Here is a 72089-nt window from a genome sequence, read left to right as displayed (position 1 = left end):
TTTTAAGAACCTCTCCATGCAGGACAGTGGGCCAATGATAATGTCTTGTGTACTTGCCTACCCCTTGATATTCCAGATACACATAGACCAAATTTAAATCTGATGTCCATGATCTACCAAAAAAAATTGGATTACAAATCCATAATTGGTCTGAATCTGGGTGACCTAACCAATGTCTCAGGCTTTATTTAGTTTTTATGTGGACTAACTTTATAAAAGAATTTTTTTTAATAAGAACAATTTTATAGTGAGATATAATATAGAAAGCTATTTATTGCACTGGACAATAAAATATATCTGGGTAGGTCATATAGTCTTGAAAGGCTAATAAGCATCAGCAGAAATGAATCTGCCTGATAAACATTTGTCTTTTACTTTATAATCTTTATTCTTTTTAAGCACAAATCCTGCCCCATTAAAATCAGTGAGGCTTTCAGCATTGGTTCAGCAGGACAGGACAGATTGTTATATTTTCTGCCAGTGGGCTTCGTTAGCCTTTAAGATAATGTGTTCTGCAGAAGTCATTCATTTCAGTGCAAATACATTTTATGCCATTTTTCATAAGGCAGTAGTGATAGTATCATTCCTGGTGGTCTGTGTTTATGTGGGTGAAATTGGCTTGCAGTGCCCTTTCTTGAAGAAAGGTTATCTTTAAGGAAATTTTCTGGAGGAAGAGCTAATATCTTTGTATCTTTCTGCAAGTCCCAGGGAAAACACCCACGGCAGCAGCAGTGCCCCAGCCCGCGCACGGCATCCTGCTGGGAGACAGTGAGGGAGCCGCAGCAGCGCTCCCAGGGCTGCGGAGGCATCCCATAGTAAATAATTCTGAAATAACCCTAAAATAACCACTATGCATTCTGGATTAGAAAGGAATAATTATATTTAATAAGGAAAAATAAGTTTCTAACGCAGCGATGCCTTCTGAGGTGTGATGTTTGCCTCCATGCTTGGCTGAGTGCAGTCCCTATGCAAAATGCACGCCACCCTGTGCGGTGTTAGAGAGGAGGGGCTAATCCCATACCAATCTCTAGTCTCCCCCTACTAATTCTGCCTCAGCTCGTTAATGAATGACACAATCTGGCCTTGCATTAGAATGTAGTCTAACTGAACAGGAAGACAATTTTGTAAAGTTACTTGAACTGCCAGCCTTGGAAAATAAAATTGAAAAGCTGTTGTTATTTTAAACCAATAAATAATCTCTCAGGAAGAAGAAGCTTCAGCAAGCAAACAGAAGAAACCCAGCAAAACAAAATAAGAGAAATATGCACGCAAGGATCTGTTGCACAGAATATGTACAAACCCACAGTACCTCTTCATGCCATGTAAACCATTTTAGCCTTTACTTCAGTTACAAACAGTCTTCCTGATGTGCAATTGCATTGTAAAAAAAAAAAAACTGAACGGTTTTGAATTGTCTCAAATAAGCTTCCTAACAGGCAACTGGTTCTGATAGAACAATTTTAAACCCTCTGTCTCCTTATCTTCTGTCGACATCATTTTTCAGAAGGGGCAACAGGACCAAATTAAATCGTTTTGCTGCAGACAGTCTGTCTGTCTGATTGCATTGTGTTGCCCATTTTGAAGATTTTCTCTAGTGGTTTCAAGCTAAGACGAGAGGAAAGTTCAGCGCGTACCCACCCACCCGCGCGTGCGCAGGGACGCACGCAAACCTTGCCTCCGTTCCCTTGTGCTTACTCAATTATGAGGTACATTTGCAATGAAAGAGATTCAGAGTCTAATTGTTATGCTCAGAGTATAGCAACATCTGGTTGGATGTGCCTGGAAAATCCCTCTTTTTTAAAGCCAGTCTGAAGCTGTAAAGAAAGGAGGTAATGAGAAGGTGTATCTGAGTTAGTTTAACCCAAATACTATCTGCAGAAAGAAGCATAGGGAAGCAATAGAGATGGCATGCTGATCTCCTTGCTGTGTTTACGCTAAAGTAGGGTTAAAAGGCCTGATTATCTGTTGTCTTTAGTATTTCTTACACCTTCCTCTCTTCTCCAAAGCATAACTTGTCTGCATAAAGTTTGACTTTTTGACTGTGATGCAGCTATTAGGATTGAGTAGAAACAGTGAACGCTGTGGAAGAGAAAGAAACTGGGAAATGAGATGCAATGCAGTCAGCAAATGGATTTGAAGAACCTGATTGCTGTATAACAAGAGAAGCTTCTGGGATATATTTTGCTTACTGGCAGAAAGGAGAGCGCTGTGGTCTTGGGACATGTTTTGAAGGCCTGCACTGCACAATCATCGCCTTTGGATTGTGTCCAAGCGCTGCTCAGAATCCTGATGGCTCTTGAGCGGCATTAAATCAAGATAGATGTCGCTTTACATCTCATTGTGAATGCACTATCTGGAGCATGGGCTGGCATGTAGCATTCCCTTTCAGGCAGGGACTTCTGCCTCGAGGAAGATTTGATCTAGCAAGGAAAAAGGGAGGAAACCCTTTTATAGTGCCCCGGTCTGCTAGTCACTCCACGTGTAGCCGGTATGCTTCACCAGAACCCCTTCCTCCACAACTTAGTGGTGCCCAGGGGATCTACGTGAGCTGTCCTTAGCCTGCTCCTGTGCTGAGGATGCAGACAAAGCAAGCAGATGAGCCGTGTCTTCAGAGCGGAGTGACTCTCGTTACAGGAGTTTCAGCAAACAGTCTTGCACATTGGCTCTCATTTCTGAGCACCAACTTGTTTTAGCTCCATCGACAAGAATGTAATGCTGCCTATTTATGCCTGCTGCAGACTTGCTAGTTTTTCTTTTTCTTAATATCTTATAATATGTTTAATTACAGGCTGGAATCCTTTCAACTAACTTTTTAGGGATAACGCAAATACCTGTGGAAAGAATAGTCTTCATTTCTGTATAGGGAGCTAACTTCATAGTTGATCTTTTAGTATTCTCTAATTTATATAAACAACCAATATCAGTAATGAAGCAAAAAAAAAGTCTAGTAATTATTTCTTCAACAGTAAATTGATATTAGTATAAATATATGCTATTAAAATATTGTTACATTCTATAATAAAGTGTAATAAGCAACTTATTTTTGAAAAAGAGCTAATGGTTTGCGAAAGGGATGACAAAGCATTAATAAGGGAGGGTCTTCACCACCTAGTTGCCTCTGCAGAAAGGTATCAATCTTAACCTTTCATCCTTGATAACTTTAAACAGAAGTGAGAAACCTGAGCATGTCTGTACTGTGGACATAAGTGGGTGGCAAGAGCTAGTTGGAAGAATATTTCAGTTGTTACCAGGTACCTAGGCAGGGTGTAATTTCCTGGGACATGCTGTATGTGGGTGGTGCCCGCACTGTAAGCCAGGGTGAAGAAGAGGCTGACGGTTGGGGCCTGATTCCTGGCGCAGGGGTTCTATAAAATCACAGAATGGTGTAGTTTGGAAGGGACGTGAAGAGATCACCTGGCCGAATCCTTGCTGAAAGCAGAGTAACTTCCTTAGGTTGGCTCTGCTCTCACTTAAGTGCTCGGTGTGCCACTATTTTGGCATGGAGCAGCTCTAACGTAGCCAGGAATCTGGTTGAGACAGTACTAGCAAATTACCTCTTCTCCACTGGAAAAGGAAAATGATGTTGTTATAACTGAGGGCTTAAAGAAGAATGTGGGGAATGTGCACACCTTTGGGTCTGAATTCTGGCTAATTTTACTTTTGGAATCATGTGAAAAAAAGTAAAAAAATCCGAAGCTGTTGTGTTCTGGCATTATAGCTTGTCTCTGATCATGCCAGCGTTTGCAGCATTTGCGAGCAGTTTCCCGTTTGAATGAGAGGGCTCTTCAGCAGGGTGAAGGGGCTTCAGTCTTCAAGGCTTAGTGGACGTTGCCCATTGAAATGTAGGTCTAAGAATAGCAGCTGGAGCCCCAATATGGGCCCACTCTGACCGGCAAGGTACGTGAGTGGGTTCTGAAGCGCTGGCTGAGCGGGTGCAAAGCAGCAGGCTTCCTCTCCCCCGCTGCCCTGCCGCCAGGCTCTGCCTCTGCCTGCCTCCAACGTCTGCCGCAGAGGGCTTGGGTCTGGGCACCTCACCGAGGGACAGCCCTGGCTTTTGCATCCCGTGAGTTTGCACAAGCTAAGAAAACTCATGGTGAAATTAAAAAGCGGCGGTTAAGGAAGCAGACAGTGAGAGCATCAGGAAAAGGTACTGAAAAGTACTTTTCTCTATGAATGCTTGGTAGAAACTCTATAAGGTGTTAAACTGGTTTAATACTTGCCTCATTTTATTTGGCCACTGCTTAGAAAATGATGCTGTTGATTAGAAATGTGTCGTTCCATTTTACCGGCATTTTTAAATGTAATAATCTTGAGCAAAAGTATTTCTGGAGATGCCTAAGAAGAGCTGACTTAAAAAGACAAAAGCCTCACGTACAGCAGAATGGAAGCTTTTCTAAAGCCTTCCACCCCCCCTTTTCTTGCAAACACATTTGTAACCATTATTTTGGTGTCATGTTTCGTGATGGGGGTATTTTCACCCTTTGCGTCGGTTGCTGCACATCGTAGCGCGGTCAGGGCTGAGGGGACGCCAGGCTGGTGTCTTTTCAGCCCGGCTGCTCATGAATCATGTCAGAGCAGAGGGTGACCTGAGCTTGTCCCCCGCCCTCAGCAAACGCTCCAGACTTCGCAACTTCATTTCTGCTGAAAGGATATTTTTGGGGAAAAATTTTTAGGCTAAGGGGACATTCTTTCATTAATGGTGCAGTTACATTAGAAACTAATTAGCAGTCTTCAGAACTGTAGATCCTCTGCCATTTTTTACACAAAAAGCAATTCCTCTTGTCAGTGCTGAAATGTATTACATAATAAGGAATAGTCTTAGATTTGTTTTAAAAAGTAGAGGCTGAAACAAGCTAAGCAGCCATAGCAAAACAGAGGCTTTCTATTAATGTCTTATCAACACAAAGTTAACAGAAGTCATGAAACTGGAAACTTTTTCTCTTTTGATTCTTGTTTTCTTTAGATAAGTCTGATTCTGTGAACAGTTGTGTACATAATGAGCATGTCCAAGAGCAAGTCCAAGTGATCTCACCTGTGCCGTAGGCTATTTGTACGAATAAGACTTTATGTAGCGACATCTACATTTGTTGTTGTTTTGGTTCAAAAATGTTTAAAGTAAAAATAAGATTTCCTATAAAAATACCGTTGACTATACAGAGATGTTATCTGGTACATTTCAAAAGCACCGGGCTTCTATCTGTTTCTAACCAGGAGCGTAAATGTTTGTATTTTCCTTAGTACTTGCTTACATATTTAATTGCCATTTTTGTCACTGTTAGAAACAACGAAATGGTAAAAAAAACATTATTTAACAACTCGCTTGTAGATGTTAAAGTTTTTGGTGCTAAAATATTTGTTGCTAAAAGAGGTATTTTGGGGCTTTTTGTGAAACATGCCCTTCATTTTGAGCAGTTGAGACGTACAGTTACTACGCTGGTTCCGTACTTCCCCCGAACTGGCTGCGCAGGTTTTGATGGTCACTGCCTGCACACGCCGAGAATCCCGTTCCTTGTGCGCGTTAAGAACGAATTAAGCCTTTGCTCTTCCCCTTCCATCCTAGGCACGTGGGACAATAAAGAAGAGCTACACACCTAGCGGAGACTGAAAATTACAAAATGTTTTTAGCCCTGCCTAAAGGGAAAGTCTTGAAGTACACAGAGCCAGCAGGTTCAGTGTTAGTGAATTACTGAGCGTACTTGGGTATGCTCAGTATCTGCTAAATCTACCTTGAGATACAGAGATTAGGAACCTATAGCACATTTGAGGCATCGGTGGTGCATCAGTTTATAGCATGTCTTTATTCTATTTTCAGTGTTTTCTGTACCATTCATTCCTTCACAGCCTATCTGTAGTATATTGGTACTATGCATGCTAGTGATTTTCAGATGCAAAGCTGAAATTGCACAGAAAGGTTTTCTATGCAAATGGTTTTTAGCATCAGTATTAATTGTGCCTTGTGTAGATTTTTTTTAACACAGGTAATTTAGTACAAGGTACGTGATTACAGAAAATTATGTATATGAATTCAAATGACAATTTCTGTGTACGCAGATCTGCATTTGTCCATACTGGTGCTCACTGCCATCATGTAGTCAATTTATCTACTTTGCTTGGTTTCTATAGTTCTCTGATCTCCACCAATGTAAAGAACTTTCTAATCCATGGCAATATTTTGCCTTTCACCCCTTACTGCCTTTTATAACACTTCTTCCAAGTGGTTTTGATAAAAGTTTGTCAAAAGCCTTAAGGTAAGTTGCTTGCTTGCTTGCTTCTTACAACATCTTAATATTGCGTAGAAATAGCAGTAATTAGCAGCTTGCGTGAAGCAATGTTTTGGGGTAGTGCTTCGTGAAACTTGTTTCATTTTTGGTGCAAGAAGGAAATCTGTCACAGAGGGCAGTGTGAAAGCACCTTCACTAGATGCCTGAAATTGAGGCTCAAGCAGTAGGGAGCTTGTCAGCTATTCAGGGCAAGGTTTGTTTTACTTTCTTTTGATTCAAAAAAGAAGCAACCGATCCTTTGGGAAGAAGTAAGATTACACTTGCGATGGGGAAATAAGGTGACATTTTAATTAGCTTTTCTAGTTCTACACCTAACAGCAGAGAATAGCATGCATCTCTAAAACATGTTTTTGATGGGCTCTACAGTACTGTAGCATTGTAAAATGTCTGCATGAATTACCAAATTATGCCAGTTCACTTTCAGATGCAAAAATCGACTGTTCGTGTAAAACTGCAAGTATTTGCAAAATTTTATTTCTAAAGCAAAGAAAATTTCAACAAGCTCCCAGATACAAAACTTTCATTTTTATCCAGATCTTTCCATATGAATTATTAAGATGGAGAGGAAGAAGGACATAACAGTGCTTTTAATGAAAGCAAACTCCAGAATTCCTAATGGTGCCTCCATACTAAAGATTTTTAGGTAAATTGCTATGGCTCTTTGTACAGTATGTTATTTCCATGTTGTTTGACTTGTTTTCACTTGACATCAGATTAGCCAGCAGGTTAAATATTGTGGTTATTGTAGTGTTAATTTAGCACATTTGCAAATTAGATTTTTAACATATTTGGAATTTTGATGAGATTAAAAGCCAAATTGTAATGTTTAAAGCAGCTGATTTTAGGTGCAGTTCAGCAATTAAGTTAATTTCTAGCTTTCTGATACTGAGAAGGACACTCAGTGATGATAATAGCTTTATTTTCTCCGCAGCAGATTGGGGAGCTGACAACAAACTTTCAAATGAACATGTGTGCTTGATTTGTATTCAGGTTTACCTTTTTTGGTTGTCAGTAACACTACCCCACCTGCCCTATGCAGCTTGCAGTGCTCGAACCTATTTGGAAAACCGTGTGAATAGGGATTTGCATCATTACAATTTCCTTTCCATTTAGGAAGCATCTGCTATATCTTTAAAAGTAACAGGTTTGAAGAGGCTGCAGGCTGTGAAACAGACGAAACCATTATTAAAATGAAACAAAAACTTTTTTTTTTTTTTAAAGGCAAGCTAGTTGGACTGATTTCAACAGCAGTTTCAGCACTTTTTTTCTTTCTACCTTGAAAAGGTTAAAAGCATTTTGGTCCTTGTGGAAGATGTAATTGCATTTCAGCCTTGTTTATGTGTGAATCTAAAGAATACTGATTATCTGCCACATGCAAAAGTTCTGTTCTTCTGCTAACAGGCAATCCTTCTTGTTACTAACAGGTCTTTCTATTAAGTAAACAGTTAAGGCCTAATTGGAGCTTTTATCTGTACCATGTTGCACTAACTGATCAACCATTGCTAGCAGTCATATAAATGTCATTTTAAGTACTTCAGTTCAGATGCAAGTACTACAAGGAAAGAGGAGAAACCTCAGCTGCAGTTTTTTTTCAATAACAAATAAAAAGCAAAGTTCTATGAAAACGTGCTCAATCAGGTTAAGTTAACAATATTATTCCACTAACCTCCATGCATATCATTTCCATAGGCAGCTCTATGTTTTGTCAGTGGAATCTACTTATTGCAGGACATTTCTTGCTCTAATTAGGTTTCCCATTCTTTTGAAGATGGCAGGGCTATTGCTGCATGATTCTTAATTTCCTGTTTATCTCGTAGGAAAGCTCTAAGACAAAATATTTCTTCCAAACTTGCTCCGTTGCTCTATGTGATCACTGAGACCTACACAAAAAAACTTCTGTTCACCTTCATGAATTTCCTGGAGTGGGATCTGCACGTCCCCTCCCCAAATGTTGCTATCCTGTCTGTTTACCAAAGTAACGGCTTTGCAGGAAAACAAAACAAAACCTCAATTAGATTTTTTTTAGGCAAGTTGGATATTTGGTTTGATTATTTGCTTCACTTCTCAATCATTGCATGAGCATCTGGCTTTGACTTCTCAGAGTCTCACTGCATGCATCTCAAATAGAGAGAGAAAAGATAACTTCACTTTCTGAAAGCACTCAGCTCTTGCTGTTAGTGGGAACGGGGCAGAGAGAGATGCATCCCAATCTACATTAGGAAGCAAGAACCACAGAACTTCACAAAATTACGGGCTAACATTCTAGACACAGCTCTTCTGGTTCTTTTTACTTCTCTCTGTACACCGTCTGATCCACAAATAGCAGCTTCCTTTCTTATTATTAGTATCCTTAGTATTGTAACTCGTACTTTCTTGTACTATTGCTCTGCTGTTTTCATTGACAGGAATTGCAGGTTTGATATTGGCAGGATTGTTATCAAACTTATTAGTTATTAGAAAATATAAATGTTTTGCATGTTTCAGCTGTGATTTTGAATTCTACTGTTTTGAATACTGGACTTGAGAGAAGGTTCTGATTTTGAAACAATGCTAATAAATCTCTCTTTGATCATCAGGCCTTTTAAAATTGTCTCCCATCTGGCACTGTCAAATTAATGGAGCTATAGAAAATAGGTCATTGAGCTCATTCCTTGTCTCAAGGCAGAACTGAATATGTGCGAGTCATTTGCAAGAAAGAAAGATGAATGCTGTATTCCTAAGGTCCATCTAGCCCAGTATCCTTGTCTTCAACAGCAGCTAATAGCGTATAGAGTATAGTACAAGCACACAGTGGTCCCTCCCCAGAATATTTTTCCATCCCCTCAGTTTACTGCTCGTAGACTTCCTGATCCAGAGGTGGCCCCCTCATGTTTGAAAGCTGGCTAATCTTCCATTCCTCAGTCATGCCTCAAAGCCTCGACTTCCTGTGTTATCTTACAGTATGGATTTTACGTCTGTCCTGCACGGACTGTGTGAAGCATGTAGAGCTCTTTAAGAGCGGGCAGGATTTGATGCAGTGACATCTATTGACTTTAAGGCGCATAATGCAGCTCCAAGCAGATCAGCTTCTGAGTTTTCAGGGAAAGTGTTTTTACTTGGGTTACCAAGCAAAGAACATCAGTTTCTGCCCTCAGCATAGAAAGCCTATGAAAGGGGCCCCTGGGCAGTAGATTCTAAACATGGGTGTCTAACATGCCACGAGGGGAAAGGCATAAACCTTAAATAAAGGCACTCAGCACGTGTTGGTCTTGAGGCCAAGCCTGGGGTAAACTGAGCAAATAGGGCCCAGTGGCTGTTGGTGTGGATCATGGTATGCAGTTTTATTTTGGTCCTCTTACCTTTGGTGCTACAAGCAGTGCAAACGACTTTAGTTTGGCTGCTCTTGATTTTTCTAGATTTGCTTTTCCCCTGACCTTTTATTGGAAATCCTCCTCAGAATTTAATTTTCCCCATCTCTATCCTGTAGAGTATCATACTGTCTCCCACTGCTGGGATTTGGATGAAGCATTTTGGTTCAGATCCTGCCTACAGGCAGCTATTCCCTGCCCCAATGAGGGCTGCTAGGATTTATCCTAGAGAAAGGGGTTCTGGAAGGTACAAAGTAAGTGATGCACCTCGTCCCTTCTCTCCAGGTGGGAACAAACAACACTGAAAAAAGCAGGTCTTAGGCTAGTCTAAATTAGCTAATCCAGGCTTTGGTTAGCTCTGAGCCAGAGGAGCAGATGGGAACTTGGAATCCTTCTTCCCCCGTGGCGTAGACCTTGTGTTAAGTAAGCGCCGTTCGCTGTGCCCACAGATCTGGTCCCATTTACAAAGCAAAAGCATTGGGCTGCGTAGGATGTGATGAGAAGAGCCCACAGCTTCATCGTTTGCTTGGCCTGGATGTGGTGGTTCAGTTACGCTTCACTGGCAATAACGTTGATCTGTGGTTCAGTTTCCTTCAGATACACTTATAAACATGGACTCTTCTTTTGCCACCAAAGCTCTGTTTTGATGCCAGCATTGCTTCCTGCCATGGGAATATCCCTATACATGAACTTTTAGACAAAAAACCAAAAAAACAAACAAAAAAAACCAAAAACCCCCACAGTGATACATTAGCTGGGTTCTCTGTAAGGGTAAATGGCTCTATGTAGCCTCATGGACTTCTCATGAGATGTTTAAAAAAGGTGGTTCCTTCTTTCAGTAAAGATACTATAATGCAAGGGGTAGCTCCACCTCACGAATGATCTCTGAGAGCCCAAGTCAGGAATCAAACTTGCTCGGTCCTTTTTGCAGCTCACTCCTAAAACTGCTTGTGCAAAGAACTTTGTCACATCTTCTCAAACGTCAAAACTTGCTCACACACACACACACACACACACACACACACACACACAAACCTGAAGGCTGTGCAGCAAGTATTGCACTGCTGTCCTCCCTGGGATCTCTGATCTTGGAATACAGCAGAATGAGGTAGGGTCACACGGGGAAACTACGTGAGACCCTTGCTGGAGCTGCCTAAACCCAGGGCTGCAAACCTTCTAACTTGGGTCCTGAGGGGATATGAATTATGCTTATGACACTCTGATGACATGGAGGGGGGTTGTATATTTATAGGCATACAAAAGATGGAGCATGCAAGTGTGTCTATATATATAGCACCAAGAACTTTTAAAAATTACGTAATTTCTCTGCTTCCATCTCCCAGTTTATAAAAAGGTCATCCTGATAGGTACCTGCTTCATGTAGGCATAAAGTTAATGACAAGCATAACCAATCGTTTAATGAATCACAGTATATGAATTTTGCTAGTGCATCTTGGTCACTGTCAAACATACAAATTAGTTCATTATTAATTTATACTTTCATCGGACCAATAACTGAACTGAACTTCTGGACAGATAAATATTTAGCAACAAAATATTTCTCCTATTGCACATTTCTGGTGATTTTATTCCTGTCCCTCGGAGGTGAAATTGTCAGTGAGATGCACGTGGATAAAGGAGGAATTTACTAGCAATAAACCTAATCCATTCAGCTACACAAACAGATCCTTTCTTTTGTGTTTCTACTAACTTCTGTGAAAAAGATTGTAAGGATACATTTGATAAGCTGTCTGTTATAATAATAGGAGATAGTCATTCAGGTTTATTAATCTTCGGTGTAAATATGTGAAAATATTCTGGCGATAGCACTTTTTGGGTAAATTTGGCTCTAGAAAGCTGCAGTCTGAAATTCATTAGTTTGTGCTTCAGGAAGTTTGTAGAGCGACACTTGCAAAGGAGAGCTCTGGCTTGCTTTGTGCTTGGAGGATATCCGCAATGGATCTAACTGGTCCAAAGCTATATCTACTAGTGGGAAATGTTACAAAGTGATGAATATCTGCATGGTCAATATTTCCACCTTGCCATCTCAGCTACTGCTGACCAAGCAGTGGCATTTGTTTTGCACTGATCACTCAAAGTAACAGCAAACAGAGTATAGCTGTAGTGTGACCTAGGGCTCCATCCTTAGACACGCAAAAATCACCGTGTGCTCCCCACCTGTCCTTCCCAGGCCCTCCTTGGCTGGCTACAGCAGTGGCCGGGACAGGAGCAGCCGGATGCCTCGAGCATCCTTGTCCCCACTGTCACCTTTCTGCAACGCTGCTGTGCACAGGGGACGGAGCGATAAGGGAGCGATTTCATCGCTCACACCAGAAAAGGAACCGGGACGTCTGGCTGCATCAGGACCAATGGTCTTCTGCTCAGAGGAACTTAATGATAAAAATGTTATCTTGAATGTGGAAATACAGTGACACAGGAAAACACACACACACACAAATCCTTGTTGCTTATCCATTCTTTTCCATTGCTATTTTGCTACTGAGATTTTTTTTCCTCTGGAGTTTTGTTAAAGATTAGGAGGTATTTGGTTTCAGTGAGGTTGTTTTACACTCATTTGAGTGGCACCATGCTCCTGCTGCCTTGTTTGGAGTGGCTTTATGAAACTTTTGTGCCTGTTGGCGAGCTCATGCCCTTAGGGCCGGGGCAGATTGTTCTTCCTGCAATTAGTATTCATGGTTAGCTAAGCAGAACTTATACAACAAATCTTTTTACTTTGAAGGTTATGTTACATGGTTTCAAAGTGGCCAGAGGAAAGATTCCTGTATGAAGAAGATATTTGGGACTATCCATTGTCTTATTGTATATTTAATGCTTATGTTTCAGGAAAGATTTTCTTGGTACTATTTCAGTGCTTTCTAATTTAGCACATAATAAAACAGCAGTTTTAAAATTTTGAATTGAATTTTCTCCTAACTGAAATATATTTCTTGGATTTGGAAGGAGAGGTGATATTTCTGTTTCTTCAGAAACTGTGCATGCTGTTCTTACAATTTTTGCAAATACAGCACAAACATTTTTCTAATACTTTGAGGACAGAATATTTTAGCATGTTTGGTCTTCACTGAAAAGATCACAATTACTGTAACTTTTCATTAGTAGAACTCAAAGTGTTTTAAAAAAAAGATGGTAGCATTTTTCCTATTTTATAAGCTGAGGTAACTGAGGCAAAAGGAGCTTAAATGTCTTTCCTACTGCAGAGGTAGAAACACACCCAGGACTCCTGAGCTCAAGATCCAGTGCAGCCTGATAACCAGTTCTGGTTACAAACCAGCCAGGTTTGCTGGCATGTCGAGCAGAACCATCTTTCTGGAACAGATCTTCCAGATGGGTGCCCACTGTTCTGAGCACTTTTTTTCTGTGTATTTACCAAGGGAAATCCTCTGGGCACCCTTTCTCTGGGCATAGACACTGCCAGGACATAGACAATGTCTTGGAAAATGGCCAGAGATGTTGAGCGCTCTCAGTTTTGTGGGTAATCTGGAATAAAACACTCTTGTATTGTATCTCGTTACAGAATTTTCATGGCCCTGATCAATATTTGCTTTGCTTTTGGAAGGCAGCCAAAGTAAAAAGATAGTGAAGCCTTGGTAATTGGGTGATGGGACCCCCGAGTTTACATCCCGTGTCGCGCAAGATACAGTAATGACTGCAAGTAGGCGAAACACCAAGTTCTGTTGTGGAATTTTTTGGCTTATCCCATGCCATTAAGAAAGAAAAGGGAAAATGTTTTAAGTATTATTTAAATAAGAAGGACACTGTTAATACATACATCAGAGGAGGTACAATAAATCTCAGAAACTTATTAACTGTGACTAATGTGCCTGTAGTAAAAGACTGTTCCATATTTGTTCCAGGCCATATTCAAATGATATCTACTGTCATACTTACTTTCATTTAAAGTCATATGCCTAAAGTCAGTTGTGAAGAGTATTTTTCACCAAAAAAAAAAAAAAAAAAAAAAAAAAAGTGGAAACTTGGGAAGAATGAAAAGTACCCTGAATAGTGAAGGCAGGGCTACCGTGCTTCTTAAATGCTTCCTTTGCTAAAAATATCTTCAGATCAAAGCCTTTGCTGGAGTGAAAGGGTGCAAAAATACAGAATTCTTTGGAGCCTCAATCCACTAGGGTATCTGGGCAAAGATTTGCTTAGATGCAAATGAAGCTCCTGGAAGCGCACAGCTCCGCGGGCCCTGGGAATCTTGCTTTCACTGGGTTCAGCTTGAGGAACAGTGACTGCTGCACTGAACTTGAATTTTAGATCCAATATTAAAAGGCATTGATTTTTCATTTTACATATATTTGTTTTCCCTTATTAGTCCAAGTTTTATTGATAGCAATTTATCTGTAAGGGTCTTTAGACCGTAGCGTTTATGCCATGCTTAGGATCAAATCCAACAAATGATCCTGCATATAGGAGAACACACACTCTCTATTTTGGGCCCTTAGCCATAAGCTTCTTGGATATTTTTTCTGTGTTTTTCTACATGCAGGTATTTTGCACGTTACCTGATGAGCATCGTGTAATGCAGTGTACATCCACGGTGCTATATACAATACCAGGCAAATGATAACAAATGCTTCATTGCTAGACACAGATGTGTGCAGACCTCTGTTCGCTTTGCAGCAAAATCTGAGGTTCCAGTATACTGTCAAATAAAATATTGCTGTGATACCCTTAGCCAAACAGCTTCTCTTCCCTTACTGGTTTGCAGTATATTGTTCACCAGTAGCTTCTATCCTCTATTCTAGAAATAACTGCTTTTCAAGAACATCATTGCTTTTATTACAGTATCTAATACTGATCTTCTTATTCAAGTAACACTTGAAATCAACACTTACGGCTTTGGCCTAAAAAATGCTGGGCGATTTGGCTGTTCTTTGGGCTGAAGAGTAATAACCATTGCAGTCAGCACAGCTTCTTGATTGCAGTCACTGGATTTGGGAAAGGATCTTTAATTGCAAAACAGTTTTTGTTGCCATTTTTGAAGCGATATGTGGAATGGATTATTTTAATGGATCAGATTATAAGGATGTTTTATTTAGGCTGTGGACTGCCAGTGTATAAGTGGCCCTGTGAAAAAATTGTTCTCTTAACAGGTAATCTTTAAAAACAAGATTATTGTACTAACCTGTATGGTAAAGACAAAAATATGGTTTATCTGGCAGGTTTTAAATGGATAGCCGTGAGTTCACTGTGACCAAAATATCAGTGGATCACAGGTGATCACTTTTTCTAACATAAATCATTTAACATCAGTAATTTTCCTCTGTTACTAATGCCATTAGTTATTTCAGAGGTAAAAAAAAAAAAAAAAAAAAAAAGGGCTGTTTTACTTACTTTTTTTTTTTTTTTTTTTTTTAAAAAAAAAAACTAGGTACCCATAGCTTAACTTAATGATTTGTATAAGTGATAGTAATTGCTGAAACTACAGTTGAGTATTATTAGCTATAAAATGAACATGGTTATATGTCCAACACAACTAGCAAGGAACAGAAATGCAGTTGTATCCAAGAGAAAATAATTACAGCAATAATCAGTGTAATTCATGATAATGGCTGAATTGAATTTCACACCATAGCTCCAAGCACTTACATTTAATGAATGTAGTTTGTGCTTGTTTACTAAAAAGGTTTTTAGCAGAAAATCGATAATGTAACTTCAGTGTTTCTAATTGCAAATGCATTTTTTTTTTAAGTAGTGGTTCAATAAGGATTTTGTAGGGAAAATTAAGGAATGTAAGTGCAGTAAATGTTGTTACTTTAATTAGGCTACCTGTACATTAGTGGTATAGTTCCTTAATATTTATTTAGTACTGCATATGGATTAAAATTGTTTTGAATTCCATTTTTAAGGCTAGCTAATGTAATGAACATTGAAACTTTTTAGTAAGCCCTGCTATGACTAAGCATATCACTTGATAATGGGGCTGTCCTCACAAAGAGGTGTTTTCACCTTAGAAGCATTATGATAAGAGCAAGATAATATAGGCTGGTCTGCAATAGTGGTTTCTACACGATGAATATGAAAGAGTTGCTGGTCTTTTACCTGGAACAACACAATAAATTAAATGATTGGCAGTTGTGGTATAATTGTTTAACTAGCCCTCGCATATTCCTGTGCTTTATCTGACCCTGAGTGCTCTCCCTTGTAAGGAAAACTGAAAAAGTAAGGAGGGTTTTTGAAAGGGTAAGGAAGCTGAGGAATGTAAAATCAAAATAAAGCAATACATCATCCGTGGTTTGTGGCTGTACCTCGAGACTCAGCCCTTTGGATTACCTGTAAGTCCACAGCAGCACTGATCGCGCTATAGAAGTCTGGGCTGCAGTAAAACAGCATGCGAGGAATAACTTAAATATTTCCAGGAATCTATCAAAACTTTTTTGTAGACTTATGGATCACCTTCTTATGGGTTAAGAGCTGCTGTGGATTGCCTCCATCACCTTATACATCACCTCTGACCTTGCTGGCCAGAATTGGGAATGCATTCCCTGTTTTTGCCTTTGTGCTGTGGCTCTTTGCTGCTCCATACAGCTATTTAGGAACCACTGATGATCACCAGACGTGGACTTGAGGTCCAGGTTTGCGTTTCTCAGCCTTGTAATCTCCACTGTGTTCTCCTAGAGCCACGGACTAAATCAGGTTTGCTCTAGTACACTGTGGTTATCAAGAGATACAGCTCTTACAAGAATAACTGTAAATACTGCCACAGCCTAATATGTGGGAATAAAAATTGCAATCGTAGTTTTACTGAAGTCAACAGTAAATGCCCAGCTGTCTTAACTGCTAGAGCATAATGGCTGATATGGTAGGAATGACTGATATGGTAGAAATAAAAGCAGAGTGTTTAGAAAACAGAAAGAAAAATGGAGCCCTCAGAAACTGGGATTTTCTGGAGCTCAGCCACATGCAAATAGAAATAAGTTTCGTTTGTGGGCTCTTTCTTGCTCTTGGAAACATAGGCCCAGCACTGCATCTATAAAGGAGAGGGAAGGACTGTGAACCCCTTGTAAACTTTCTCATGCAATTAACTGAACCATCTTTTTAGTCTGCAGGAGACAGTCTTCCACGTGTTAAAAATTACAGCTAGCAGAGATGTTTTTTCTTGACTGTTTAGAGGTAACTCACATCAGCAAGAAGAAAGTCATTAAGTCACGTATCTTATAAAACTAAGCTGATATACCAGCAGGAGGAATGTTACTACTTGACCAAGAGCAATAATATAGCAACCAAACTTAAAATGTGGTAGCAAATTAAGAGCGATTCACTGGGAAAATATTAAGACATACAAAAGGCTTTAAAAAATAAAACCAAATCACTCAAGATTTGTGCTCTGATTTTCTGTGACTATCTGCCCTCGCTGCTAGAACCAGTGCTGCATTTTCTGCTGGGTTCAGTAAGGCATTTTACTCTACAAAAACAACTAGCTCCTTTCCAACCAATGATTACTTGTAATTATGCTTTCCCCTGCTATTATTCTAATAGACTGTCATGCTGCACAGAGGAGGCGTTTGGAGGCTGCTTTTATGGATGGACTGTTGGAACACTTAATATAGCTCTATTTTTGAATTATCAGGTTCTATCCTTTTGAAGTCTGTGTTAGTGGAACTCCTATTTATGAAATGTGCTGTGCTTAAAGGTTTGCTATTGATGAAGAGGTCCAACAGAGGCCTTTATCGTAAGTAGTGTAGCATTCTCCCTGAGAAATAAATAGCCTTGCTAAAAGGTATGTTGTGTACCAAGGTTGCAAATTATCAGCCAAGCACCTTATAACTGTATACTTCAAAAATACCTTTCTGCTTTTTGTTTGTTCTCTTTTTCCACAACATGAGCGGTGTTTTTAAAAACACATAAGGAAAGAAACTAATCTGTTTTGCTCTTTAATTGGACAGCATGTTCTCAAGCAAGAATGTAGCTCTTTAATTTACATATATATCTTAGCAGAGGAAATGTTTATAGGCATGTCATTCTCCACATTAAGTACTACCAGTTTTGAGGGGGTTTTCAGCTCTCATTCAGTGAGTAATTTGAATCACTGATTTATTGCAAAATTCCATCACTGTGGCAGCCACACTAGTGCCTCCAAAGCTGGGAACTGAGGACAGACTAGCCAATTATTTAGGAAATGCTAATGAGAACAATTTAGTGCATACAGAATAGAAGAAAATATATCAGATATCTTCAAAGTCACTAGATGTTCACAGTCAAAGACTAGGCAGCAGGGATCTTTGTAGCTTTGCTTCCCTTTTGTGTTGAAATCACGGGGATCTCAGTCATGCAAGGTACCGAGTGCTCTTTCCCCCTGCTGAAATCAGTTTCCAAAACCCTCTCTTTAATTCTGTTATTTAACCACTGCTCTGTACCTTAAGGTCCTTGGACCTAAAGCCAAAGCGTGCACATGATACATCAGGCCTGATACATGTTGATTTCTCTGTTTGCCCTTAAAATGTATCCTTTTTTAGGGCGAGGAAATAAATCAGAAGAAACCTATGTCAATAGAATTTATTTTAAAAATTAAAAACAAATACCACTTTGTCATTATTTGTTTATTTGTTGGTGTTGACATATCCGTTTGGCTAGAGATAACCACGCAGTGCTACCATTTTCTTGTCTTCCAGAGATCTGTGAGCCACGTTCACGCTGGAGTCAGTCCCAGGGCTGCCGGCCGCTGTGGAAGCCACTACGCCCAGCCGTGGCTCTCCTCTGCCTAGCAGCTTACTCTTGGGTTCCTCTGGAAGCGCGGGGTGCCGTGCAGAGACTGGGGAGCAGAGTGGCCGGCACGTCCCCGCATCGTGGGCTAGCGATGCGGGCTGCACGTCGGGAAGGGGTGCAGGACTTCGCGGAGCGCGCTGCTCCGGAAACTGCCCAGCGTGGGGACACGAAGAACATCGAGAAAAGGAGTGGATACGCGAAGATGCAAATATAGCAGCTGTTGTCACGTGAAAAGGGCTTACATTTAATACCGCAAATAAGGCAAGTCGTTGCGCTAAAGTGTTTATCCGTTGGTTTTCATTTGGAACCGTAATACATCAGAACCTTGACTTTGTTCTCCCTAATTCATCTTTACTGATATATTTTACTATTACTGATAGCTTCCCCCTTAAGCCTGTCTATTTGCTAGTAGATTTGACAGATGACAGCTACTCTTTGGGATGTTAGATGGCATTTGTACGGCTATGATGCCAGGAGCGTTCTAAGCGCCGGTGTTGCATATTTATTGATCTCCATATTCCCAATAATCTGATGCACGTCACATTTGACAACATTATGTGGAGAGGTCAGCTGTATGGGGCTAATGAAACTGTTTCAAAGATGGATGTTGTTTTCCACAACATTAACCTTGCAAATAGCTGTCACTAGTGCATTTCACTATGGGGCTTGGTGTTTGAGAACCTCCCTTTTTTTATTGTTGATGTTAACATTAAACAAAACCTGAAGCCATTAAATCTCAGTATTTATATACGATGGAAAACATGGATGACGTGGCATCATTCCAAATGAAAATCTTATTAACAACATACGGTGCTTGTGGCAAAGTCCCGAACAATCCGAAAATTGGTTTGGCTGTCTGAAATGTTTGACAGATTAGCCAAGGATGATGTAAACGCACTGAATAGGGAACAGCTGAATTCTAAGGATTAAAGTGGCAAACAGAAAACCCTGATGTAATCAGAAAATGCATAGCACTTTCATACTTTACTGCAATATTACTGTTCTCACCCAGAGCTTATTAAATCTGGGGCAATATAAAATTTAGATTGCCCTTTTATTTTAAAATTATTTCACTGGCATGTAAAATGTCACAAGGATGCACTGAATCTCTAAAGAAGTCCCTTGAAGTTCTTTAAAAAATACTGTTATGGTGATTTAAATATTTAATTGTGGGATTTCTACTGTCATACTAAGGCACTTCAAAACAGCAGTTCTAAGGGTGATAAAAATAATCCTAGGAGGCCCCTTTTCCACATTACAGTGTTTTAGAACACTTGTAGTAACTCTTTTTCGATGTCATACTGCATCTTTTGTAATGTAAATTTTGTACATACTTACAGAACACAATTCCAAATATGATTTTGATAGGCAAGCAATTTAGAAAATGCGTATGTTGGCCATCTGAGCTGTGCAGTGCCACATATTTTTACAGTGTCTTTTGGGACTTCAGTGCTTTTTAAGTGAACAAGAAAAAGAAAAACCCTCACATCTTGGTCTGTAAATCTGTGATTACATTTTAATATTTTAAGATGCTCTCAGTAAACGTTAAAGGAAGGCCCCCTCGCAAGAGGCTGGATCCTGACCCACTCCTGCCGACTGCTAGGAGTAAAGGTAGGAGGAACGTGGTACTGAGAGCCCAGCAAGGTCTTTAAGGTGATGTGAGCTGGAACCGTCACGATGTCCCTGCGGAATAAAAGCTATGGAGATTGCTTCTCAGCGTACCGGGTACCACCGCGCGCGGCGCGCGGGCAGCCGACCGCGGCGTGCCCTCCTCGCCGCCCTCAGTGCCACCCTGACGTGCCAGGCGAGAGCTCTGCCATCGAACTTGCCGCAGTAAAGCCAGCAGCTTTCGCCCAGAGGGGTCCCAGCTCGGTGGGGCTCGCCCCGGCGAGAGGCGGTGGTGGGTGTTAAGGCGCTGGAAGGGAACCCTTCGGCTGAACCGCCTGAGCTTGGGACCATGCTTCAGACTCAGCGGTGGAAAGGGTCTGCTGAGATGGAAAACACTTAGGGGAACGCTTTTAAAAAACTATGAAGGATAAGCTTCACAGAGGTTGTGATTCATTTCACCTTCCCCAAGCTTTCTAAAAACTAAAAATCATCTCTAAGCCAGTTATCTGGATGGTCTCACCACCGCTTGGGGAGAGCAGGGGACCTCAGGAGGGCAGTTCACACTTTAGGATGGGAGCAGTTGCCTTCTAAAGACATTTTTTGACCATAGATCTAGACTGGCTAATGTAGATACCCAATTTTTAGGCAGTCAAAGTTGATGAGATGGCAGCCACCCTAGTAAACCACACGAGTATCTGTTACTATAGAAACACCCAGATAACACGGTCCTCAAGCTAGGTTTGAGACTTTTCTTAAGATCCAAAAAGAAAAGGAATGCTTTTTTATTTCGTATTTATTTTAGAGCACCATAGAGTTTGCTCTAATACGCAATTTGCTTCTTATGAGTTCATTAAGAATGCAAATATTCACAAGTCATAAAAAGAAGGTTTCTTCCCTCAGTTTGTGGCAGTTTCTTTGATGTCTGCATTATTTATTTAATCACTTAGTACAGGGTCATGGAGAGTTTCTCCAGAAGTAGAATCTAATATCAAGTGAGCTTGATAGGGGAGTTAAAACAGCTGATTTGTATTTATAATGTCACGTAGTTACATGTACCCCTGTTAACTGAAAAAACATTCCCACGTAATAATTCTCAACTTCTAAAATCTCATTATCATATGAGCTTGTGTAAAGATGTAATACACTCCTATAACACGATTCTGATATGACTATGCTCACATACTATAAAATTTTGAGTGCTCACCAGAAATGAACCAACAGAAAAAAAAAAAACTTTTTACTTTAAAAGCTAGTGAACTATTATTTTTTTTATTTGTCTTTGGGTTTAGAGCCTCTAGATCTGATTTTCAAACTCTTTTCTGCATCCAAAAGAGCTAGTTTATTTTCTAAGGAAAAGAGGGGCAGGTCCGCAGAGCCTCACACAGATATCAAGGCACTGGGAGCTGGATATTTAAGATTTCATTATGACACAAAGAGCTTGAGCACTGTCAGTAATGTTTTAGTTTTAATTTTCTTCCAATCCCAAGATTAATATAATCTCTTTAAAGATGTTAGCGTACAAGAGAGAGGACTCCTCACCATAGAAATATTCACTTGGTTTTTCTGTATTATTTATTCCTTTCTTTTTAACTTATTCATAACACTTTTGTGGAGCATTTTGTGCTCATAAGCTACTTATAAGGATTCCTGTCCTTCTGTTACTGACACTTCTGTATTTGGAGGTGCAATACTGTCACAGTGGTGAAACTGTCTAATGCTCCCTCTCTGTCCTGGGACTGGGGGCAAGGGCCACATTTTTTTTTCTTGGCTTTGCTCATATGACCTGCCCCCCCCCCCTTTTTTTTTTTTTTTTTTTTTCTCTCCTGTGAAGTAGAAATTCTGCAATTAGTAGCCGGGGCCTGGATGTCCTGCTTGCGCAGGCACAGTTAGGGCCGAGTGGCTCTCTAAAAAAACCAGCACATACAGGAATGACATGGCCAGAATTACTGCTCAGATGCCTGGTGTGAAGGACCAACTATCTGTTTTCAGATGGGTCATTTGGCCTTGGCTGCCGTCTAGAGCAAGGCTAAGAGTTGTATCTCTGTGGCTGTAATAAGGTGCTGCAGTCCTCCATCACTACATCCTTAGGACTGAGAAATACCTAACCTTAATATCACTAACGCCTTCAAGATAATGCTAAAGTGGGACTTCAGGGATTGTGTAAGTCTAGTTCTAGACCTCTGGATAGAATCAGATTTAATCCTTAGGGAACCTCACCTGTGCCTCAGGACTGCAAAGCGCTGTGCGCTCTACCCTGATCAGTAACTTGCAGAAATGAGCCCACAGAAAGCACTGAGGAACTTCAGAGCGCTGTGTTTGACTGCGCAGCGTTTCAGAGGGGGGAGAGGGGAGAAGAGCAGCCCCAGGACCGAGGCCTCAGACCTGAAATCGGGGGATTTCTTAGGAGAATCACCTATCGGCTGGGGGAAGTGGAAATACTGCTGCTGCGAGGATTGCAGGATGTGTACCAGAGTCCTTAGTCACTTGTTTAAAAAATAATCCGTGAAGTGCTCTCAATGGTCTTATTCATTAATTCTTAAGTGAATTTGTGTGTGTGTGAAGATGGTTTTATTTTCATCTGAAAAAGAGGTTTTAAGGAACTCATATGTGTACATGTTTGTATGGCATCAACAGAAATTCCTACAGAATTTCAGTATTTTAAATTGAAAAGCATTATTTTTGCAATATATTTTGCATTCAGAATGCCAGTTAGAATATTATTCTTGTGAGATTTTCCATTTGTTTATTTTTAGCCTAGTTATCTGAATAGATGAAGCTTATTTTGCAAGGGTGGTGTGGGGCAGGGAGTTTAGGAGAGGCCAATATGCTGGGGAACGTGTAGGAAAGCTTGCATTATTGAAAGTTTGCAGATATAAGAAAAAAAAGTAATTAATCTGAACAAACTCCAATTTCCTTTGTTCTACTGTCAAGAACCAGCATGTTATTATTTTCCTAGCATTTTGTATCTCAGTAGCAATAGTTGAATTTAATATGCTATACTGCCATATGACACTGCATTGCAACTACGATGTAGTTGTAATATTCTGTTATCTTAAATTTTAAAAAAATCTTCAGAGACTAATTAGCACTGCTTGAAACAGTGCTTCTTCTTTTGTAGATCAAAATATCTCTCCAGTTAGTTTTACAGTCAAATGTCTTACCATCTTATTCCCTTCAGAATGACACGTTTTGGGACTGCAATGCCAGGTGTGAAAGGAAAATGCCTGATTTTGGCCAGTTGACTCAGAGGAAAATGTCAGGAGCCCGTAGGTGGGAAATCATCTGCCTACCACGTTGATCTTCTGTTAGCCTTTAAGACCTGCAGATCAGCTGAAATCCTGAAAGCAAGGACTGGATATTGCTTCGAAATGCTTACCATCGACAGATGATGGAGGTGAATTTTAAGTAGTCTCTAAAAACTGGTAAGACAGAAAGCAGGAAGAGGAGACCCTTCACATCTGTGCATGCGGGGCTGTGATATGAGAGCTTCTGCCAACTCCATGCAGCTGCTGGACAGAAAGCGCAGCTGAAGAGCCCCGGTACTGCCTTCGACGGGATTTTCACCAGAGCCAGTGGCAGGGGCACAGAGGGATTGCTTTTTTTTTTTTTTTTTTTTTTTGTTCTCTCTAGAAAACAGAAGCTCTAGCTATAGAATTAATAATGAGCTGTGGATTTTTGTGACCTTGGGAGCTCTAAGTAGAGTGCCTATTGACATAACTGGCTCCCGATTGCTTCCAGAAGGGGCACAGGCATGTTGTCTTCTCCTGGTGATGCACCGGGCACGAGATCTGGAGACTGCAAACTTCAAGCCAGGTGCAGCTCCTGTTTAAATCAATGGCAATACTGCACTGAATCAATGAGGACAGGATTTAAGCCTGTAAAATCCCCTAGAATCCTCTTCTGCCCTGGTAAGTACTCCTGCCTAGTAGATACAGACAGGCTGTCAGGCATGGTAATTCGCAGGCAGAGGGAACAAAGGTATTATAATTCAAGACATTTTAACACAAGATTTTCTTCTATAGAAAAAAGAAAGGAAAAGTACCACGGTCTGCCACTTCATGGAGCGGATCGGAGATCCACCTTCTCCTTCCAGGACGAGAAGGTCTTTTCTTGCCATCGGCCCCTTTTAGTCTGACCATTTTGAGATCAGTTCTGCTCCCCGTGTGTCTACGCGAGCCCCATGTAATAGGGGCTGCCAGATTTCTGAGCCCCTCTCCTGCGAGCACGCTGGCTTAGAATAAGCGGGCGCAGACGGACGCCGGTCGAGCCGCAGCCCGCGCGGGCAGGGATGGACGGGGCCTGGGCGCACGGAGCCGCGGGTGCTCCGAGCCGGGCTTGCTCCGAAACCCGCCTGAAGCAGACCGGGGCTGCCTAACCCCCCGTCTCCTGAAACAGAAATGCAAAACACTTGTGCGTTATTGGGTTTGTTTTTTCGGTATCACAGGCTGTTTATAGTTAGCAGTTGCATCAAACTGGCTCTTAAATGCAGGTTAAAGGCCTTGATGAAATACAGAACACCTCAAAAAGACAACCTAAATTTTTGCCATTTTAAACTTTGCATGGCTGCTGTGCTGGCACAGCCACCCAGGTTAATGAGCTGCGAGTTTAAACAGCAATTGAAGAAGTCGGCTATAAATATAAAGCAGTTTGCTTTTTGCCTTCCTGTTGCTTTCCTGGGCTTCTGAAGGCCTTCCACTGATGGAGAGCTTTTAATTTCCCATTTTGGCCCCCACCACAGGTGATAAACAAAGGTTTCCCATTGCTGTGACTCGGGTCAGCGCTGTAGCCTTAGCGTCAATCCCGCTGCCTGTAATTACACACAAAAGGTTACCGGGATCCGCAGCTAATTTGCAGCCTCTGTTTAGCAGAATTTAATAGCAGGTATTACTGGTGCAGCAGTAATTAAGGACCTTTGTCAATAAGACGGAATAGATGGCCACACTTTGTTGTAATCAGTGGACTCTTGAGAACCCAGAGGAGTGAAAAGCAGTGAGAGGAGCAATCCATTTTGCGAATAACATGGCTGTCCTTTCACCCCCCCACTCCTCCCCCTCCTGAAACCAGCAATGGAATAATAATTCCCCAGGCAATGAAAGTACAGGAATAAAAGTACTTACCCTCCAGCCTGCGATTTTTTTTTTTTTTTTTTTTTTTTTTTTTTTTTACTTTTTATTTACTCTACTGTGCTTTTTATTTGCTTCGGGCAGCATTTGATGAAGTATTGTTTAAACAGCACCGAGCAAAATGGATACAGGGAGATGGAAAATAGAAAGAGGAGGAATTTTAACCAGGTTGCCTTTAAGGTGGACGGCGTTCGGTTTATCAATTATTTCCTTCGGATTTTTAAAAAGGAGAAAGAAATGACAAAAACAAGTGGCTTGGTGAAGAGGTGGAGAGAGTCATTTAACGCTGTCTCCGCACAGAGCCGTGCAGCTGTAAATGGGTCGCAAACAGCAAGTGAGAAGTGAACTTGGTGTAGCACTGTAACCCCCTCCCCCTTTTTTTTTTTTGCTCTCCCCCTTCACCACTAATGTAGCGGTGAATGGCCTGGCCCAAGCCTGAGCGAGCGGAGGGAGATGCACACGCGCCCCCACGCGCCCCCACGCACGCTGGCAGCGGGCGAAGGGACGGGGACGGAGGGGAGCGAGCGGCTGGTACGACACCATCCAGAGAGTGCTTTAAGGTGTACACTCCTTTCAGTAATTGGTGAAGAAGCTGCATTTCACTCTCTGATTTCCTGCCTTTTTACAGGTTTTAACAAGCATGATGCTTTTAATAGCGGTTTGAGTACTGGCTCTTTATGAAGGCTCTCTTTTTTAAAGCAGCTTTAACTATACCCTTTCTGTCAGTAATGTCTGAAAAACTTCTACCTTTAATCATTCCTGGATCAGGCAGCAAACAAGCAGCTCCTTTTCCTTTTTCAATTACATGCTGGATATTCAGCACACATATTAAAAGAAAAAAAAGAAAGAGAAAAGAAGCATCTTGAACCTATCTTGTATTAAATGCAGCTCTTTGCTGCTGCATTAAAATAACACCAAGGATCTGGCTTCAGCCAACAAAAGCTAGAAATGTAAAGTTAAAGCTGCAGTCCTCCTTTTTATCTGCTCCATTGTGATAGGCATTGTAGCACTCTTAAAACAGTAGAGAATTTTCTATATCTTATAGGCTGTGATACTTAGCTAAGGGATCCTGAGTTTTCTGAGACCTACAGCAAATCATTTACAGCATGTTATGGATGGGCTCTATCTGATGCTGCTTCTGTAAGGTGTTTGCATTCTTATTTTTTTTGTAGTACTAATTCAAAAAGGGAGTGTAACAGCAAGTTGGTTACCTAGCTAAGTTTATTTTATCAGATATGGAGGTCCATATTTTGACGAGGTCACTCACACATGAAGATGAGCTGAGTGGTCCTTAGTGGACAGTAACCTGCAGGACAAAAATGGTACTGTCTCAAGGGGAGTCCAAACTTGGAATGGTAAGGAGCTGAAGATCAGCACAGTATGAATCAGGAGATCAATGAGGGAAAGCCGGGAAGTATCTTCTCAGACTTTGGCCACTGTTAACACAGTTTTGTGGGTCTAGACAAATTAAATCTGCACAAGGAAGGGATAGTTAATTTAACAGAGTCTTCTGGTCTTCTTTCCTTCTTGCTTGTAGAAAAACTGCTTGGTATATGCAAATATATGTCTTCTAGCTCCAATAGAAAGCCTGGTCTAATAGGGAGTGATAAGATTGGATTGATCTAGTAGCACTAGAGAAGTTCGTTCCACTTAGTGTCTAGTGCTTGCGTATTTTACCCTGGTTATCCTGAATAGTGTGAGCTAGCAGAGTGCAGTTGTTTTGATGGTTCATAGACAGAGTTGCCTGTCTTGTTCATTACTTTGAAGATTTAGACAGAGTCTTTGAATTACTTGCAGACTGGGAACTGATTTGCATTGATTTCATCTTCTGCCCTGGACACAGTTCATTGCACTATTTTAGTCTGAAAATACAGAGGAAGAACACTGCTAGGAGAGAGAAAAACACTTTTCAGCAAGCTCTGTGCACAGTGTTTCTGACATCACTGATCATCCTGGTGCTTTTGAAAAGACTTCTTCCCACCGCCTAAGCTTTCACACATTTTGGAAGCATGTGAAGCTAGTATCCTCACATGAAGCAATAGCACCAATACTAGTGGACTGGTAAATCCTTTTGGTAAAATGCAGATTAATGGTCATGGCTGGAGGCTGGAATGGTAACACCCCCCTCAACCCTTGCTGAAGATAATCTGGGGCTAGAGGGATCATTCACTATCTGCTGGATGTTCCTGAAGAACTCAGTGGATGCTTACAGCCCACTGCTCAGGTGAAGAAAAGAGACAGCCTGCCTACTGGTCTTGTTCTGCAGGTGGCACCAAATAAGTGAGTTCTAAGGGTAACCGCAGAGAAGAAAAAAGGTAGTGGGTTACAAAATTATAATTTCATGTGCAAATACATCAGGGATGAGGACTACTTTGACCTAGTGTTGGTTTTCAATATTCTAGTGTTTTCATACAATTCTCCAAGTAGGCCAGTCCTCAGTGGTGTTAATTGGCATACCTCAACTGCATCCAGCTTAAGAAGCAGTTTAATATACTGGATTCAGATGAAGGGTCAGAGAAAGTAAGAAACAATAATCTAGCCTTTCAAAGAGGAGACCAAGGAATAGATTCTGAGTTTCTTATACTGGTGTTAATAGATTTGCTTGAATAAGCGAGCAGCCACCAGAATATCAGGAGCAGCTTGCAATCAGGCACAAAGAAGCGAAATGCTAACTTCATGGAAAGTCTCTGAGAGTACTAATAATTGTATTCAGTATTTCTGACTTAGTAGTAGACTATCTTAGCTCATACTTATTATTTTTCCCAACAGAAGACCACCAAACCATGCAAAATAAAAGAGGATTGGGGAATGTGTTAGGGAAGATTTACACATCTTAGAGAAGGGAAAGAACGATGGATCTAGCCTTTGACGGATAGGATTTAAAGCAAAATGTTACAATCTTTTATATAAAAAAAATTGCCTGCCTCATTGAGTGCAAGTGGAACTAAATAGAGATTCTTAGAAAGTGAAGTTTTAATGACAATGATACCAAAGCAAAATCACTTACAGAGTTTGCCTGTCTGATAGATGCTAGTTTAGTCTGCGGTAGATAAAAAATTAAGAGATAATGTCAATGGAGAAGAATGTTGTTGCAGGATAATGGTCTCCTGCTGCTACCTAAATGTCCATGGCTAATCTTAGACATTTATTTTCTAAGCAGGAGACGTTGATCTGAAAAGGATATTTGGCATTTCTTTGAAGTGCAGTCCTGCAGATAATATACACAGATATAAGATACTGTAATAGTAAATTAAGGTGCATCAGCTAATTCTGTGTTGTTGGGGATGTAGTCTTCAGGCATTCCAGGGTGATAACTGTTATGAGGCTGAAAAAGCAAAGCTTATTTCTGGTGTTGAGATTCTTCCACTTAGAGCTGATGGAATCTGGCTCTCATAGATGGGAGACAAAAGGCAGAATATAGCCAGATGTACCTGTATCTGATCAGATGGGTGAAGTAAATCTGATTTGTTTAGGACTGCTCTACTGAAACTTTGTCAGTAAGAGCCAGAAGGCAAAAGATAAATATGAAAGTCTGAGGTTCAAAGGTTTCCCCTTAAGGGAAAATGTATCTGCTGCAAGAGCAGTTGGAAGTTAGTGTTCAATAGGTCACACTCTTTAACCTTTTTTCAGCCCTATTTGGTCATTTGATATCCAAGCCTCTTCCCTGTATAAATGCAAAGCATGATACTTGCAGTTTCCACAGATACAAAACTGTATGGTGTAAGTAAGACAGAAAAAAGAGTAATCTATATTTAATGAACTTGCTTGAGAAATGTTGATTTCAAGGTAAATTAGTTTATGGTCTCTGAAAAAAGTCTGATTTCACTCCTCTCTATTTTTGTTCCTCTTCCTCCCTGACTTCCACTTAGTAATGGTTACTGTGAAAGTTAAGAGACTGTGGTTATACAGAGACCTCTCACTGAACATCTATTCTGCTGTTCCCGCCCACCTGTGCATGAGTCCATTGCTGAAGTCCAGCTGGTACCCGTCAAATGATATCAGCGCTGCCCCTCTCGGCTCCCCTCTGACTCCTTGCCCAAGGTCTGCAGGCTAGCTTCTCCATGGAAGAGGAACAGTGAGAGGAGTTATCCTACTTCAAATTTGTATTAAGAAAACATTGGTGCCAAGGAGATGACAAGTAGACCCTCCTAGTCTCAGCTTCTAGTTTCCACAGAGAAATGAGGGCTTGACTTTGTTACAGTCTGCTATAACAAAAAATGAACAACAAACTTTCCTGCTACCCATATCCTCTCTCCAGCAGCTTCCTCTTTGGTGTAGACAGAAACAACAATGGAGCCTCTTTTCCTGGGAAATAAAGCATAGCAGTGTGCTAAATTTAATACCTGCAAGGCTCTATGTCATAGGAACATTGCTTTTGCAAGCTCAAAATCTGTCTCTTTGCTGTGATACTTGATTTCAAAATGTGATTATTATCGCTCAGAATATTCCAGATCATCAACCTTGCTGGCTCAGGTAGCTGGGCATCTCATGGGGAACTTTCTGTGTAGGCCACACACTGCAGACACGTAGGGCTGGGCACTGTGTGCCCTTGATTTTTGCACAAAACTCTTCCATGGCAGTCTGCAAAGACAAACAGGCGGTGTGGGGTGCAGGAGTCCCCCATGCCCAGCCCTCCCACGCAGGGAAAGCTCTGCACTGGCTACTGCAGCCGAACTTCCTCCCTAGCTCTGGAGGGGCTGGTGCTTCATACAGCTGTTGAGATCTGTGCCGGAGCCAATGGCAGGTCCCACGTGACCCGGCCTCTCACAGCCACTTTCCAGTGCCGACGGAGTAACGAGCGTCCGCAGTCCAGCTCCGGTGGGAATTTCATGAGTGCTCATACAGAGTTTTGCGTGCGAGCGAGGGTTTGTGTGTGTATGTGTGTTATCTATGGATCTCTCACCCCGATTAAAAATAGCCCCCAAACTTTTAAAATAGCTAAGCATATGTTTGAGATAAAGTCCAGCCTGGGCTATCTGACCTGAAATACTTAGGTGCTCTTAGTGTCCACGGGAATGGAAACTGCTCACGTGTTTTGCAGGAGACCTGAGCTTAGAAGAGGGGTATGTTCCTCCCTGGGCCTGTGCCAGTTCACAGACCTGTCGAACTTACGATACAGGTAGAGATTGAACTAAGAGGTTCAGTTTTGAGCACAGCTGAATGTGGAGAAGGTTGAATTTTGGATGACTCGGATCTTGCTGGTTCGCCCACGTTTATTAAAGGGAAAGGAAATAATTCTGCACTACTGCTGTGCTCTAAGTGGTTTCGGCTTTCAGAATGCTTTGCTAAAACAGTTTGTTCCCTAAATGGAAATTACACTGTCAGCTAATTTACAAGCACGATTTTCAAAATTTGTATTTCTGGCATGCTCAACAAGACCATGGGAAATCTGAATTTTCGTCTGGACAGGAAACCTCAAACATTGCATGAAAGTAGAATAACCTTCAGAACTGCTGTTGTATATGGTGCCTCCAGAGGAGGATGAGGAAAACAAGACTTGAAGCCTTAGATCAGTATAGGACAAAAGGAAAAAATAGCAAACAAAACGAATGCAAAACTGCAGCGGATGACTGTCTTTTGGCCTTGCTTCTTCATGTATTCTGATGAAGGCGGGAGCAAGTTGGGCGTTTCTTTCACATGTGCAGGTGACACGGTGCCAGGCACTGGCTAAGAATCACCCGAGCACAACACATTCTCTGGGCTCCGCTCCTGTGCCCCGTGCGGTGCGTGGGAGCCAGCCGTGCCGGCGTTCTGCCTTTCAAAGGAGTATCGAGCTATGGGGAAATGACCAGTCTCCCTCCCTTCTGCAGTGCACAGGGATCAGAGCTGAGGAGCTGGAGTCAGATCTACCCCTCATACCACTGGTCTTGTCCATGCAAATTCTGTTTGTTTTTCATTTTTTTTTAATATATAAATAAAAAACTTGATCTCTGCCACTGGGAAATTGCATCCCATTTTTTTTCCTAACAGAAAAATGGGAATAGGTTTCCTTTAACTAGTGGAAGGGTCTAGACTCTAAAAAGGTTGCTATTATTGTGCGCCTGGGGTCCTTAGTTTTAGACATTTATCTTCTGGTGAACCAGTAGGGAACTAGAAAGGCAGTATTTTGCAACTCCTGGACCCCCAGCTCTAAATAATGACTCAAAGCTGAAATTGAAGCAGGTGCATTATCTTCTTCATTGTGTCACTTTCAGCACAGACATTATACTTTATGGGCTCCAACTATCAAAATAGTTTGTGCAACAGACCCTAAAAATGGCAATGGGTCAATCAGTCAAGCTTTATTGCTTCAACTTTTCTTTGCGGTGGGATTATAAGCCATATTATAATACGCAGTAAGCAACACAACAGAATACAAGTGCATTATAATGCAGTGCCATTTCGGTGTGTCTGCTTCGAACCCTGTAGCTGTGCTCTAAGGAATATCCCAGTGAATCAGTCACGCTGAGCCAGATGCATCCCTGGTGTAATGTCACTGGTTCTGGCCCGCCGGACCCGCTCCGAGGGGCTGATCCAGGCCGTCGCGGCGGCTCGCACAGGCCCCTGGGGTAAGCCACGCTCCGGCTGGGCAGGTAAACGGGATGCGACACAGCGCTTAGAGAGGGTTGAAAAATGAAGCAGGTTGGCCAGGCAGGCAACTGAGCAGAGGGCTGCTCTTTCCCCCAGGCTGTACCAAAACTGTGGGGCCTTCAGCCATTAGCAGGATATTTTTACTTCCTGGACTTGTGATCCCAAAGTGCTCTGCCTAATTTAGACGGTAACATAGTTTGATCTGGGTTGCTCCCCTGAGACCCCACTGAAGCACCAGAAGAAAGGGGGTTATAACCCACATTAGGAGGTACTGCTGGCTAGGAGCTGGTACTGGGAATTGTCACCGATCCCTTTGCTCTTTACCAGATCTGGCCAATGAGTTGTGGGTCTTTATCCTGGATATGAACCTTGTCACCAGGCATGCCTTCATCGTCTCAGCGTGCACAGCCCCATAATGAAGCAGTGTTGGAAAGGAAGCTGCTAAAGAAACTGGTATGGAGCGAACCAACCCTTCTGCCGGAGCCTTAACCCCAGGGCTCTGTCGCCTGCTGCTGAGCTGCCTCATGGCCACCGGCCACCATCCGAGAGGGCTTTCCAGGCTGGACCCTGCTGGGCACCCACTGCTTCCACTTCAGGGCAGAGGCGGAGGTAAGTCCCTGATGGGTGGACAGTTGACCACAAAAGTGGACCTCCTCTGCCTCGTCTAAATAGTGCCGCTGCGCTGGCTGTGGTGCTCATTGGAAGCCTGCCTGTTGCATTGGTTGAGGAGAAGCAGAGTCCTGGGCTGGTGGATTCTGTGCAGAAGGGAAGGTGGCAAAGCAGAGCAGCTAGGGGACGTGTTCGCTTAGTCGTTTGGCTTCCTTGGTGTGGAGACATCTCATGGGCTTTCCAAAAATGTTGTATATAGGTGTTGGTTCTGTCATAAGCAAGGCCAATTTTGTAGGGGACAGATGCATCTATATTGACACTGAAATAAGTACAAATACGGTTAATGCCTATATTTGGAAATAGGCCAGTGATCAGAAATTTAAATGGATAGCACAAGTGAGCAGGCGGCCATCTATGGATTATTATGATTATTGCACAAAAACTTTGCAATGTAGATGTCAGGGTTTAATATAAATGTTTTGATCTGAGATGACATGGTTGTGCCAGATAATTGCATCCACATTAATGCTTACACCAGATACACCCGCATGCATATGTGCACACACAAATCACATCTCTAAGTTGTGCACTCACATCTCAATAACTTTCTCTTACAGGCCAGTTCTTATTCAGTTCAGAAGAGTATATTGGAAAAGGTGAATTAGAAAAAACAAGGGTGAAGGCAAAAGAAAAAAGAATTTGGTTATTAAATGTAATCTTTTTCATTAAGGTAATGAACAGAATATAGAATTTGATGTTTTGTATTCTTTTTATGAGAACCAGAATTTTAGGTAATTTTGGAATTAAAAAAGTGTTTGTAAATAAGTAAATAGCATCTATTCTGAAAAAACAGAATGTTTTATAGTATTTGTCCCTTCCCCAAATACTCATGTTGTTTATATCAGTTCATAGAGTTTACTATAGTATTTGTAGTGGAAATCTCTAATTTGATATTTCTCTAGTGAGTTTAATGAGCCTGAAAAGTGACATTTAGAGCTAGTTTTCTTTTTGTGCTTTGAAAAATGAAATACAAGTAGTTATCTGTTAAATGAGATAATTACATCGCTACTTTGCTAAAGGCACATATTAGTGATTTTTAGCTTGTTTCACTTAATTAAAGCTTTACAAAATGTGGAGTGCCAAACCGTTAATAGGCCTGTTGGAACAGTTGCTGAGACCATGAAATAAAACCAGTTGTTCTAAACAAGTCACAAAAAGAGACAGATGAAATGGCTGGCAGCTCAGACATAAATTTCAGCCTTGGCTGCATTAGAGCAAATATAATAATAGCGGCAAGTAACCAATATTTTTAATTTTACTGATCTTTCTGCAATAATTGTAGGGAACTTTTAATGTCTGTAATTAGAATGTTAGAGATAGGGTGACTTAGACCAGTGCTTCACTGTGAGAAAGTGGATGCTTACTATAATTGAAAATTAATCACTTTTCATTACCAGGAAGGGATGCAGTTAGTATTTTGAATGGGCTGAGATACATCCTATTAATTATGGGCAAACAAATTCACGTATTTGAAGTCAGGGGCTTCGAGGCCGGTAGGCATGTCTGCGCCAGAAGCACCTCTACTGACACAGTATGTTTGATGTAGAAAATTCTCGTAGCTTTATCTGTCTAGTAATTGTAGCACTGGAGTCCCCTGTGCTAAAATTTCTGATCGCAAAATCACTGGATTTTTTCAGTAATCCCCCAGTGAACAATCTTTGGGCTTTATCACTTTCCACAACGCGCAGTTGAATGTGCAGAATAACCCACAGAGAAAGCCGGGTGTAATCCCAGCTATGTTTAGGCAGTTCTCCCCGAAGCCTCTGAGCAGGTTCGAACGGTGAGGCGATGCACAGCCCGCGACGTTCGGTGTGCGGGCAGAAAACGGTGCAAGGGCTTTGCTGGGAGCGCGAGCGGTCAGCTGCTGCGTGTGGCCGTCGCGCCGGGGACGAGCCCTTCCCGGGAGCTTCGGGAGCGCCGCCGCTCGCCCGGCGAGGGCGGATACAGCTCCGCTGACCGCTCGGCGTTGAGCAGAGTCCTGTCTCTTTGACAAGCGGTCCTCCAGCGGGGAGAGGGCCTGCAGGAGGGACCGGTCGAGCCGTGGTTCTCTTCTGATGAAATTGTTTATGTTGCCCTGAGTGCAAATGTGAGCGCTGCAGGAAACACAGTCAAGCCGGGGAAATCACTTGTGCTTTAAGATGGTACCAGAAATAACATTTCTGGACTGGCAGCATTTTCAAATGGAAATCTGTTTTGAATAGCTCAGGTTTTCAGCTGAAAATGTGGATGAAACGGTTTTCCCCTTCTGTTTCGATGAAAAAGGTCTCTCTCATTTTTTCTTTTCCTTTTCCTTTTTTTACCGGATCTACTCTTTTGTCAAATGTATTCACTGACACCAGATTTATAACTTTAACCATCACGTGTGGCACTCCCAACGTTGTTATAATGCTCTTGTGTTTAAAAGGTGGCGTTTTATACTCAGAAGATGAGGTGAAAATGTCACCATGTTACTCAACAATCCTTTTCCTGTGCATCTGTCACTGTTTCCAGCTGCCAAATGCAAGGGCAGTAGGCGTACAAAGTCTGCTTCAAATTTTAAGTCAGCAATAGTTTCTTGCCCAGTTAAGAATTTCCTAGAAAACACCTAATCTTTGGAACAACAAATGAGCATAATTGTGAGAAAAGCTTCCTTCTCCCTGGTCCGACAGCTTTGCCGTGGCTGAAGCGGAAAAGGTGAAAACAGAAGCTCTGGCGGTTCCTGCTTTTTCATGTGCACAGCTGTCCTGTCCGGGCTGTGCACCTTCCTCCCTTGTCATTAGGCTGAACACGGATGTGGCTGCTCATGGCTGGGTGATTGATGTCAAACGTAGGAGCAACATTAAATTTGTCTGAAATGGACAAAGAAAAGCATTATTCACCGTAAAAATCTTGTCTAAAGTTCCCATCTAGCTGGTGCTGTTCCTAAATTACATTTGTGTGAATTTTAAAATGGTTTTTTAAATTTCTCGGCCATGATCGTTCCCAAGGTCACAAAATCAGAAAGCTGGGATCTGAGGCTGGTTAAAGCTAGTAGTGAAAAATGTGCCTGTAATATGTCTTCATATTTGCAAAAGTATTTTATTGCTGTCCATATCCTGTGAGAAAAATCCAATGTTCTTAAAAGACAAGCACTGCTTGTTATATAGACACTTATTAATGTTTATTAGAAACTCATCTCACTAACATCCATGGCTTTATTGGAAGTTCCTTAAGTAGCAAATCCAATTTCCTTTCTTATGCTTGTGCTTACTTAATTAGCATCAAAAATTGAATGAGGCAAAACAAAGTTTGATATTCATTTTAATAAGTTATATAAAGTTAGCATAATCTCATTGAGTACATTCTTCATTGTTTCAACTGCATACACAAAGTGCCTTTGCAGCAGTTTAGTTTTTTTTTTTTTTTTTTTTTTGCATCATATAGGTTAGATAACCTAGCAACTAATGAGACAACCAGTAGAAGAAAGGAATGCATTTTAAAATAAGCCCATTACAGTCGGTGTTCTGGGGATGCAGGACTTCATGCTGCGTGTGCTAGCAGGTAGCTGGGGATCCTTTCATACAGGAAAGGGTTAGGACCTAATCCTGAGAGGCGCTGCGTCACACAAAAGCCTTCAAAGAGCCTTCCAGAAACTACGCGATACGATGTGATCAGCTTGTAGGTGCAGAAGGCAAGGGCCTGCAGTGTGTCTCTGATGACAACGCTTTTTTGCGTGCGTCCTCCCAGCCCTGCGGTGAGTTCGGTCGGACACGTGCACCGGCTTAGGACTGCACCCGTTCTGGTGATTCACTCTTTTCAAAAATAGTTACCTGATCATGTGATGTCTGTTGACCTCAGAACAAGTGTTATCATATTGGAAAGTAATGATAAAAAAAAATACTGTACTACAGTAAAGCTATTATAAGCTATAGTGTTTTGTGCCATTACTGGGGAATATGGTATTGATTTTTAATAAATTATGCCATAACCTACATTTTTGCCTGAGGTTAGCATTTAACACCATAAGCAGAAGAAAAGTGCAATATTATAGTGATATCAGAACAAGATTTACCCAACCACAGGCTTCAGCTTTAAAATCAAGTTTAGAGTTTCAGCTGGCTGGGTCATGGTCCCCTGTCCCGTGATCATCTCCTCTCCTGGGGCTCACTTCGTCCTTGGGCAGGGGATGCCGACCCAAAGGAGTCTGGCAGTCTGACTCTGAGCAGGTCTGAACGCACTGCTGCCAGCTTCTCTTCCAGGTGGTGCAGGGTTCAAAAGCAAATTGCGCCTGTTCCTTAGCCATAAGACAACCTTGCTCCAGTAGTGCTGGATATCAACACGGAATGTCTCAGAAATAGTATTATGGAAGTGAAAGACAAAAGAAATCCAGTTTCATGATTGTTGTGAGTAGATGTTTTTATACTTAATGTATCTTTTATATGAGGGTGTTTGGATGAAGGTTTTTATTATTGTTGTCTTTATTTGTAACTTTCATTTTTCAAGTTTATTTTTCATTTTGGAAGGAAAAATGATTTTCATCAGTTTTTCATCTTACCCTTTTCCAAGGAAGGAGAGTTAAAAAAAAAAAAAAGAGAGAGAGTGTGAGAGAGAGAGAGCGAGAAAGCTCTGCAACATTCTGTTGGTGGTTAAATACAAATACCCATGTAAACCTTGAGCTATATCACATGTATTTTGCTGGTAAATGGGCATTAAAAAAAAAAAAAATCTTTACTAAAAGGGCTTTCACTCCAAACTAAAAAGGAGCTGTCTGCATATATCAATATTCAACTCAGGGCGAGAAAGCGTGGAGGGAAAGATCTGTGGATGGAGGGTTGCTCACTACTGTGCTATAACCTTTATTCCCAAGACAAATATTTCACAAGCTATTTTTGCATCCTGCTTTTCACCTGCTTAGCATCAAACAGCAACTCTTTTCCTCATCATTTGTAGAAGTCCTAGCATTATGCCATAGTTTTCTAAACGATGTGATGTTTCCTGGGTGGTTCTGAGAATATTGCTCAGCTTGCTGAAATCCCTCCTTTAAACAGATCTGTCATTTTCATTAAGAACATGTAAGTAGACACAAATATGAAATGATGGATTCAAAATGATGGAATAAGTATTTTCCTGCAAGTACTTGTGCATATACTTTCCCCACTCATGAATCATGGCCAGCCCAGGAGGCTGTAAATACCTTTGCTGCGGATTTGCTTACCTCTACAGAAGAAGCTAGATTTGCAGTAGAAAGTTCTTACATGCAGGACCATGAGTCTCGCCCCCATTTCCTGACGAATCTCTAGGACACGTGTAGCAACAAAACCCAAGTGTCCTAGAAGGTAAAATGTCTGAGAAGTTAAAACGGGTGATAAGAAGCAATTTATCCAAATCTATTATGTATACCAACTTCATGAATATATACAGTATAGTAAACTATTGAGGAAGCAGCTGAGCAAAGAAAGTGAATGAGTAATTCAGGAGAAGGCTGTGTTTCTAGAAGAAAAAAAGTTAATGGGTATAACGGAAATGGACTCACTAGTACCAAAAATGTATGCATATTTCCTATTACTAATATCTCTTATTAATGCCTATACTGACAAGAGAAATAACTCTCTAGGATAACAGTTTCAGCTGCAAAATCAAAATCTGCAATCACCTATACATTTTTCTTTCAGAAACCTGCATTTGTGTATCATTCCTACATGCTTGCTTGAAAATGACAGTGTAAATTCTGTTCCCTCAGTGTAGGAATAAACTCAGACAATTTTAGATACTTACCAAAATATCCTCTAAGTAAAAAATTTAAAGTCCCCATTAGTATTAAACATTTCCTCTTCATGCTGTCACTGCTGCCATAGAAAGAGAAATGTACCTCAACTTGGCTCAAGCTTAAATTCCCTCTCTTCTTGCACTCCTTAAATAGCAAACTGTCAGCTTAAGACACTTGTTGCTGGTGATGGCTGTGATTCATGACCCATCCTAAAGAACTGGGAACTTAATGGCTGTTTTTCATATCCTAGATGACTTCATTGTAATTCCCGGCTTCTAGTTTTAAGTTCATTTAGATGCATTGCAGTGGCTGTTTCAGCTTTCAAGCCCCATGGGGCTTGGTGTCATATTCCTACCGGTTTTAAATTTGACTTCAGTAGATCCGTTCCCAACTTACACTCGTGTAAGCGTGGATCACGTGGCCGTTGGCCTTAATGAAGTCCAATAGCTGTAACCAAAGTCAGAATTTTTCTCCCCCCCCTTTTTTTTTGTTTGAGATACAGAGTACTGTTAGACATTTGTTACTTTGAAATACATACTTGGAATATAAGAGAAGTAACAGTTTAAAATTAAAAATCCTGTTTGCAAATTCATATTAATTAAAAAGGGACATCTGAAGCCAAACAAAAAATCAATGAACTAGCTGGTTCTTCCTCAGTTAAGTAACATAATTTGTTCAATTTGTTTTATGTCTCTAAGTGAAGAACCTTTTGCTCACTTTGATTCATGGACGGAGGTTAGAAAATGGTACAGTAGAAAGGAAATTAGCATTTAACCTGCCCAACTGAATATCCTAACTGATGTCTCAATGTGACTGCAGCTGTGAGTAAATTCTCCCGGTGAACCAGGAAGAGTATCTATAATATTCATACGGCTCCCTGTGCCTTGAAGAAAACTTGGACTGTTTTGCGGGTATAACACCCCAAATTAGGAAAGACAGTCTAAGCAGGAGGTAATACTGCTTGACATATATCTAGTTTTTAAGTTAAAATATAAAAGGAGGGTCCCTTCCCCACACAAATCATTACAGCTTCACTGACTTGAAACAGTTAGTGCCTGTGAAAACTGTTGTTTTGACAGCTCCTGTAGACAGGAGTCTACAAGCTCTCTTTTCTGAATACAGAATTATTCAAGAAGAGGCAGTGGCAATGCAAAACTACAGCACTACCCCATACAATCATGTGAATTAAATTTGTATGACGTTTGACTCCTCACACAGACAAAGATCAGCAGTAAAGAGGCTAAATATTTCTAGGCTGTGGACCATCCTTCAGCAAAGCGTGATGCCTTCCTGCTTCAGAAACACCTATGAATAGTAAGACTTGAGTAAGACTTGAGGCCTTCTACATGTTCTTCCTTCCCCCTCCCTCCCCCCCAGAAACATGTTATAACATGACTGACTACACCTCAGAGAGCCAATATGAAAAAACTGTATTAATACTATGGAATTAATTAACTCTCTAGGATTAAGATTTAGCTTATGTAACTGGCCAGATTTGTCATCACCAAATGGCATGTGGGAGACTTGCTGTCAGAAAGAGGCTGAAGAACTTTATCACTTGCTGGGATAGTGGGTTATGTCTTAAGGTACCCATGCAGAAAAGTACGCTTTTGGTTTCAGCAGGAAGCTTGAGGGCACTTTATGATGTTTCCCAATCTTGTTAGCACTTCATTATGTCAAACGTGCATACTCTCAGAAGGTTTTTCTCAGCTTTCAGGAATAGTAAAAATGTGCCCAAGGCATCTGAAGAGCAACAGGCTTTTATTTTATTTTTATTTTATTTTATTTTATTTTAAGAAGAACAGAGAGGGATTGTGAGCCAAGCCTTTTATGAAGTTGACAAAGGAAAAATAGGAAGGTAAATAAAAATTATAAATCCTTCCTGGCAGGCTGCAGTTTGCCATCCCACCACAGAAACTTACAGCTTTGAAATTTTCATTGTCATATTGGAAACACAGGTTTTTAAATCTATTTTTGTAATCATCACCATGGAAGGAATTGTGATACCATATCTACGGGATCCTGGCATCTGTGTGTAAATGAGACAAGAAAAGAAGGGAGATGACTAGTTTTGGAAGAAGAAAGCTCGTATTTACACTTAGAGATGTGCAGCCTGAATAATCAGCTGTGATGGAGGAAAGATGCAGAAAAGGCCTGTAACAGTTTAATGGGTGTTTTGATAAAATACGTTTTTTTTCAAAGTTTGCCAGAGTGGGGTTGTGTTTACTAAACATGGTGATTATGGTCAGTGCAGAAAATATCTCTATATTCGTGTTTCTGCCCCCTGCCAGGTAAGAGTATCCAAATCACAGAGTAACAAGGATTGGTTCACAAAGTGTTATTCTCTTGTAAATGCGAAAGCTGTCTGTCTGAGCAGGCGTTGGGAGCGTATAGAAGCCTGTTTCTTCCGGAGAGTATTTCTGAGGATAGGTGCGAGACAAGACACTTTGAAGAAGCAGACCCCTTCGATCTGTCACATTTTTAAGCAGAGAGGCTGTCTAGCTACTAAAATTGGCAATGGCCTGAATTTAGCTGGTTTGGGGCATTCGCTGCTTTGCTTGGCTGTACTGCCGTGTTTTGTGCCGTATTAGCTGTATGCTTTTGGAGGTAGGGATCAAGAATGTGTTCCTAGCTACTACCAAAGGAGTTTTGCATTACTCTGGCAATATATGACAGCCTTAATAATAGGACAACTGCCCGGTTTAGGGACTCCATCAAGTAGGCTATCCTTCAAGTATTTTTCTCTGGAGATGGATTTCTCCTCCGAGCTCCTTCCTGCGCCGTTCATCTGGTCATTTCCTAACCCGTTATCAGTCAACAAGGTTTGGGTGAGCTTGAATTGCTTAAATAGCAGATCTTTGCTAACACAGTTACCGTTGATTGAAGTGGGTTTGGGAGCAATCGGCCGAGCTGGTCAGCTTGCAGATCTGCGGGGTGAGTAGCCGTGGTGAACAGGATCATAAACCAGGGGCAGTTGTCTCTTCACCAGCTAGCTGGGGTCTAGGAGGATGTTGTTGGTGTAAGGTGTGCTGATAGCCTAGCTGAGTACTGAAGGCCGTAGGAAATAATATAAAAGAAGCTTGCAGAGCGAACAGATTTTGAATCTTTTTATATGTTCGTAGGGTAGTACTTGATATACTGAGTGCAGACCCTAAAGCATATTTATGGACCAAATTCCCACTAAAAGACTTTGAAGGCATGGAGTACAGAAAACAAAATGAGATAATGTCAAGATCAGGAGAATGGCTACCCTTTATTCTGTACAAATGTGTTTCGGTTTTGTTTTTTTTCTAACTATTATTAGCACTAATTTCAAGACAGTGGCTTCCTATGCCTTTTTCAGGGAGATGTGAAGTACCAGCCTCCATACTTTACAGATAAGGAAAAGAAAGACAACTACAGAATACAGTATTTTAACTACAAGGAGAAATGTTGTGTATGTGCTGTTAGATCCAGCTTTTTTGTTTGCGCTTCATTTGATTATCAGTGTTTTCAGGCATCTAATGCATTAATACTTCTCTGCAGGGAGGGGTAGGGTTCATAGCCTTTTCAAGGCAGCTCTAATGAATGCCTTTAACTTAATAAAATGATCATTTGCCAACTACTTACCATAATGTGAACTAGATGTTTTCAGTCCAGAGATTAAAAGGAGATTTCTTTGTAAATGCACTGTAGTTACTCTTACTTCATGATAAGTCATATGTAGTTATACGGGATGTTCCCTGGTTATTGTTTTTGAAATATCAAGCTCTCTTAAAATAGGTTGGAAGGAGTTGCTAGAGTCTATATTGTTTCAATAATATATGGATTATCACTCTCTAAATACGCAATGACATAAAAGGCAATAATGCCTTTTATGGATCCCATGTGGCCTATTACACTAATGATCCATGAATAATGGGGTCACGGGATGAGTTTTGAACAGTGCCTTTCTTTGTTGGTTGTTTTTCTCATTTATTTACTCAGGAAAATTCGGTTTTAAGTATCTGCTTTTCAGCAAGGTCCTACCATTTACTGAGTTTTCATGTGGGTTAATGGATGCCAAAGAGGTCAAGTGACTTCCCAAAGGTTATACAATGAGTCACTGAATTTGTTGAGAATAAAATACAATAACCTCCTAGTTTTCTGTCTTTTGCTCTGACTGATACTAAAGCAGAGAGCTTTCGAGATCAGCACGACCTCTGCTAAATCCCTCTGCTGCTGCTTTCAGGAGGCATCAAAGCTTGGTGTTCACTGGTGAAATCTGACGCTCCTGAAGCACCGTTTCCCATATTTCTCATCAAAACAACCAGAAAGAACAGAAGCTTTGCAATGCAACCAGGCTGCTTTGATCCCCTAACATAGATTCTCTCCTAGAAGAAAAACCACGGGATAAAATAAAGGCGTGGAAGCCCACAGACGCAATTAACCAAAAGTTAATCCAACGTGACGGGAGAGTTCAGAATTAGTTATATCTTTAATTCTTGCCGCAGTGGTTTCTCTCTCTCTCCCCACATGCCAAGCCTCAGGCAGTTTCCCTCCTTCCACAACGCGCTGTGACGCAGGTCCTCCGAGCGCCATCGAGGCGAGGGTTGAGCTGTGGAGGACGCGTGGCCACACGGCTCCTCAGCAGGATTAGTAAGACAGGGGGACGATGTTTAGTGCTGCAGCCCTTGCTCAGGCTCGTGCTGTCCTCCCGAGCCTCTGCCCTGGCCACCGCGCTGGGAGAAGGGCTAGCTTGCTCCTCCAGTAGAGGACAAGGGTGGTGGGACACTGCTCCTGGCACAGGAGAGGTGGGATGTGTGCCCCAGCTTTGGTAACGCGCTGGCCCGACGGCAGGGTCTCGGCTGAATTCGGTCTGCCAGCTTTTAGATGCTTTAGCCGATCCTTCGGTTGATGGAGGACGTTTGGCTTGGTGGGATGAGCCGAGGAGAGGAGGACTCCTGATGCTGGTCCAAGCTCTGACGCTGACCGCTTTCGCACCCCTGGACAAGCCTCTGCCTCTCTGTGCCCATGCTCCCCACCTGGAAGAGTGAGGAACCCTCGGCTCTTTGCCCGTCTCTCCCGAGCGGATGTGTGTGCACAGAGCTTTGCAGCTCTAAAGTGTTCATTATTATTATTACTACATGCTGAGTATTATTTTTATGCATTTAATATACTATAAAGCAATTACAGAATGTAAGGTACTGCGGAAATACGGAAAGATCTGCCTAGAATAATAATTCGATTTTGAAACTTTGATGCTAAAAGACTTCAGGGTAAAATTGTAGTGCAACATATGAGCTTTTAATGAAATGACTCCCATTACTTTTAATATGAATGGAAAAACCTACGTAACACACAGAAAATTTTCATTTAATTAACAAATAATTTGTATTAGAATATAGTTGTCAAATTCTAATTCATGAAACTATTCAGCAATGAACAGAAAATGTTTCTAGCAGGAATGCCTCCATATTTATACACCTCAGAGCAAACACTGTGCCAGTTATTTATCTGGAAAACATCACGTAACTGCTGGTGCTCAGAGGTACAGAGAAATTACAGAGCAGTCACGAGGAATTAGACAGTACATCTCTGACTGTATTTCCAGGTTGTTAATACCTTGCGCTCGAGGTGGCAGGAAATATTTTTGGGCAGAGGAGATGGGGCCAAATGGAATGTTTTAGTCATGTCATATTAGAAGGAAGCCACAATTAATTGATTACTGTTGCTAACGATTCCCTAAAGCTATGTGTTTGTTGTGTGAATATTTTGGGTTTGCCAGCATTATTTTGCTTTGTGTCTGTAACAGCCGATATTGCTGCTCGCGCTGCAATAGCTGAGCGCCTGCAATCATCTTACTTAAAAATAGATTCAGGACTAGCACTGCTGAGGATAATTCACACAACGGCTTTCCGACAATCCAGTGCATGTGCTGATCCAGTGCACTGGCTTTGGAACAGTTTGCCTGATAATTATATCTTTACAGCTAACTGGGCTATCCAAATGATTTTCTTCTTCTCTCCCTCCCCAAGTCTACTGACCTGTGGCTAATGAGATTTGTGTTTCGATTAGTTGTAGAACATAAATTAACTAATCAATGAGAATGGATTCGCATTCTTTCTTGTAAAAGAGCTCTGCTGCAGTGATCTGTATTTAATATTCAAATCAATTTCAAATTCTCCGGATGATTCTGCTAATATGGCAGGCTGGGATTTGCAGCGTCTGTATCCTTGCCACAGCCTGTAAATATGGCATGCTTATGGAAGCGCTCGCTGACCTCCAAAGCCTTCTCTGGTCTCATCGATTTACTCTTTTACTTAATAGTGACGATGAGAAGGTTAGGGGCAGGCAATGAGGCTCAGAAAGGCATGTGAGATAGCATTTTGCTTTTACCTAAAAGAGTGTTAGGACTAAGCAGAAGTCACAGGACTTTGAAAAATTATTTTTGTTTCTGATAGGAAAATTCAGGGTCATTGTACGTTCAAATGCAAATTTCCTCTGTTCCAGAGGCGAGGGTAAAATGTGGCCATTATCAAAAAGCAGTTTTATAAGGGCAAGGTTCTTCCATTCGCTTTCAAGATACAGAGAACTTTATCTTTTGCTTTGCTGTAATTGTCTCATCTGTACAATTAACCAGCATCTTGGCATAAAATGTGAAAATTTGTACAGTGTTCAAAGCATCTGTGGCCTTTATGGTACAAGTTCTGTTAGTACTGAAGCCACAGAAAATTAAATGTTCCCCGAAGAACTTCCAGATGTGTTTTATTCTAATAGGGTCATTATACAGTAAATTAAAAAGCAGGGTAAATGGAACTGTAAAATTTAAATTACTCTAAAACCACATCTCTTTGCTTTGAACATTCATTTGTGGGGTTGCATTTGCAATAAATGTGAATTAGGCAGCTGCAATAACTGTTAATCATATATTTATAAAATAGTAATGAGGAAATGAATAGCAGAGTAAGACAGCTGCACATTTCTCTTAATAGTATGTCAACTGTGAACATAATAAGATGTAGAAAATTGTTTGGTGCTATGCTGATAATGCAGCCGAATGTAAGAGATCACTTCAACCTCTTAACTTTACAGGAAATTATATATAAAATCCATAAAAAGCCATAATAATACATTAGGGCTCTGAATTGTAGTCAATGTTTTTCTTTGCTTTGATTTTTCTGAAATGGGCCATACTTTTCCCAAAGTAATCTGCCAAAGATCACTAAGGCTTTTGTTTCAGGCTGCACTTTATTCACCATCTTGCAATTTTATTTAAAAGACAGTGCTTCTAAAAGCCCAGAGTGATCTAACTTCCGTGCGCCAGGATGGCTGCGCGAACACCCCCTCCCGCTCGCCGCCGAGGTTTTGTCGGCTCTCGGCGTCAACCCTGCCGAAACCGGTGGTTCAGGTCACAACTCCACGCGAGGCCAAAGCAAAAGGTGAAATTAGAATATATGTGTGTGTATATATATATATAGACACATACATATGTGTATATAGAAAACCTTTTGCCTAGGAAGTGGCTGTCGCCACGGACTGCGGCATTTGCCCGTCTCTCACAGCTGCGGCAGAGCGACCCAGAGGTCCAGACACCTGCAGAAGGCATCGAACCACCCGACGCCGAGGGACGAACGGAAGGATTTGAACGTCCCTGCTGGTTTGCTGCCGGCGCCAGCAGACTTCGCAGCCTGCCCTTGCGCCAGGTGCAGGTCTCTTCCACGCGTAGTTTTTAACCAGCCTTAATTGAATTTTGCAACTGAATTGGGGTGAAGAGGAGAATGAGAAAGCTAACGGAAGAAAATCAGGCAACTGCTGGAGCGCAAACAGCTTATCGGCAAAGCGGAGAATAGGTGCTAAATGCATAATAAGAGGGCTGGCATGTGAAATGTCACTCATCAAAGCATTAGCACTTAGCAAGGAAAAGCAGGAGAAAGGAACGAGGAGCCTGGTCCCAGCACTCGCTGGAGTCGATGTGAAAAGCTCCTCGGATTTAATCAGGCTGTAGACGGGCACGTGATGTAGGAAGTCGGGTTAAAGCCCCTCAGTTCAGCACAGCCGCTGCGCTGGCGGCGAGATGCTGAGTACAGTGCTGGTCTGCTTTTGCAGCGAACGCAAATCTGTGGTGTTCACAGGAAACCTGGCCCCAAAAAAAGAAGCAGAATTGGGTAGCAAACACGATGACCCACTATATAAAAAAAAGTATTTGTTAATGATGCCGTTCTCAATAACGAATACATTTGGTGTGATTTTTACTCTGAATATGTTTTTTTACCATACAATGTTGCTAAGCATTTTTAATTTTGACATGCATTTGCTTGTGGAATGACGTGAACAGCACACTTTTTTTTTTTTTTTTTTAACTGGTTATTAATGGGAGAAAGGAAGACTGAAGGTTTTATAATCATCAGTTTCATGGATTAGCAGAGAATCTGCGATAGACTCGAAAGGTCAGTCAATGAAAGAGAAATTAATTCTCTTCTGCCAGAACGGAGCACTCTTCAATTAGGTCTGTGTGCTTTAGGTTGAGGTGAAGGGCCACCACATGTCTGCGTGGGCCAGCGGAGGTCACTAGCTCTGCAGCAGCACGGGCTCTGCTAACCTTTCCTAAACCTTTACAGCCGCTCGCTAGACCTAACCTTGAGCCTTCATCAAGCTGTTGCTTTTAAAAGAGATTTTTTTTTAGTGGCTAAGAGATGATATAAATCTTTTCAGCTTTCTTAAAAACTGTAAAGTTATTGTGTAGTGGCTAGAGAGGAATGAAAAGTATCCTTGGCCTAACCCTACCAAAGGAAATATTGTCTATACAACATCAGCATATTATCCTGGGCTATCGGGAGCATAAGACACAGAGAGCCAGGCAGATCCAGTTGGATAGACAGATAGTTATGGAGGTATATTAGAGGTGAATTTGGCCACAGATTCTAGTTGCTAAAACAAAGTAAAAGATTGTTCATATTATGAAGTATAAATTAAAGGACAAGCAATGGAAAATGGCTTGTTTTCAATTTTTTTTCTTTCCCTCTCCTTTTTTTTTGACATAGACAGTTCAATTCTCCAGGAGAAGCAAAGTTCAAGCTCTCATTTCCCATTGTACATTTCTGTGTTAGTGCCTCACAAAATAGCAGTTCATTTCTGGAAATCCTATTACTGTCCACACTCAAGCAGCAACTTTAACACATACATCTGTTACCTGGCAGCTTCTTCCCACACAACTCCCACCTCTGAGAGTTAAAGCTTATAGTTTTAAAAGGAAAATTGAAATAGCCCAATTTTGAACGATGCACATTGGAGAGAAAAAAAAAGGAAGAGAACACATGCCACTGCCAGCCACAAGAGCCTAATCTTGTCTTACGTTCTGATCCGGACAGATATAGAAAGCAGAACGGTGCATTATCATTATCTGAGAGATGTTTGTTTCGTGTGTAGACACTTAGCAAAAGAACTAATGCAATCAGAAAGTTAAAATATATGGGCTGGAAATACAAATTCATTAGACGTACACAAAACGTATGCTGCAGTGGATCTGTCGTATAAATTAGATTTTGACAATTATATGGATAGTCTGGTTGAGATGATATACGATTTGTTCACTTTATCTGTGCTGTAATTTAATTATTGCGAGAGACGTGTAGAGTTAGGACCCTGTCATTCTCTCACGGACCTGAAGCGGAGCTGGGTCCGTCTTGAGTACTTTGTGTTGGCTGCTTGAAGGATTTTTGCGTAATTTTTTGTTTGAAATAAGTCTCCACGCACCCGCTGCCAATCTTTCCATTGGCCTCAGTGGGACCTCACCCTTTGCCTGTCGGAGGGGGCAGGTCCTCCCGTCCTGGCAGGAGGAAATCCTCGGGACTCCGTCCCCTCTGCTCAGAAATGACCGTGGGAAAGTGCCTTTCCCATCGCCCTCTTCCGCCTGGGCTTGAAACCCCGTGGTGGCTTGAAGCTCGGTCTGATGGCTTCTGACCCCCGGTGACGCCTGCCCCGTCCTGGGTGCCCGCGGAGCTGGAGGGAGACGCGCGCAGCTGGTTCGTGCGCCGGGACGTGCGGCCGCTCCCGGGCTGGCGGCTCCTCCGCGCCGGCTCCTCCGGGACGAACGCGCTGCTCGGTGAGCCAAGCGCTCCCAGTTCCAAGTACGCAGCAACCCGGGACCGCCGGGAGCGGCAGAACTCTCCCCTGCCCAGGGTACGCACGTAGTTCCTGCCTGAGGTTCGTTAGCGGCATTTATTCACGCCATAAACGCAGGCGTGTGCATGAAAAATGCTGCATCGGGGGCGACCGTTTAGGCAAACAAATGACGGCTGCGTCCCTTTTCGTGTCTGAATGTTCAATAGTTCTAAAGAAAACTATTAAAATGGAAACACGATTTGATAACTTCTTACAAATGCAGTAAATACCACTTCTTACAAATGAACGCTGGCAATCAATTTAATTTCTCAAATAAAATGATTAAACTGCTGTTATTGTGGAATCATTATTTTATTGCTAAAACCTTTTAAAATGTTAATTATTGTGCCCCTTGAAAAGCTTTCATCTTGCCTGACTTTGCTCTGGTGCAAAAACTGTCTCCTGGTTGTGACTTGTGGATTGAATGAAAATTCATGCTTTACCTTTTTTCTCTCTTCTTTTTTTTCACACCTGCAACTATTCTCCTTGGCTGTAATATTTATATGAATTTAACTTTAATTTTTCTCTGCTTTCATCTTCTGAATTAGTCAGTATAAAGCACAGTTCACTCCTTTTCTGCTGCTTTCCTGTTTATTTGCTTTAACAATAGATTCATTAACTAGATTTTGGTGCTCAAGCCATGCGGACACATCCATTTCAAAGGAGGCTTTAATGGCATTTCATATTTTTCTACATTAAGGAAGATTAAAGTATATTACAATACCCTTTACTGCTCTATTTTCTTCATTTTAGAAGTGGTCAGTTTTTAAATTTTTTTTCCCCTTTCTTTCATCTGCAGTGTTCAATAAATTGTCCAAGCCTTTCAGATGATAGTTCCAGCAAATTGAGTTCTATATTACAACTCTGAACCATTGTTTAGCCCATCATCAGTCAGATAAAGCACTCCTATTCACACAGGACATCAAAAGAACAAATATATGTTCAAAGTGGCTAAAAAGATTACTGTGACTTGGATATATCATTTTGTTAATTGTTAGTGATTATTCTACTAGTTTAGAGGTGGTGAATTTGCTGACTCTGAACTCATGCTTGTGATGTAATCAGAGTATAATATATAGATATTCACAGCCGTAAATTACTCCATTCAAAAAGGGTCAGGTCTATCATCTTCTAATGGCTGGGGGTGGACTAATAGCAACATTTTAATAAGAAGAAAGATGCAGACGGATGTCTTTTTATTTCACCTGTACGGTGCGTTCCCAAGTGGTCTGGAGAATTTCGGTGGCAGCGAGGGATGAGTTAGGAGATCAGCACTGTAGGTGCTGAGCCAAATGCATCCTTGGTGCAACTTGACAGAGATCGGCTGCGTTATACCTGGCATGAATCTGGCCTAATCAGAATTGATACTTTCGTTAGGTGAAAATGGCCAAAGTTAATGCATTAAGTTCCTTACTCTGCAACGATTTGTTCAGATGTGCTTAATGCTATACACTGTGAGCAATCCCTTTGAAATCAAGGGCAATATTTCAGATATTTAAATGATTCCTAACACTACTGTATCAGAATATGACATGGACCTATTATGTTTACTCCCACAGATCCAGATGCAATGGGGAAGTATTTTATGAATGGGAAACAGAGATGGTACAAAATGTCAGAGCCTCCAAAATACAGAGGTGCCCAACTCATCTGGCTCTAAGCTGAAGGTAACAGAAAGAGTCTGTCATGGGAAGGGAATGGAAATGAGGTCCCGTTGCACTGCCACCTTGCAGAGACCCACGCTTCTGGTAATCACTGATATAGAACTATCTCAATATAAAAAACCTCGTATTTGAAGGATGAGTACAAACATACATCTCCATAGGCTTCTGCTCTGCAAAGGCAGCTGTGGAAATCTTACAGATGCACAACCTGTAGCACAGGATTTTTAAGTGGGCATCATCTGTGATTGCGTGCTGCATCTCTTTTCTCATGTGCAGTGTCCCTGCATCAGATAAAATGGAAAGGAAATACTGAGGGCTCTGATCAAACGTGACGGCACTGGGTGGAAGACAGATTTTGCAACAGAACAATCACAGGGTGTAGGTTTTAGGCAATAAGCAGGTAGCCTCGTTCTCTCAAAAGAAAAAAGAAAATAATGGAAAACTGTAACATTCATTTGGAGGCCTCAAAGGCATAAAAAACCCAATTCCAACTGTTATAGGTCCCTGCAGGAGTCTACAAAAGAACTAAGCTTTTTAAGTAAGAAAACTAGATTTTGGCCCAGAGGGCCCTGTCATTGCTGCTTAATAGATGAAACTCTTTTGATACAAATATGCTGTTTACTTCTCAGCTTCAGCTTTCATAAAATATAACCTTTTTATGATTTATGACCCCAGAAAAAGTGCAGGATGGATTTTTAGCTCTGAATTGGTTGAATGTCAACAAGAAAAATATAGATAACATATAGAAGTAGCAGGGTGTTAATACCACACAAAATGATGAAATTATTTTTGTTTAGAAAAGTTAAGTTTGTTTTTAAAGTTCTTTGTGGGTAAAACTGAGGAAAGGGTTTACCAGTAAAGCCATGTGAAGCCTTGCATAATACTTCTGTTTTGTTTTAATATAGTGTTGGCCTGACTGGAAATAGCAAAACTGATAACAGAGAATTCAGCTGTGATTTCAGTAAGAGCCAGACCATGCCTTGGTAACCCTTCTGGTAGTTACCAAAGCTTATCTAAGTTTTACCCAAGTAAACACTTTAGATTCAGGTCTTTAATGGTGAAATTGAGTTTTAAGAATTGTTCCAAAATTAAAGCTATATAAAGACTCTTATTACATACAAGGGCTATTAAAATCATATAGATATGGTCAGATATAATATAATCTAGCCTTCATTTTAATTTGCCTCGGTTGTTATTTTTCCCTCCTGACATCCATGTTCATGCCTATAGATATGTTTCAATTTAGCATACCCTGGTCTGTGATTAAAAAGAAACACACACACACACACACATTCTTGATGTAAAATGAAAATGAAAGTAGAGGAGGTTGGAAGATGGAGACATGAACGTTATGATGAGGGAGTGACTGTCTCTGAGAAGGCTGCACACATATTTTGCTGCAGTCTTCCACTTTGCATTGCTTCTTTTGCAGCTTCTTTGCTTAGCACTAGCAATGTGCCTCTTTTTCAGGTGGCCTTTTTCATGTTGTTTGTGAACCTGCTGAACATAAAAAAAAAAAAAAAAAAAAAAAAGTTGATTTTTCTGGATGCTTGGGGAAATAGCCTGATCCCAGACAAATTGCCCAGGAAGTCTCTGAAATGACTTAGACTGCCACAGAGGCAAGGTTGTAAAAATTGAAAGGCTTTTCACTTTTGACTCTTCCACTGTTGAGAAAGAGATATTTGCTAGTGTTCGGTCTCTGAAAACTGTCACTGAACAAATTAAAATAACAAAAATATCAGTCTGTGAACCCTCACATGTGTGGCCTTTCTGCTGCAGTCTGTCACAGATTATTAATCAGTCAAGGTATGTATAGTATGGTGAGCCAGCTGATATTTAGCAACTGCAGGATTTTTACAAGAAATGTATGCAAACATTGTTGCCTGAAAGCACCTTTCTGCCCAGGCTAAATACGCTCTTGTGCGTATTAGAAGAAAGAGAAAGGAAGCATGAAATGAATACAAAATTCAGGGGAAGGCGTGGGAGAAGCTGTTCTGTGGAAGCATTATACATCTTCCCACTCCCTCAGTTACTTACACATCTCTGGAGCCTCTTTTCAGGGGATCTGAGGACTGGAAAATAACTTGGAGCTCTGGTTCCCAGGTCCTCAGAGAATGACCTGAAGGACTACACACACGCGATAGCCAGCCTGAGGCTGTCCACAACAGTATTTTTCTGCCTGAGACTTGGAGGTGCCCATGACACGGCTGGGATTCAGTCCCAGAAGAGGGAACTAGGCAACAGCTCTCTGAGCCAAGTCTCTTGGTATTAAGGCTTGACTTTCCTGTGAGTGGTTCAGATAAGCGAGATATCCTCTTTTAACAGACATGGTCTCTTTTGAATATGACTAACCTATGCTCAGACCATGCAGGGAGGTGTTAATCTTATACAGTAAAGCTGAAGACCATGCTCTCTACATAGCTTTCAAGCTGGAAGAACTAAAAGAAGCAGCTTATATTGTTATTGAATATATTCTGACAGGCTTTCAAATAGCAGTAGCCAGTCAATCTTCAAGAGCAGAACAGAGTGCAGCACAAGTTATGATATATTTTCTTTCATGTTCCTCAAGGCACCTTGTAATACCGTAGCCATAGGTCGTCATAGTTCAACCATAGCTCTTAATTAAAAAAAAAATCTGTTAGTCTTCTTAAAGCAGATAATGGCTGTATAGTGATTACTTGCATAGCTGTACAAGTGTGATCCCTGACTTAAACCTTTCAGAAACCTTTGGGGAAATGATACCAGAAATCTGAAAATTTTTAGTCATTACAGATGGCTCAGCACAGCTAAGTGAGTGTTGACGGTGTGACAGCAAACAGAAAGTTCCCAGGCAGGGTCCTCATTGCTGTACATTTCATTTGTGGTTAGAGTCAAATTTGCTCCACACCCTTAGCTAGCAACAGCCATTACGGCGCAGCTCCTTGAGCCCCCAGCCGAGAGGCGCTGCGCAGGGCTGGGTTGGGAGAGCTACCAAATGTTGGTTTGGAGCACCCCATGTGCATCACTCTCTCTTTACTGAGCATAGGCTAAAGCCAAAGCTTGTGTCTACATTTTGCGGTGTGTTTTTGAACTGTGAAAAAAACAAACAAAAATAATTCCTTAAAATATATCTGTGAAATATGCAAATGATGAAGAGATGCTATTAGCTGCATACTAAGCAACTTGAAACCATGGATCTATTTTCCCTCTCTAATGACCTCTCCAAAGTCCTGTGCTGAGGAAGGTTTTGAGCACGTGGCTGAAGTCAGTGCTTACCTGAATTCCTCCATTCATTTTTCCATCAGTCAATATCGGTACAGAGCTTTGAAAAAAGCTGTGAAGGAGGAGGAGGGGACACAGACCAGGATGCCAATCAGCCTAGATGTGCAGTTACTTGGGAAGCAAAGGAAGCAAATATCTGCATGAAGGGATTTCCAAAGGCACCAAAACAAGGGAATACTGCAGAATTAAAATTACTGTGAAAATATTTTGAAAACAGAGATTACAGAATACCCAAATTTGTCAGGCAGGTGTCTTTTCAACTGGCTAGCTCAAGAAAACAACCTGAGAGACAGTCACCAGACTCAGCAAATAACAGTCTGTGTCATTCAGAGGCATTACACATGGTTTATTTAGGTGACATGACTTCTTTCTGGCTTCCCACTGTTTCGTGGGTCAATAATCCAGCCATTACCACTATTAAAATGCAGATAGCTTCAAGAAGCTTTTGACTTGTATCATTTTCAAGAGTATAAATCACTGTGGGACTAGGTCCTTATTCTGCCAGCCTCTAGACCATAGCTCTCTTCAGCCCTCAGGTTGAAAGACTCTGTGGTCCCCAGGCAAAGCCCATACAGGGGGCAACACATGGCTTTGAAGGCACCCTGTATCCCTTAAAGTTTGCCTGGTCAACGCAGTAACTGGAAAGAAGAGGCTTTAGACTGAGCTATCTGGAGACAAATGCTGCTGTAGCCTTTGAGGTAAAGTATATGTCTGTGCTGGGAGTCTGGAGAGGAGAAGCACAGAAAGCTTCAGCTAAAACTAGCTTAGAAACATTTATTTCCATTAGAAATTCTCCTTTGAACTTGCGACTGCAGCTGTTCCTCATAGATTGCTCTCTTCCCTGAGTGGAACATATAAGTGAAAATAAATAGGTCCATCTCACTGAAGAGATGTTGACTACGATGGATATATATCTATATATATCTATATATGAACATTGTATGTGACAGTTTAAATGTGACAGTCCATCTGATCTGCTCTCATGCCCTTATTAAATGTAGAGGCATATTCATGGGACATTATAGTCATCAGTAATATGTATGAAACCAGATTGCATTCAACCTGGAAATGACCCACACTGTGAACTCTACAAGCAATATATTTTCATATGTATCAACCTGAGAGCTGTGAAAACAAAAAGAAATTCATCAGCAGGGTGGTTTATACCTCTCTTGGTAAGGCAAGGAAAGCAAATGATACCCCTTTCTCTCAGGAGAAGGACTGCCTCTAGTCTCAGCCTTTCTTATCTGTCTCTCTTCAGCATCTTTCTCCCAAGCACTGTGAGGCTAGTTTTGAGATTGTTTGAGGACTATTTTTGAGGAGCAGTACTTTAAAAGTATGTGGTTTATTTAAAGTTATACACCTGAAAATATGGTAACTGGCCATTGCAAGAATTTGCTAAGGGATGTGCTGTAGTCAAAATTGGGATTGAAGGTCGTTCTAAATATATACTCGGTTTATCTGCAATTTACTGGCAGAAAGCAGGAGTTAAAAAATGATAGGCCTGAAGTCTGTAGGAAATCAGACAATATAAGACTAATTCCCTCTGATCTTGGTATCTGGTGGAAATCTAACCTAGCAAAAAGTCTGGCAGGTGAAGGAAGAGATCTCTCTGGGTTGCACAGAAAAGCTACAGGACAAGTTACCACCTTTCGTGCCATTAGGAGATCCTCCATAATTATTTCTAACAACCTCTCTCAAAGTGGCCACATTGTCAGAATATCAGGCTGCTGTGTTGGGAACTAATATTTACTCAGAAAAGGTATGTCATCTTTCCTTCCTTCCCTTTCTTTAGCTGCCCTTTTTCAGCTAACACCCTACTTTTTTTTTTCAGTTATATCAGGGCTACTTTTGACAGGGAAAATGCTCTACTTCATAGCACTGCAGCTAAAATCTTACGGCTATGTGCTAAATGCCAAATGGTAAATCTGGCTGTGTGATTCATCAGTACTGAGTATTCGTTTTACTTGGAGGACTCATTTGGCTGAAGGCGCTGTGCTTATGTCTTGCTCAATAGCCTTTAGGTAAAGTGAATTTACTTTGCTTGTCCACTCTGAAAGCTAGAAATTCAGTAGTGTTTCATTTTCAGGTAGAAAGGCAACGAACTGCTCAGATATTCTCTTGAAGCTGTCCTGAAAAGTAGCTTATAATGACAGAATCATAAAGGTCATTGTGCTATTTTCTTTTCATAAACCTGGCAGTGGAAATATTTCAGGTTCTCCTGATCTTTATTCTCTCTCTCACCATGACGATGGTGCTGGATGTCTGATTCTCTTAGGCTCCCATGAATTTCTGAATGTTGGAAATAAAACGCAGAGCACAGGCGAGCCCTGTCGCAGCTTCTTGTTGTGAGAGGCGGGATGATTTGTGTGGGTTTGGGGCCCAGAACAGGAAGGTAAGCTCATTCCAACGTAAATGCCCGCAGAGGGCCCTCAGAGTCCAGCGGAAAGGATTTCTTAGATTGCTAGGAATTTGAAGGATAGCAAGGCCTCTTATAGTGCCAAATGCAACAAGGAAAAGAAGATGGGCCTAAAACTGGGCCCTGCATTTACTGTGCGAGGCCCTACTGAAATAAACTGAAAGTTTAGGAGATTGGCTCAAAGTTTAACCGGGGAACTCCTGTAGCTAGTTCCCACAGTGGCAGTAGAAAAGCCAGCAAAAGTGGCTCTGAAAGACAGTCATGGAAGAGAAGATATTCTGTGTTAGGTCGGTCCACCATTCTGTGGCGTTCTTTGCCCTGCATGATCCCATGCTATTTTGCAGCCATTTAATATGGGGTTTTCAACTGTGGTAGGCATAAAAAGGAGGCCTGCAGGCTGAACAGGTTTCTGTAAACTGAAATCCTGACTTCAGGCAGAAAATGTACTGCAGCTAAGTCAACATATTGCCTGGGCTCACTGTGCTGGAAGAAGCTGCACACTGATATGGTTACATGGCTTCTGGATCAACTAAGGATGTAAGCAGAGGAGCGTAGGTCTGTCTGCCCTTAGAAAAAGTTTTCCTTGAAAAAAGAATGGAAAATGAACTGATGGTTTTGAAAGTGTCTCTCTTAATGTCCATCAAAAGTCCAAGTAAAATAAATTGAGCTCCTTGTTCTGGAATAATGTGTCTTTTCTCTGTAGCTCACAGCTGTATTTCTTCAAGAAGATGTGGTGTGCAGAGGGAAATAAGAGAGCACGAAACAAGGCTGGGGTTTGAATTTCAAGCACAATGATTCCTCAGTAACTCCCAGTTTAGATAGTTTACACTTGAAGCGTCTTCTTGTGCTTTAGCATAATGTGCTCCGCAAATGAGCAAGAACGACAGTCTGGAGAGAGGGTGTCCTTACAGCGGGAGGAGAGAGCTCTCGAGACGTAGCAGCTCTGCAATAGCTGCTCGGGATTATTTCTCCAGACAGACAGTTTCTGAATCTGATTTTCCCTGAGTGTTGAGACTAGATTTGTTGCTGGGTGTGTATTTGTGAGTGAGCGTGAGCAAATGACTTTTGTCAGGCAGACAGGCACAGTTGTTTATCCTGGGCACAAACCTGGCCATGAGTTTCCTGGACATGGCTGTGAAATCCAGATTTATAATCTTATTGGTCAAAAATGGAACTGGATCATTAATTAAAGATAGTAGCTGTGACTGATCCTATAAAAGATGGCATATGTTTGCATTTTTAGGACTGTCCTATTCCTTTTAAAGTTGTGACCTGGTTACAAGTCCATTTGGCTCAATGTCCCATTAATTCAACTTGTTCTGTGATGCAGGTCAGCATCCGTACTATATTCACATGGGCTTGGTGAGTGGCGAAGAACTAAATTAATCTGTATTCTTAATTAATATTTATGTAATTGTGATATATGATGTGAAATGTTCTCATGAGTGAGGGTAAATGGAGATCAACATTTTGTTTTGAAGAAAATGACCAACTTTTTGTCTGTAGTTCTTATTTTTACTGTTTTTCTCTCATCTAACTGTAAGATATTCATGGTTTGGATATATTTAAATTCTCTGATTTTTTGCTTGAGTAATTCATGCCTGAATGCAGCGGGTGTACAATCCCATAAAAGATAAAGTTTTTAATTTGGTGCTGTGGTATATATACTTTGCATAGCACTCTGTAAATACATATAGAGTGATATAAGAGGGAGTACCAAAATTCTTGGAAAAATGTGATGTGTTATAGTCATTCCCAAAGGAATCACACTTGTTTAGTACCAACAGTGAATTTGGTCATCTTTTCCATGACTACTTTTGAGCCAAAGCAAAGAGATCCATAAATATTTGCTAATGGAACAAGTTCAGGTGAACTGTACAATCTGTTTGAGGGGTTTGCTTGGTTTTGCTGTATATTCTTGAGGTCAGTTACATCACCAAGTCCCAGAATAGACTTTAGTGTTGTTGTAGGTACTGTTATACTCCATGTCACCATCAGTGTGAATCAAAAATTTGCAACACAGCCAAAGATGTTTTTTTTTTTTTGTTTTTTTGTTTTTTTCCGGAAACATTTCCCCACATTTGTAAAAATTAAATGATCCTTTAATATGAAGTCATTGTTAATGCTTTCTTACTAAAATTGATATATATTATCAGTGTTTCATAATTATGTGTTCATCAGTAATCTAGTAAAAGCAGCCCAGACTCACCCAGTAACAGGAGAGATTGGATTTGACCAGGTTGTCAGATGCTGGCAAATCCCTGGCACTGAATTAATATGAAGTGGAAGACTCTTCTGCTGATCTGTTTGCTAGCCTGGGGAACAGCAGGCAAGGTCAGCTTCAGTTAAATCCTCCACGCAGTTACCATGGCCTATTTCACTAATTGGCATTTTAGCAAAGACAGCATGGATAGGTTTTGCTACACTCCAAAGCTGTAAGCCTCATTTTATCAGAAATGGTACCATGATGGTATCATTTCAAGTGCCAGCAAATCCTGCTTATCATGGCTAATCAAGTCAAAATCAAGTTTACGTGCAATAATAACGGTTTAAGCCATGCCAGTTGTCTGTGGCTCTAGCTCTAGCAGTGCATCTGTAGATCAGATTAAGGCAGTCGACAGCTTACTGATTTCTCCCTTTCCTTTGCAGCAATATCCTGGGAATTTTCAATTTATTTAAGACAATTCTACGCTCCCTTGTAGAGTAACTGGCAATGCTGCTATTGCAAAACAGAGAAGTAGTGTACCCTGAGACTCTCCAGTTTTCTTCTGCTTCTGTTATTTCCTGGACTGAAAGCTGCAGACAACTGCCTGCAAGGCCAGCCTTGCCTCCCTTGCCTTGTCTCCCTTGCAAGCATTTGCAGTTTGAGGTTTCTAGGATGACTTCATGACTTGGACGTGATTATCGGTCTCTTTACAGGGATGTGTTCACCTGAATCGGGGCCTTACAGTAGAAGCAGTATATGTAAAGGAAGTGCTGAGAAGAGTAATAAAGAGCAATCGTCCTGTGAGTAAATAAAAATTACAAAAGGAAACAATAATCAATACATTTTACAGTTCAAGAGTTCAGCACATGCTGTTTCAGTACAGTACAATGGATAGGCTGCATCCATGGATTATGAATTCCCACGTTTATGTGGAAACAGAAGTAAATAACTGAAACAAGAGTCATGTTGCAAGAATGTAAAACGAAGCTGGACTTAATGGTGTGCTACATTTAGAAGAGTGATGTGATCCAAGTAGTATTCACTTTATCTTTTCCTTCAAGCTTGGCTGCCTGCAACCTGCCAGGACCAGCTAATTCAAAAGAAACCATTTTTCTCTATTTCAATCACCAGTAAAATACAATATGCATTGCGCTTTGTTGCCCTGAATCTGAGAGCCTGACATTACCAAATGGCAATGCCAGGCAGGGCACGGTGTTACAGATGTAAATAAACAGTGCTTCTCGTGTGGGTTAGGAGAACCGTCGTTTGGACCAGATACAGGGGATTGCAGGGCAGTGTGACGATGCTGTGTAGTCCTCAAATAATTCTTCAGGAGAGAACGAATGGCGGAAAGTTTCAGGTCATGATGTAAAACCTTTTGTCTTTATGAGTTAAATGCAGCAATACTGTCAGAAGTCTGGTCTTAGATCTCCTATTCAAAATCAGATTTTATATATGCTTCATTACCTCTCTTCCTTTCCTGACTTGCTTCATCCTCTTTCCCTGCTTCTCACGTTGCTGTAACTGCAATTATCAATCAGATACTGATCTCCAGCTTCAGTCCCTTTCATCTTTCCATCAGCGTAAGAGGAATGGAGGAGTGATTTAACAAGGCCGTAAGTGATTCCCCTAAGTGAGAAGGATCTTCCAGAGGGTTTGAAGTGGTGTAATTGGCTTCCGATCTCTCCTGCTGCGAATGCTCTTGGGCCGGCGGTGCGGGAAGGGCCTGCTTCCCCGAGAGGAAAACATTCGGGCTTGACCTGGATTTCTCCTGGGAACACAGGGACTGGGCGACAGATTGCACTGCCCTTCCAGCGTGTTGAGGAGCAGGTGGCCTCAACGGCATTTTGGTTCAGGAATGGCCGGATGCTAAGCCTGGCTTTTGCGTAACTTAAAATCTCTCCACGAAAGGATTGCAGGCTGGCTTGTGGGAGAAAAAGTGAAGTTCTTTCTTGGTTAAAATGTTCCTGCTGCCAGGCGTGTATCTATTTTGCTCTTGCTGATGATCTTGTTCCAAACTGAGGAGGCTGCTATATAATGTGGACTTCTATTTGATGATAAAAATCCCATTTTCCAGGTTAGCACGTGTTTTAGCCCATAAAGACTATATCAGTTCTCATACATTAAGGGTCTAAGCTTGTACATCATGTCTATGTGATAATGCAGTCCAGGAAATTATACATTAAAAAAACCCCTCCTGCATAGATGTACTTTCTAAAACTTATATTAAAAAAGCTGTAATTTGGGAAAATAGTTTTTGCTATGTGATGTTAAGAATGAACAATTTTGAATAAAAAACACAAAAAGGATAAAATTTGAGTGCTGGGCATTGTCAGACAAATACCGTGCCTATAATCTTCATCAAAATCAATCTTGTACAGATAGTAACAGTTGTGCCCTTGTTCTAATAGAGTAGAGCCATTTTGTTAATTTCACCGTATTTTGCGAGGTGCATGGAAAATACATTTTATGAGCAGGTGCTCTCTTACTTTATATAGGAAGTATTAAATTTGATACCACTTTCCTTTAATAAGACCAGATAATGGCACAAAATCTGAATCTATTATCACAAGGAAGAAAGTAACAAAGACCAAAAACGAAACAAATGTAATTTTTTCTTATTACGACGTTCACATTTCAAACTTGTGGACTTTCTATGCTTTACTTTGTAATAACTACTGTGACTGCCTAATTCTAGCATAGATATTGTTTTTAAAAAAAATCATTGTCAGTCTGTTCAGGGCTGTGTCTTTCTGTGCTCATGGTAGCCCATCTCCTTAAGCAGGTTGAGTTGTGCAACTACCCAGCAGGTGAAAAAATGTTCTCCTACTAGCATATTGCAAGCTTGCATTAAGTGGTTACTAAATAATTCTATATAGTGGTGAGAATGGGACGTATTTCTACCTGCTGGCAGGTATATTTGCACAGTGCAAGGTATCGGTACTGTGTGGTTATAGAATGATACTTGCAATGAAAGTATGTGCATTTTCTCCGGTTTCGCCCTCTTCCCCAGCAACCATAATAAGCTATGAAAATCAGCCAGCAGAACTAACATAGATGAGATGACGCAGTAAACATGCAGGCAATGATTTTTTTTTCCCAGTGCATACAGTATGAGCCATTAGCCTGCAAGCCACAATGGTGCATTCGTATTTAGGGTAATTTTCACACTAATATAGTATATTCAAGTCAGATCTCATACCATGGTGAAGGTGGTTTAATGGCTGAGTTAGGTAAGGGAAAGAATTCTGATATTTATCAGCAGATATCAAGATTAATATACATTTGTGATTTAAAATTTGTTATGAGAAAATAACAAAGCTATTTTGTCTGTTCAAGTGAGTGAAACATTTGAAAAAAAATAAATGTGGAGCATGTTTTGTGCATAAAATTTGCTGCTACATACCAACTATTTCTTCTCCATATATGTGTTACAGATGGTATTTGGTAAGGTCTTGCAGCAAACTGAGGAGGATCCTAAGAAAAATTCAATAAAAATGTTAATGCAAATGATAAAAGCTATAGCTTGCTCCTGGGACACATAAGATTTGTGCCACAGATTCTGTGGAGTTCGCTACACAGTCTCATACTTTATTTCTCGAGGGAGTGAAATACCTGGGTTGGACAAGGTAAAGGCTGCTGGATAAGCCCACAGAGCTGCTGAAGGGGAACCCAGATTCTGGCTCCCGTAGCCAAGGAAGCCTTCCTCAGCTGCCATCCCCGTCTGTACCCTGGGGAAACGGGAAGCGAAGGCACGGGTGTTGCTGGGCTGTGTCTTCTCACAGGGTAGCCTGAGGACTCACATGTCCGAGCCAAAACGGCGGGCAGATAGGGCAGGTATGGCTAAGTATGCGTGCAATGCATCTAGCCTACGGCTCGGTCGCGTGCAGGACCATGGCCCATAGTCGGGATTTCAAACCACGTGTCTTCTCACGTGTTTTCTTAATCAAGTGTATTGGTATAAAAATCTCTGGTCAAAGACTCTATTCAGGCAAAGATCCAAACATTCAAAACCTTCTGTATTTTGCAAATAGGCAAATAGACTAAGAAATAAGAGAAACAAAGGGAACAGAAGAAAAATTCATGCCTGTGCTGAGAACTTTAACACAAAGTTTTACCCATTAGGAAATTTGGGCTGACTGAGTTATTACCTCTCAAAAAACAGCGTTCATAATGGAAATCCTGACAGAGCCTTAACTACGACTGTGAGTGGTACAGCTTTAATTAACTCTGCCTTCAGATGGCTGCCATTAATATTTTAAAGATTTTTAATTACAATAATTTTATTAGTTTATGAAAAATATTCTCTCCCTAGTAGTTTAATACAGAAAATATTCCAAACACACCACTTTTTCTTTTTGCTCCCTTTTTTGCCTCCTAATTTCCATGTAGACAACAGGTTTCCTCCATTCTTTTATTTTTGTTCATTGCTAGACCACATAGCTCCTCCCCAGCGCCACAGACATGAAGGTTTTCCCCTTCAGTTTTGCGTCTCTGCATGTTTTTAAAGCCCTGTGGGGCAAGAAGCACATTTATGGTCTCTAAATCATGTTCAGAAGCTAAACCTGGGTTCGAACGTGTGAGGTTTTGTAGAGCCATGCATCCCCATGCCAGCTCTGCCCTGGGATCTGCACTGGCTACCCGGGGATTGCAAGGCAGAAATAATATGTTGGTTTTACTCTATAAAGCCCAGAAAGCCTTGGCCCCTGAGAGTTTTCTCAGTGGTATGCGATGGGGGAACGAGTTGCTGGGACTCGGTGTGGAAGTGGAGGTGGCATTCGCAGCCTTTCCCCGGGACGGCCGCGGCTTTGGAAATGAGCCCTTGCCTCCTTGCTGCTTCTGGGCACGGGCTGAAGCTCATGTGCTCTCCTGGAACATTACATCTACTGGCAATAAGCTGGCAAAGATATTGTTTATGTTTTAAATATTTTATGGTTATTTCTTACCTGCTAACTCTGTGAAAACTGTTATTTTTAGCTTGATATTTGTCATTTCTTACCAAATCAAATAAAACTGAAACTCAGAATAAATCATTTTAATATCTCAGTCATAAACAAGGCCTTAAAGAATTGCATGTTAATGAATATTGTTGCAGATAAAACAATGAGAAGATTAGCTGTGAGAAGCTATATTTTCCTTTGGAAGAAAAACTCCGTGCAGTCAGAATCTTCAGGAAACTCTATATGTGACTTTTCAGTATATCACTAAAATGGTGCTAAAACAACATTACACTGCTGACATGTAGGTGAGCAAGTGAAATGGTCAGAGCCAGGTAATAAATTGCATTAGTGTGTAATAAATCTGTTTCTCGTGCAACCTGTACAACTTCTCATACAGATAATACTTTACTATATGATAATTTATTGAGAGACTACACTTCTGATGCATAAAAATATTTGTACATAAGAAAAAGCCCAATATTTATAATTTAACCAACCACTACAAACTGATATAAAGCAGTCTGCCATCCAAAACAAATGAGACTCCAAACAGATGCTTCTATTGACTTATACTTGAATTCATTTCATCTTTATTTTATTTCAACTCTACCTTAATTTTTTTTTTTTGTAATCCTCTGTCCAGAATACGACATGGATAACTTTTGAGCAGGCTCATCATTTGAATAATCAGCCATTTAGTGACATGTCTAGTCCTGTTTAATGACTGAATCTGTAAAAGTATGACCTCAAGCACTGGTTAACTTTAAAATAGCTGTGCCCACTGCATGACATAGCCAACAGGAAGCCATTAGAGCTCCAGCAATTACCATTTACATCCATCGACGAAGTCCCTATTTTATTTTAATCTGCTTAAGTACATTTTCTGCACGAGGTTAAAATATAAATCCCTTCTCCTGAACAAGACTGGTTTTCTGGCTGACTTGAGAGCACAATTTACAACTGATTTAATTTGTTCTTCACAAACATTCCTAATGACATTACCCTGGTGCATATACTGACTGCCTCCTCTTATTCCATTAACTCCCAAATCGGGTTTAAAGACCATATTGATGCTAGATGTTATTATGGGTGATTATCAAAACAACAGACAATGGGGCAAAGTGTTTACTAACTGGTTTATATATAATTTCTGTAATAACTACAACAGATGGTAATGCTACAAACAATAAATCAAGCTTTTCACTGCTGAAATAAATTGGCAGCCTGCAGTACAGAAATGCTGTATGTAACTATATACAGATGCTTCAGTCATCAACTGTATTGTTCATCTTATTAGAAAATGGGTCTGTTACTGCTATTACAGGAAATCTTTCCATTTGCAATTACAAATGTATATTTTCAATTAAAATTGTTTTTAACTGCCAAACTGGTTTAAGTATACTTTAACCTTTAATTACAAATAGAGTAATCATGTACTGCCAAACTGGTTTGAGGCATTTGTTTGTGTCTTTGGAAGTTCCTACTCAAATTGGGTTTCCACTCCATAAATATATTTCTGCCCTTCAAGAATCCTCTGGCCAAAAGGCATTTGCAGTAACTTTAGGAAGTTAATTCAATAGTAGCTGTGTGAGAGGACGCTATATTCGACAGTGCTTAAAATATCAAACCTGCAATTAATTTTTTTCTTTCTTTCTTTCTTTTTTTTTTTTTTTGGTAGTAATTTATCAAAACATTTGTCTTTGTACACTGTCTTCTTCTGAGCATCTTAGTAAGGAGCTGATTCTGTGTTTTCAAACTGATGTCACCATCTTCTGGCCTTTCAGAGCTCCTGGGCTGTTCTCTGGGAGCCAAAGGAAAAAACACCCAGCAGTTGCTCAACGAATGACATGCTGATGTAATTTTCTCCTTAAGTTGGGAGAAAATGATGACAAATTTCAAGGATGAGCAGTAGTCTCGTATGAATAACAAGAATGTTTGCCTTTTTGTGCCATTCAGAAGAAAACAAATGGGAATTTAATTACGATTCCAAAAAGGGGTAAGATTTTCACTATTTTCCCCTTTTTATGGTCTCTTTGAATTGTTCTTTGCCTTAAGTTAAAGCCAGATAAATGGAAGATGAAAGTGATCAATCAGAAATGTTTTCATGGGCAACTTTGCTAATGTGGATTTTCGAAGTGATAGAGGCCTAGATCTGCCAGATATCTAATTTATGCTGATTTTCAATCTGACTTTAGCATGTTCCACTGATGAGTGGCTAATTTTGAAAATTGCTTTAAGTAACTATCTACATCTTTTGGAATTTATTTCTCTTTACAAAATAGATGCTGTCCCTTCATTATCGCTGACGTGCTTTTTGGTCTAGATTCTACTCCCTGCTCTCCATCGTGTCCTGTGTGCGGGACCCAATGCTCCAGCTCTGTGCGTACGTTTAGATGCCTAATGCTATGTATATATATATATACACATAACAGAACATAGGGGACACGCATGTGTGTCTATATATATACACACATATATATACATACACATAAATACACACACACACACACACACATATATATATAATGCTATGTCTAATTCTTGGAGAAGTTGGGCCTTGAGGGTTATGGAACATCAGCCATCTAAAAGCAGCTTGTGTTCTCACACCGCAGAGAGAGGACAATAGTAAAAACCAAACCAAACAAAAAGGCACAATACAGTATTTTGGAGAAAGGACCAGACTTTAAATTACTATTCTATTTTCTCTTTACTAATCATTCCTTATCATGTCTCTGTTTTATTGAATTGAATGGTTAGATTAGCTCTTTCTCTCATTTCTGCACTCCTGGAGTTAGACACTCAGTTCACCACACAGAAACTTGGTGGGATAGTGCTGTTTAATACCAGCCAAGGCAGGAATGCCTTTTCTTTCTGTATTAACACTTTTTTGAGGTGAAGTAGTCAATATTCAAAATCAAAATAGTTTATTCACAAGAGTCCTGGAAGAACCTAAGATCTGTGGTACACATTTGTGCTTGGACGGGAAAGACCCGAAGATGTAGTGTCCACATGTGTACTGCCTTACAGATCTACAAGAAAATACAACCTTAAACCTGAAAAGATTGTTTAAGAATTTGGGCTATTTATTAAATGAAAGAAAGAAATAAAGTCAGTGTAACTGCAGCTCCTGTACAAAATTCTGATGAATTTTGATAGGACTCAGAAATGTAGAGCACAGGAAATTCAATAAATGATTTTCATATGTATTGAGCATTGTGTAGGAGATGGGACACACAAGAAGACGGAACAAGATATTTGTCAGAATATTCAAAATATGTTGTAATGAATTATTCATGAATATTCTGTGTACTGAAACGTGTATTTTTCCCCCCAAATAATCACATTATAATTTCAAGGAGTGAATTAAGCCATTGAAATCATGATTGCTTTGTGAGCAATTTAATAACAAGAAGATAGCTGATGTTTGAGTTAACTTTTCAGGAGTAGTGAGAATAAAACATCAGCTCTTTTACATAATTTTTGGCCTACCTGTGATCTCACTACTTTGACATACATACTTTGGCATAACTCCATTGGCCTCAATAGACACCTGCATAAAAAGGGTAAAAATGCCCTTTCACTGGCTGATCTCTTCATAAGTACGATGTAAGAGGTTTATTCCGAACCGTGGTATGATGAGATAGAAGTGAAATGCATTGCTTGCAGTCAGAGCTGGTTGCTGACAGATGTAAAGTCCAGACCTCTTCTTCCTCAGCTCTTTCCAAATGAAATACCTGTAAAGAAATGGCTTTGATAACTGCAGCTTTTAAAGTTAGCGTAGCAGGAATCCAGGCATGCGTCCTACGGTATCACGTCCAGACTGCCAGGACAGGATCATCTGTCAATGACTTCAGTGGTGGGAAAATATCGGTGGGAGTGGTTTTCCTTCCTCTTGTAGCATAGCTGTTTGCTCAGGTCCAGGCCCTAAGCTCCTAAGAGTCTTGGGGTCACCAAGAACCAGCCTGGCCTTGGCACTAATATTTGCAGGGTGTTACCTGTGGTCTTGTAGGGATCTGAGGTGCAGCAGGGGCCATTGGGCGTCTGCTCACGTTCCTGTCCATTGCTGGAGTGCACACATCTGGGTGGATCCTTGCACTGCCACTGCAGAAGCTCAGAAGCGCTGGCTCCTGCCTGCTCAGGGTCCCTCTCCGTGCCCCACTCTGCAAGCCCTGCCTGTATTTCTTGCCTCTGTACTAGGTTGCCCATTGACTGCACAGCGACCTGGCTGCTGGAGGTTGCTGCTCTACGGAGAGGTTTTTTTTGCACGGCTGACAGCAGCCTGCAAGATGACTCCCACTGAAGAGCGTTGAACATATAGCACAACACCCTTGCTCTGCTCTTGGTTATATGTATGTATGCAGAATGAGGAGCAGATACAACACAGATGTTGCAAATTATACCTGGTGTATATAATAAAGATTAAAAAACATATTCCCAGCATCAGAAAGAGCTTTAATTAGAAGGTGCAATCTGATTATTTGCTAATTGCCTTTCCATATTTTTTCAGGGCCTCACAAAGCATCGAGGATACTAAAGAGCAAACAGTGCTTTAAGGCCACAGTACAATGTGACAACAGTGATAGATATGCTAATTTCTTCATTCACGCCACTTCACTTCTTTTATTCTTTCCAATTAAAGCAAATGCTACTGAAACTGTAATTAAGCTAGTGCCATAGCCCTGATTGCCTGCTGTTTTAATGAAATCCTATTGATTTTTCTTTTATTTCTAATGGCCACACATTGTGTTGAATGGTCAAACACATGGAGGTTACAATGTGCGGCCAAACTTAATTTTTGTTCTCTAAAAGGGTGGTCTTATCAGCAAGAATATCAAAAGGGCTATTTATGTGAGGTCTCTATAGTTTTTGCTCTATCTGCCTGAAGAGATCCACTTTGAGCAAACATATTACCATTAAAAAGAAATGAATTACATTTTGTAAGGAACAGAAATCACTATTAGGCTTCTACAGTTGCCAAAAGATGCACACAGACTTGGCATAATCTCAGTTCTCAGTACACTTTTAAGGCTTTTTTTTTTAATATCTGAAAGTGGAGTTGGGGAACATTACATTCTCTCCACAGGATATTATAAATCACACTAGCAATTTAAGATATAACAGTCCATGAGCACTTGCTGATTGTTGATAATTTTATGGACGGATTCATTTTAATGGGTAAATTTCACAGCAATATTTTTGATTTGCCTAGAAGTAATGAGAAAGATAGGGAAAGAGAAAAATCTCTAAAAATCCCATAAAAACATAATATGGCTATAAATTTATTATTCACCAGTTACATTGCTCAGATAGGGAATTAGGTATTTATCTGAACGTAGCTCTTCTGTGGCTGCACAATCGTACTTAGGAACCAATGTGTACAAATCAATGCATTGGAGGAAGATGCTAATTTCACTAAAAAGGGAATCTATCCACACTTATATCATACAACAGCAGGAACTCGCTCGGTGTCCAAGGACTACCTACAGGAAAGTTTTAATTCACAAAATGTGAATATACATGACCATGTTCTGGTTTTGCTTGAGGAAAATAAGTAGTAATAAGGAACCATGGTTTCCTACCATTCCTTATCTAAAAAATGTTTCTTTTATGACTGCCACAGAAGATAAACTATAATCACATTCAGGATACACAAAGTCAGCAGTCACGTTAGCAAATGCAAAAACTAGACATGAGCTAAGGCCCTGATATGTCCTCTGTGTGCAGAAAGGTACGTTTTTTTTTTCCCCATATTTGCTCAACTTTAAGTCAAACATTCACATTTTTTGCTGGTTCAGGGTCACAATTTGCTGGTCATACAAGGAAAGCTGCTTTCTCTCCTTGCCATAATTCTTTAATCAGCATCTCTAAGCTGCAAAACCTGTGTTAGAGTAATAGCAATCCGTGGTGGAAGCACGCGTCCTATTGTGAGAAGTAACACACTGGCATATAACTTGTCATTTCTCATACAGAATGTGAATGGCTTGCATCCCTCAAACAAATCCTAAGGACACGGATTTATTTTACTCCTCTTGTCACTGAAATTCACAACATGTTATAGAAAAATATTTATCCATAGTGTCTTCATCCTGCAGTCTGATCTTGCATAACCAGACCCTTAGGCTTGCCAGGAAGCACCAGGAGAGCCTTGTTAACCAGCTGGTAGGATCAAAGTCAGGGCAAAAGTTACATCAGCCCTAAAGCTGCTGAATCTTATCATAGGAACCGGCCAGGCTGGACTCGAGCCAGGCTTAAAATTCACTCTGCCCTTCCCATGCGTGAGCGATGGTTTGGGGCAACCTGCTTTGGTGTTGAAGGTGGTAGGGTCAACGCTCACCGCCACATCTGAGCTGCGGGATTATGTTCATTGAGGCCACGTGGTGAGACTAAGCTACGCTTCTTGGATGGTTATGTCCAGTCCAAACCAGCCTGCACTTTACAGCCCCATCAAGTCCGGCCCCAGGCGAGCTGCTTTCTGCAACACGCTGCAGCAACAGGGCATTAGCCTCGCTGGCCCGTCTGGCCTTGCCAGTTGTTCAGCAGTGCATGTTGTACGAGAGATCTTTCCTTAGCGCTAAGTTAATTTCCAGTAATTAGCAAAAGTATGCAAATTATAAAATAGTTGTGGATCTTCATTAAAGTTCCAAATTTTAGTTGGATCTTGCATTTTAGTTGCAACTCAGGGGAGCTCAGTTCTTTGCCATGGGCTGTGATACTGACAGGTCTGATTTTAGGTAAGTAAACACCACATGTGAAATAAGATAAACACATCCCCATTTTCCCAGTATTAACCAAGAAGTCTTGCCAGTCTTATTTCCCACCTTTCCCCAGCTGCAGTCCTGAAACACCTTCTGTTTGTGACCACTGCATGCTAAATATACTTTTATTTTACCTGCAGGCACTAAATATTTCAATAGCCTCACATTACTATTAGCCTGCCAGCAAGCCAGAAACATCAGCTCTTTTTAATTAGATTTTCTAACTGTGATGTGCATTCAGCAAGGGATAAATTCCCTTTAGTGGAAGTTGTGGATTACACCTAGACTTGCTAGCTTGGAAGAAGTGAAAATAATAAATAAAATCTGTCAGGAAAAAGGTAACGGTAGGAATAGTAGAAAATAAGATACCATCATGTCACTACTCAGCCCTGTCAACCGTTACGCTAATCAGGACAGAATTAAAAACACATTTTCTCCCAAGATGTTTCACAGCCAAACCGGTTAAATACAGATTTTAACAAAATTGAAAGCATATTATACAGAGATTTGTGGTTTCTAGCACTGTGAGTGAGTGCTGAAAGTGTGATGAAATAACAAAATTGCTGCCTAATAATCTATAGAATAATATTGTCAACTAATGGATTATAATAAAATAAAAGCTATTATTAGGGTAAAACATTATAACAAAAAAAAATCCAACTTTTATTTGTAGCACCTCCCCCTTAATGGTTTCAAGCATTTTGAAAGGTAATTTAAACAAGTACATTGTGTCCTTATTGAAACTGTTTCATCTCGCTAGCTGCTGAAAATGGCTTTAACCATGTCTCTGAACAAAAGCGCGCTAATAAGACAACAAAAAGCCCACAAAAGCACTGGCTCAGCATCATTGCAGAAAGGCAACTAAAGGCAGCCTGCAAATGGTCTGTTTCTTTTTTCTTGCATGTAATTAGATGAATTAAAAGGACAAAGTAGTTAATGTTACTGTTGTCCAAGGCCCCCGGTTCTTTTCATACTGTCCGTTCTAGACAAGAGCCTGCGGCTCTCGCTTCAGCAATGCGGTGAAGAATGTTGGCAATAAGTAAAATTAACAAGCTTAATCTGTGAAGAATCTGGTCTGAGTCATAGATGAAATGTATCTCTAGCAACGAAAGGCTAGTAATTCCTGGTCTCCTTTTATATGCCTAATAAAACTTACAATAAATTAACGGCATTTTAGTTTGCAGCACTGGCTCTATTAATCAGAGCTGAGACATGTAGTCAAGTTACAATAGAAAGAACTCAACTGGGTGCATTTCAGTTATGCAATTAGGGCCCATTGGCCCGACTCTAATTAGGCCAGGGATGTTGATATTTCAAGTACTGTTTTATCATTAGGTTTCATTTCCTTGGAACATCCTCAATGACCAAGTAGCGAGAAGGGTGGGCGATATTATAAGCCCAGGCCATCAGAAAATCGTTAACAGGAGGTAGGAAGGGACTGGCCAACATTAATGCCTTGGCAGCAAAATGCCAAGCTCTCTGTGGGAGACTCTGGGCAGCTTCATCTCCCAGAGACATCTACCCAGGTGGTACCTGGAAGCGGCACCACCGTTTGGCAGAATCAGGCTCTTGGCCAAGGACCTCCCTTAAAATTGACACTGCTGGTGGTCGCCGGCTGCTAGGCTGGCCTGACCTGACAAGAGGCGTTGCAGCGACGGATGCCCCTTCCACCCGTGCCCACGGACCACGATGTCAAAGTTTTCTTCATTTGGCATAGATTTGGTTGTTGTCCTTGCATGGACAAATCCAAACAGTGAAGGTCAGATAAAACCGAGCAGGGCAGGGAGAAAGAAAGAGCCATCAGTCCTCCGTTGTGTATTTCTTGCCAAACGTTAGCTTAAGTCTGTAACTCCAAACAATACTTTGCCTGTTCATAAAATATGACTTTGTTTCATTATGAAAAAAGAAATTACATAATTAAATTCATTATATCCAATTACTATATGATTCATCTGGTGGCTTAATGAAGCTTCACATTATACTAACAAGATACAGCAAAAGAATAACATTTTATGAGACTGTAGGCATTCTGTGTACAGCAGACTAGCTGGTTTATGAGTATATGCAGTGCATTTCCTAATAGTGTGTATTGCATTAGCTCGAGTAGGGAAGTTATTGCTTGGTCCTGTGATATCTCACCCACAGCATTCTGAAAATTTGCTAAAACAAAAAAAAACAAAAAACAAACAAAAAAAATCAACTTTATTGGTTTTCTTTTCTTTCCAGCCCAAGGCCTCTTTTCTGGATGTTGCCAAATTTCATCCAAGAGGACTATTTGATGCAGAGAGGAGCTTAATAGGAGCATAACAAAAAACCTAGGCAAACCTACAGCTGTCAGAACATGCTGACAGCTGGATGTAAAAGAGCTGGTTTGGTTTTGAACCAGTGGCCCAGAGGTGAATTACCTCAGTGCCTCTGTTGATAGGTATATAAATATTTTAAATATGATTTTGCAAAAGTGTAAAACTACCTTTGCTTTCAAAGTACATTATCAGCCTAAAGAAGTCCATCAACTCTGTCCTCCCAATAATTTATGATCTAATAAAAGGCTTCTGTCTTTGGAAAGACTGACAAAAAAACATAGTTTTATCTTTTGGGAATGAGATCTGTCAATATAGTGAAGCCTTATCTTTCAAGTGTGTGTCTGAAACTATCTGCAATGCTCACAA

The sequence above is a fragment of the Rhea pennata genome, chromosome 7, assembly GCF_028389875.1.
Source record: "Rhea pennata isolate bPtePen1 chromosome 7, bPtePen1.pri, whole genome shotgun sequence".
Classification (NCBI taxonomy): domain Eukaryota; kingdom Metazoa; phylum Chordata; class Aves; order Rheiformes; family Rheidae; genus Rhea; species Rhea pennata.
Note: the sequence above shows the minus strand (reverse complement) of the source record.